Consider the following 72089-nt stretch of genomic DNA (forward strand, 5'->3'; position numbering starts at 1 on the left):
AGTTAACAATTCGACGTATTATAATTGGGTGATTCTCTGAATTGGGTGCCCTTCAAGTCCCCCAAACATACTTCAAAGATTTTCAATTGAAGGAAATCACAAAATGCATTTTAACGCTGTCAATTAATAGAACCAGGTGCCTTAGCATTATAATGCAACACAATTGCTTTTTTTTTTTTTTTTTTTTAAAGATAATGAGTTGCCTAAGTAGTAGACAACAAGCATGTTTGCATGTCCTCACTAACCATCATTACATTTTCACTGAATATCAAACAGATAAAAAGTGCAATTAATACCAAAATGTTGCTGCTAATATAATCATATGTTGGTCTACTTTAACTAAAATATACATGTATATAAAAAAATACATTAATTATATATGAAATTGCAATATTTATACACGTCCTCCAGTTTGTTTTCCACCCCGTCACGCCATACTATTTACCCCCCTATAAAAATAATGGATCAATCCCTGTGGCATCACATCCAGGCAGTGACATCACACAAGTCTCTTGAAGAACATGCTGCAAATAAAGGCATGTGTCAGTATCTTTTCTTACCTATATTTCATGTTTTTTACTGTCAGATTAAGATTGTCAGGCTCAACATTTCAACTCTGTTATATGACTAAATGATAGTAAACTACGGTTCAAGAAGAATTAAACAATAGTTTTGCAAAACATTACAATTTTATGCTGTCCTAAATGTCATGTGGTGCTACTGTCTTAGCTAAGCTAACTGTCTTAGCTACTGTTAGCCAAAAACTTCAACCCCGTCACATTTTTTACTATAACAGGGTTGAATTGTTGTGACAGGGTTGAATGTTTGACACTTCTTAGTAGATTACTCAATTGTAGACTTCTTGTATTGTGATGTGAACTGTCAGAAATAATCGATTATGGTATTTTATGTTCAATATTTTCAGACATCCCAATGGCAAAAACAGCAGCAGAGAGGCAAAGACAGTACAGAGCAAGAAGGGATGCAGACGCAGAGAGAAGGGAAACATATCTCAGGAGTGAGCGTGAAAGGTGGAAAAGGGACACAGAGATAAAAAAATAAATAAAAATAAGCAATCTGGGTGACAGAGCTAAACGATATAAGCGGAAGATGTGGAGGGATGCTAAAAAAAGACAGAAGAAGAGGGAAGCTTTGAGGAATAGCGACATAGCGACTTTGCTGCTGTTTTTGCCATTGGGATGTCTGAAAATATTGAACATAAAATACCATAATCGATTATTTCTGACAGTTCACATCACAATACAACAAGTCTACAATTGGGTGATCTACTAAGAAGTGTCAAACATTCAACCCTGTCACAACGATTCAACCCTGTTATAATAAAAAATGTGACGAAGATCGATTGATGTTTGTGATTAATTAATGCTTAATGCTTTTGATTTAATGTTAAAAACTTACTCAAATGTTTGTTTGTTTTTGCCAACTTTAATAAATAAAATGTTATTGAATGTGATATTAATTTTACAGGTAAGAAATCCATGATACTATATTGAAATAATGATCATCACTTCAACCCTGTTATCATTTTCAACCCCGTTATGCTGAGTTCAACCCTCTTTTTTGATAGTTTTTATTAATATTTTCGTGATAAGAAGACAAATTAGGTCAATGTTTGTTTTGCTGTGTGCAGAATTTACAGGACAGTTGGAAAAAATATGAAAGCCTAATTAAATCCTAATGTTAATGCATATTTTGTGATAATATATGAAGACCAATGTTAGATACAGTTTTCATGACCTGATTTGGTATTCAAATGGTGAGTATTTAAAAATAAAATTCTACATGCAATAAATGATATCAAACAAGGGACATCTCATTGAAAAGCTTCTACAAAAATTTACTTGAAAATCTTTTAAAATCATATTTAAACAGGGTCCAAGTGGTCTGTGACGGGGTTGAACTCCAAAACAACTTTCAGTAAGAAAAAACACTCAATATCGATTAGAATTTCATGCCTGAGGTGGGAAAATGTATTTTCTTAAAGGTTTGACTAATCCACTATCACATGAAATGATCAGAAATAACAATTTAAGGTAAAAAAAAAAAAGTATGACCCAAAAGGCACCCAATTCAGAGAATCACCCAATTAACGTTGATTATGAATTGTATTTTCGCGCCATTATGATGACGAATCGGGTCCTCCGTCAGGACCCCAGCGACGCTCAGATTACAGGCACTCTCTACAGCGCATGATTACTATTCCTACAATATCATCTTATGATTAATGCTGTTTGAACTACGTTGTAATGACCATTAATGACCTGTATTATACACACACCTGACTATCTTATACGCTTTTGCACTGTACATAGCACAATCATCTTTAATGTAATTACGTGTTAATTTAAGTGTTTAATGTCCAAATATTATTACTATTAAGCTATTTTTAATCAATTAAGTTTATCAAGTGAAAGAAATTACGTTAAATTTGTTTGATTATGAGCTATATAGTAATCAACTTATGTGATCTATACATAAATGAATATCCATATATTTTTTTTCCAACTATGGAAGTCTGTTTGATTACAAACATTCCTCAAGGCAAGTCTCCTTCATTTATACAGCGCTGTAACAATATAGAGTTTCACAGCAGCTTTACAGTGATAATAGGAGATTACAGTAACAGAGAGTGTTTAGGCTTTACAGCAGATCTAGAATAAAGTTATTGTCCAGATAAAGTTAGTTTGATTGATTCACTTCCGTTGTAAAGATCATTAAAAATATCTTCCTGTGTTCAGCAGAAGAAAGTAATTCATACAGGTTTGGAACAGCTTGAGGGAGAGTAAAGGATGACAGAATTTGTGGGTGAACGGTCCCTTTAACTGAGAGAGGACCCGGTGTATGATGACCGCTGGAGCCGCAGAAACATGTTCACTTCATCACCAGTGTTATACACTTCTCCCTACAGTCCTCATCCTAGTGTTATACACTGAGGGAGCCTACACGCCTCAGGAGCACTGAACTGAACACAGCCATCATCATCATCATCATCATCATCATCGGCACTGTAATATATTCTGCTCAGGCGGTGTCGGGGCAGCTCTCTCTCTCCGGTGTTTCCCGCGCTGCTGCTGCTGCTGTCACAGGGCGGCCATGAGCTGGTTAATGTTTACTGTGACCTCCAGCCGCCGATGGCCGAGTGTGTTCACTAAACTAGCCCGCTGTTCTCTGTCTGCGGAGAGCCGTACAGGGAGAATGGTAAGAAGTGTTCATTTTGACCAATAACTAGGAATGAGCGCTCTTTCACTGCAGTGACGTCGGCAGCGCGTCGACCAATCAAAGGCTGTAGATTAAAACACGCTTACTTACGTTACACGCTTACTACAACTTATTTGGGAGCTAATCAAATAAATGCTACATCTGGTTCCCCTGAAAGGGAGACACGAATCGCTGCATTCAGTGTGTGTGTCAGACGTTAACACCCCTCCTCAAAATAATCATTAATATCGACAGTCAAGCTAACAGCAAATGTCGTTTGTTATTGTGTTCTCATTATTGTGATTTGTTTTTGCACCTCTCGGCCACCGTAACTAGCCACTGGAGTGCGCCATCTAGCGGATCAATAAGATCAGTCTCTCTCTCTCTCTCTCTCTCTCTCTCTCTCTCTCTCTCTCTCTCTCTCTCTCTCTCTCTCTCTCTCTCTCTCTCTCTCTCTCTCTCTCTCTCTCTCTCTTTCTCTCTCTCTCTTTCTCTCTCTCTCTCTCTCTCTCTCTCTCTCTCTCTCTCTCTCTCAGACACACACACACACACACTCATGATCTTGTTCTGCACTTATACTGTCTATGGTTCTGCAGCGGATCTCGATCATCATGACTCTGTTATGACCGGTTATGACCGACAGGTGGCGCAAACACCCTTTAAACTGACGAACAAAAGCCACAATATTGTTAGAATCTTTATCAATGTGTGAATGTGTCTTTCTGAGCGCGAATAACAGCACACGTGATTTACTGTGTTTGACTGTGGATTAAACATCTCAATCACTATCTGTCATTCATCGTCTCACTTCTGCTCATCTACACAGATATGATTATGTGATGATGCTCTTTTTGTAGAATATGGAGCCTAAATATTCTGTTTTGCTTTAACACACTTATATACGGACACAAGAGGGTTAATTCACTTTAGAAGTGACGTTTTTACTCAGTTAGTTCCTTTATGAACTCAATACAAGATGGTTTTATTAACTTAAAATATACTGTAATTATTGTGCTTTCTAAGAAATGGTAGGCTTCATTTTTCCGCTTATAAATCAATTCTATTACATTTATATTAAACAAAAAATAAAGGCAGTATATGTTTAACTACATAGTTTGGTTTGATGTCCAAGTAATATGTTCATAACTGTAACTGTGACGCTGATGGAGAGAATAACAGGGAAGAGTTTAATGTGATGCTTTATCACACCATATTTATGCCAACCATGTAAATGTATAAACCAGTCAATCAGTCTGTGCAAGAACCTCCGTCACTGCAGATTAAGGGCCCTTTCACATCTACCTTGTTTGGTCCGTTTACAAATTACAGGTGTGAAACCTCCCCCGGACCAAACAGACGAAATCTGGTCAGACGAAAAGAGGTAGTCTCGGTCCGGATCAAACTGAACAAAGGTTTGGTTCGTTTCTAGTGTGAAAGAATTTTCTGTATGGTTCGGACTTTCAGACCATTTACAGGAAGTTCCGGTGGTTCCCGCAGGATTGCTTGCTCTTCTCCTCCTTTCCTGCCGGCGACGATAAAATGAGGACGTTCATTTCGACGTTCATAGTTGGTGTTGCAGGTCGTAATGGCGTAATAATAACAGTATAGCGGCAACGATTTTTTATTTTTTGTTAATTTTTTTTATTCTTGTCAAAGTTACCCGCCGAATTGAAAACACGCTGACGTCAGACGAACGTCCATTTACAAACCAATCAATGTCAAGATGCAGCCCACATAGATGATGACAACAGGACGCAAGTACGTCATGTAAAGTTCTTTAGTGCGCTCGCATAACTGCAATGTGAAACCAAACCAAAACTTACCGAATGTATAAAATGCATCAAAACATGAACTTTGGTTCAGACCTGGGTGCGGACTTTCAGGTGTGAAAACGCCCTAAGTGTGTGTGTAAGTTAGTGTGTGTGTGTATAATGAACAGTTGTGTGTTCCTTAGGCCTCAGACTGGCTCTCCCCGGCGGAGCGAGAGCAGGTTCTGCTGGAGTTAAAGGCCACTGGATGGGTGGAGCTGGACGAGCGGGACGCGCTTTACAAGGAGCTGCACTTCAAAACATTCAACCAGGTCTGAGAACGCTTGATCTCCCTCAGTTCATCCATCAGTTCCTCCGTCAGTTCCTCCGTCAGTTCCTCCATCAGTTCCTCCTTCAGTTCCTCAGTTCCTCCGTCAGTCCCTCTGTCAGTTCCTCCGTCAGTTCATCCGTCAGTTCCTCCGTCAGTTCCTCCTCAGTTCCTCCGTCAGTTCCTCCGTCGGTCCCTCTGTCAGTTCCTCCTCAGTTCATCCATCAGTTCCTCCATCAGTTCCTCCTCCTGTTCCTCCCTCAGTTCCTCCCGTCAGTTCCTCGTCAGTTCCTCCATCTGTTCTTCCTCACTTCCTCCGTCGGTTCCTTCTCAGTTCCTCCGTCAGTTCCTCCCTCCGTCAGTTCCTCCGTTAGATCCTCCGTCAGTTCCTCCGTCAGTTCCACCGTCAGTCCCTCTGTCAGTTCCTCCTCAGTTCATCCATCAGTTCCTCCATCAGTTCCTCCTCCTGTTCCTCCCTCAGTTCTTCCCTCAGTTCCTCCGTCAGTTCCTCGTCAGTTCCTCGTCAGTTCCTCAGTTCCTCCATCAGTTCCTCCTCCTGTTCTCCCTCAGTTCCTCCCTCAGTTCCTCCGTCAGTTCCTCGTCAGTTCCTCCGTCAGTTCCTCCGTTAGATCCTCCGTCAGTTAATCCGTCAGTTAATCTGTCAGTTCCTCCGTCAGTTCCTCCGTTAGATCCTCCGTCAGTTAATCCATCAGTTAATCTGTCAGTTCCTCTGTCAGTTCCTCCGTCAGTTCCTCCGTCAGTTCCTCCGTCAGTTCCTCTGTCAGTTCATCCGTCAGTTCCTCCTTCAGTTAATCCGTCAGTTCCTCCGTCGGTTCCTCCTTACATCCTCCGTTGGTTCCTCGTCGGTTCCTCTGTCGGTTTCTCCGTCGGTTCCTCCGTCAGTTAATCTGTCAGTTCCTACATCAGTTCCTCCCTCAGTTCTTCCCTCAGTTCCTCCGTCAGTTTCTCGTCAGTTCCTCCGTCGGTTCTTCCTCACTTCCTCCGTCGGTTCCTCCGTCAGTTCCTTCTCAGTTCCTCCGTCAGTTCCTCCGTCAGTTCCTCCGTCAGTTCCACCGTCAGTCCCTCTGTCAGTCCCTCTGTCAGTTCCTCCCTCAGTTCCTCCGTCAGTTCCTCGTCAGTTCCTCAGTTCCTCCATCAGTTCCTCCTCCTGTTCCTCCGTCAGTTCCTCCGTCAGTTCCTCCGTTAGATCCTCCGTTAGATCCTTCGTCAGTTAATCCATCTGTTAATCTGTCAGTTCCTCTGTCAGTTCCTCCGCCAGTTCCCGTCAGTTCCTCCGTCAGTTCCTCCGTTAGTTTCTCCGTTAGTTCCTCCATCAGTTCCTCCTTCAGTTAATCCGTCAGTTCTTCCGTCAGTTCCTCCGTCGGTTCCTCCTTACATCCTCCGTTGGTTCCTCGTCGGTTCCTCTGTCGGTTCCTCCGTCAGTTAATCTGTCAGTTCCTCCGTCAGTTCCTCCGTCAGTTCCTCCGTCAGTTCCTCCATCAGTTCCTCCTCAGTTCCTCCCTTAGTTTCTCGTCAGTTCCTCCGTCGGTTCTTCCTCACTTCCTCCGTTGGTTCCTCCGTCAGTTCCTTCTCAGTTCCTTCTCAGTTCCTTCTCAGTTCCTTCTCAGTTCCTCCGTCAGTTCCTCCGTTAGATCCTCCGTCAGTTCCTCCGTCAGTTCCTCCATCCGTCAGTTCCTCCTTTAGATCCTCCGTCAGTTCCTCAGTTCCTCCGTCAGTTCCTCCGTTAGATCCTCCGTCAGTTTCTCCGTCAGTTCCTCTGTCAGTTCCTCCCTCCGTCAGTTCCTCCATCAGTTCCTCCATCAGTTCCTCCGTCAGTTCCTCCGTCAGTTCCTCAGTTCCTCCGTCAGTCCCTCTGTCAGTTCCTCCGTCAGTTCATCCATCAGTTCCTCCGTCAGTTCCTCCGTCAGTTCCTCCGTCAGTTCCTCTGTCAGTTCCTCCTCAGTTCCTCCGTCAGTCCCTCTGTCAGTTCCTCCTCAGTTCATCCATCAGTTCCTCCATCAGTTCCTCCTCCTGTTCCTCCGTCAGTTCCTCGTCAGTTCCTTCATCTGTTCTTCCTCACTTCCTCCGTCGGTTCCTCCATCAGTTCCTCCGTTAGATCCTCCGTCAGTTCCACCGTCAGTCCCTCTGTCAGTTCCTCCTCAGTTCATCCATCAGTTCCTCCATCAGTTCCTCCTCCTGTTCCTCCCTCAGTTCCTCCATCAGTTCCTCGTCAGTTCCTCGTCAGTTCCTCGGCAGTTCCTCCATCAGTTCCTCCTCCTGTTCTCCCTCAGTTCCTCCCTCAGTTCCTCCGTCAGTTCCACCGTCAGTTCCACCGTCAGTCCCTCTGTCAGTTCCTCCTCAGTTCATCTATCAGTTCCTCCATCAGTTCCTCCTCCTGTTCCTCCATCAGTTCCTCTATCAGTTCCTCCATCAGTTCCTCGTCAGTTCCTCGGCAGTTCCTCCGTCAGTTCCTCCGTCAGTTCCTCGTCAGTTCCTCCGTCAGTTCCTCCGTTAGATCCTCCGCCAGTTAATCCATCAGTTAATCTGTCAGTTCCTCCGTCAGTTCCTCCGTCAGTTCCTCCGCCAGTTCCTTCATCAGTTCCTCTGTCAGTTCATCCATCAGTTCCTCCTTCAGTTAATCCGTCAGTTCCTCCGTCGGTTCCTCCTTACATCCTCCGTTGGTTCCTCGTCGGTTCCTCTGTCGGTTCCTCTGTCGGTTCCTCCGTCGGTTCCTCCGTCAGTTAATCTGTCAGTTCCTCCGTCAGTTCCTCCATCAGTTCCTCCTCAGTTCCTCCCTCAGTTCCTCCGTCAGTTCTTCCCTCAGTTCCTCCGTCAGTTTTTCGTCAGTTCCTCCGTCGGTTCTTCCTCACTTCCTCCGTCGGTTCCTCCGTTAGATCCTCCGTCAGTTCCTCCGTCAGTTCCTCCCTCCGTCAGTTCCTCCGTTAGATCCTCCGTCAGTTCCTCAGTTCCTTCGTCGGTTCCTCCGTCGGTTCCTCCGTCAGTTAATCTGTCAGTTCCTCCGTCAGTTCCTCCATCAGTTCCTCCATCAGTTCCTCCCTCAGTTCCTCCGTCAGTTCTTCCCTCAGTTCCTCCGTCAGTTTTTCGTCAGTTCCTCCGTCGGTTCTTCCTCACTTCCTCCGTCGGTTCCTCTGTCAGTTCCTTCTCAGTTCCTCCGTTAGATCCTCCGTCAGTTCCTCCGTCAGTTCCTCCCTCCGTCAGTTCCTCCGTTAGATCCTCCGTCAGTTCCTCAGTTCCTTCGTCAGTTCCTCCGTCAGTTCCTCCGTCAGTTCCTCTGTCAGTTCCTCCCTCCGTCAGTTCCTCCATTAGTTCCTCCCTCAGTTCCTCCGTCAGTTCCTCCGTCAGTTCCTACGTCAGTTCCTCCGTCAGTTCCTCCGTCCGTTCCTCCGTTAGATCCTCCGTCATTTCCTCCGTCAGTTAATCTGTCAGTTCCTTTGTCAGTTCCTCCGTCAGTTCCTCTGTCAGTTCATCCATCAGTTCCTCTGTCAGTTAATCCGTCAGTTCCTCCATCAGTTCCTCCGTCGGTTCCTCCTCACATCCTCTGTTGGTTCCTCGTCGGTTCCTCCGTCAGTTAATCCGTCAGTTAATCTGTCAGTTCCTCCATCAGTTCCTCCGTCAGCTCGAGATGAGTGCGGAAACACCCAGGGTCTGCCAGAGTTTGTGTTCTGATCAGCTGGATCTGCAGCTCTTTCTCCCTTTATCAGTCGCTGTTATAAAACAAACCCTTTCCCTCAAACCCTCGCTGAGGAGTGTGTGTTCTTTTAGTAGAAGAAGTAGAAGTTCTTTTGCCAGTTTTCAATATATAGAATTTAATAGAAGTCTCTTCTGCTCATCAAAGCTGCATTCATTTGATAAAAATACAGTGAAACAGCTGTTTTCTATGTGAATATAAAGTTGTTCCTGATGAACCTGAGGGTCGAAACGTTGTGCTATTAATCAATTCATTTGGAGCAGCTATTATCAGTGTGTGGACTTCACACTTCTGTTTTAATATATAGTGAAGTGTAATTTATTCCTGTGATCATTTATTCATCACTCCAGTCTTCAGTGCCACATGATCCTTCAGAAATCATTCTAATATGATGATTTTGATGCTCAAGAAACATTTATGATTATTATGTCAGGATTCTTTGATGAATAGAAAGTTCAGCATTTATCTGAAATGGATTTGTTTGCATCCTTGATGAGTAAAAACATTAGTTTCCTCCAGTAACTCACTCGTTTGGCGTATGAACAGGCGTGTGTGTTGGACGCCCCCCCCCCCCCCCCCCCTCTCTCTCTCCCTCCCTTCCCCCTGCGAACGCTGTGTCTCTCGCCTGTGTCAGTCCTCATTACCCTGAGAGAGAGCAGAGACGCTCTGTGCTGAAACTCGACTTCTGATCAAAATCATTTCTTTCACAAACAATCAGATTGGCTAAAATGTTTCATGTGCCTCAGAAAACCACTAACTATCCCATCGGTCTCTGTTTCCTCTTTTCTCCACTTTGTTTGCCTCTCCTTGTAATAGTGACCTCACATTTTGCACGTGGCTGGTTTTCCCTGGAGTTAGTCCTGTGCAGGTGATGGAGACTGTGGCTTGAGTTCTGTGTGTAAATGAGTACAGCCACATATTTACAGATATCTGGATCAGGAAGAAATGTCCAGTGAGAGCTGGTTATCTGGGTCCCTCTGCTGGCTGTATCACTGGGACCAGTCCGTGGACGGTGATGTTTTGATGGAATACAGAAGAATGGTTGTTGAAGCAATCAGACTCTGTAGACTCGAAAGGGTTAAACTAATCCCAGAGTAAAACACATGTTTGGGCAGAAAGCAACTCGCACTGGCAGATCTTAAAATAAGTCAGAGCCATTGTTTCGTCTCCAGATGCACGTCAGTCATGTTTACTAAGGCTCGCTTATAGATGTCCTAACTGAACTAAGGTCTAATCCAGGCACCTAAAGAGTTATTCACCCAAAAGTGAAAATTAGCCCATAATTTACTCTCACTCAAGCCTTTCTAGGTGTAAATGAGTTTCTTCTTTCAGACGAACACAATCAGAGTTATATTAGAATATATCCTGCTCTTCCCAGATTTATAATGGCAGTGAATGGAGGACGAGATTCTGAAGCCCAAAAAAGCTCATCCATCTATAAATTACAGGAACGTCTGTCTGTGTGTGTGTGTGTGTGTGTGTGTGTGTGTGTGTGTGTGTGTGTGTGTGTGTGTGTGTGTGTCTGTTATTCACATATCTCTCGAACCGTTAGTCCGATGGGTTTCAAACTTGACAGGTGTCTCGCTACGGGCACGAGTAAGTGCAGTGCCAAGTTCAGCGTTGTTTGGATTATAAATGCAAAAGATATGGTTAAATATATCGGTAAAAGAAGCACTTAGCTGTTCACTCCGTCAGCTACGCTGTTCACTCCGTCAGCTACACTGTTCACTCCGTCAGCTACACTGTTCACTCTGTCAGCTACAGTATTATATTTTATTCACGGCCATCATTTGTAGTAGCCTAGTCTCAAATGGTTTGCTCAAGCGTAGCGTTCTTCCAGCGCTCAATGTGTCGCGCTTATTCATTTGTGGATGTTAACTGAATACTGTAAGTCAGCTATACTGTTTACTTCAGAATATTATATCTATCTATAAATTACAGGAACGTCTTTCTGTCTGTCTGTGTGTGTGTGTGTGTGTGTGTGTCTGTTATTCGCATATCTCTCGAACCGTTAGTCCGATGGATTTCAAACTTCACAGGTGTCTCGCTATGGGCACGAGTAAGTGCAGTGCCAAGTTCAGCGTTGTTTGAATTAGAAATGCAAAAGATATTGGTAAATATATCGGTAAAAGAAGCACTTAGAAGGTTGTGAACTATAATCACTGGCACGCGAGTCTAGTTCTGACGGAAGAGTGACCTCTGACCCCACGCATGACCTCTGACCCGACCTATGACGAGTGAACTCTGACCCGACGTGTGACCTCTGACCCCACACATGATGTGTGACCTCTGACCCGACGTATGACCTCTGACCCTGACGCATGACGTAGGATGTAGGAGTAGCGTACGCTCAGGTGAGAGTAGATGACCTCTGACCCGACGCCTCTCGCGATTCAAACAAACTCAAGCTCCTCCCACATTTCTCTTTATAAACTCTCCTTTTAGACTCTGATTCGTGATCGGTGATTTGTTGTGCCTGATCCTCTGCGCTTCCGTGTTCATCAATGCGTCATGCGTCGGGTCAGAGGTCACTTGTCATGCGTTGGGTCAGAGGTCACTCATCATGCGTTGGGTCAGAGGTCACTCTTCCGCCGGAACTAGACTCTCGTACGGCCATTATTGGAGGCCAGGGATTATAGTTTATAAAGTTATAAATAAACTATAATCAAACTGTAAATAACTTAAAAATTAACAATTATAAATGATAAATAAACGAGTGTATTGCTTCAGAAGGCCTTCATTAACCCCTGATAACCAGGACAGATTTACTGTTGTGATGATGAGCTGTTTTGGGCTTCAGAATCTCGTCCTCCATTCACTGCCATTATAAAGCTGGGAAGAGCAGGATATATTCTAATATAACTCAGATCGTCTGAAAGAAGAAACTCATTTACACCTGGGATGGATGAGGGCGAGTTTCATATTAGGGTGAACTATCCCTTTAAGCCTGTCTGTGAAACCAGGCCTTTCTTTATTTCACTTCATCTCAGAGCCATTTCACAACTGAAGCCAGACCCGTCGAACAGAGTTAACTCAGTGCTGACACAAGATGAGTAGACTCATGGAAAGCCTCCTGACTCTGGTGTGTTCACAGTGAAGAACCTCCAGCAGAGCCAGCTGATGTGGAGTAGAGGAGGACAGTGGTTCTGGTGTATTAGTGTTTTCCTCTGAGTAAGAGCGAAGGCTGTCGAGTATCGAGACGCTTCTCCATCAGGAGAGTCTGTAATCACACTCATTATTACCATTACAGGTATGAGCCACACACACACACACACACACTCCTCCAGCGCTAGACAATCACGGCGTAATAACACTAAAGTGGTGTGTGTGAAGCGCCTGATTACCTGAGGCCTGTAACATGTCAGGTCTGATTACTGACAGAGGAGGCGTGAGCACACAATACACACTGACAAAAGACCCGACCTTGACCTCTGACCTCTCGCCGTGTGTGTGTGTGAGGCTCAGCAACACAGCGCTCTGTGTGTGTGATTCGCCTCAGATGTGGAGAGCTGAATCAGATTCAGGAAGATTATTGTGTTGTCATATATTGACTGACGGAACGGAAATGTTGCGGAGATCATTATCATGCCGTTGAATAATTGCCAATATCGCAGATGAAAGTTGAGCAAAAGCAGACGCGTGATTAAAGTGCTGACGGAGTCGAGTTGCAGGATTGGTCAATCACTTTAAATGGATAACAGGACGCTTCCCTAAAGCAGCCAGTCGTGTGACATCACGAGCTCACCAAATCTCTCTCTCTCTCTCTCTCTCTCTCTCTCTCTCTCTCTCTCTCTCTCTCTCTCTCTCAGTGTCTCTCTCTCTCAGTGTCTCTCTCTCTCTCTCTCTCTCTCTCTCAGTGTCTCTCTCTCTCAGTGTCTCTCTCTCTCTCTGTGTCTCTCTCTCTCTCTCTCTCTCTCTCTCTCTCTCTTTCAGTGTCTCTTTCTCTCTCAGTGTCTCTCTCTCTCTCTCTCTCTCTCTCTCTCTCTCGCTCAGTGTCTCTCTCTCTCTCTCTCTCCCCTGTTTGATTACGGGAGGTTTTGGCCCACTGAAGACTCGTACACAATGGCGGTTCAGTGGACTTAATTAGCTAAAGGAAGTATTTAAAGGCTTAATTGAGATTGCATTGGGAAATTGCTCTGAAATAGCCAGTGTGTGTTTTCCACAGGGGTTTATCTTGCTTCTGATTGGAGGAGGCAGAAACGTCATCCTCCAATCACAGGCCGGCTCAACACAGAGATCTGAGATCGCTTAGACGTCCATTGCTCTGTTAAATATGTTCAGGATTACACTCATTGAACCAGTTATTGAAAATATACACTACCAGTCAAACGTTTTGGATCGGTGAGATATTTATTGTTTTTAAAAGAAGTCTCTTCTGCTCACCAAGGCTGCATTTAGTTGAAAAAAAATTGTATTTCAGGATTCTTTGATGAATAGAAAGTTCAAAAGAACAGCATTAATCTGAAATATAATCTTTTGTAACATTATAAATGTCTTTACTGACACTTTTGATCAATTTAATTCATCCTTGATGAATAAAAGTATTGATTTATTTTATTTATTTCCCCCAAAAACTAAAATAAAAATCTCACTGACCCCAAACTTTTGAACGGTAGTGTTTAATGTTACAAAAGATTATATTTCAGATCAACGCTGTTCTTTTTAACTTTCTATTCATCAAAGAATCCTGAAATAAAAATGTAATTAAAACAGAAAACAGCGGAAAACAGCTGATTTACATTAGATTAATATTTGTTCAGGGTGTCCGCGGGGTTGTAAAAAGTATTAAAAGGTAGTAAATGAAATTAGCCAAAATTAAGTGCATTAAAAAGTAATAAACGTCATCTGACGAGGCATTAAATTTTCGAACCACCATCCAACTAGGCCTATGAGTTTCAGTTTGTGTGAAGTGCAGGCCTTTCTTCTACAATTGATTTCGCTGATCGATTGCTCCTGTCTGCCTCGTTGCCTTGCCTGCTGTGAGTGTGTTTGTTTGCTTCGGTGCTGTAAGCTCCGTCTTAGCCTTGTATTTCTTTGTTTTGAACCATCATTTACTACCATTTCTAGTTGTTTATACTACTACATTTTACCCAACATCTCAGATTAAACTGACATCGCTAGCTTTTGTTATTAGTACTACTAGCACAAAACGCTAGTAATTCGCTAGCCTGTTAACGCGCCACCCGTGCGCTCAGGTATTTTTATTTATTTATTTTTCTCTCGCGCGCCCGCGCCTTTGAGTTCATAAAAGCTCAGGTGAGTAAGAATCACTCAACAAACACGGTGAGTAATGTCTTGTCCTGTTATTGTCACCTGCACTTCATGTCACATGTTTAGCATAGCCTTCTCTGTCGACAATATAGGATTTATATGTGATAAATGTAAGGAGACAGTTAGGTTGACAGAGAAGATTTCAGAATTAGAAACACGCATCCAAACTTTAATTGAGGATAGTAAGAGTGCTAGAGCTTCAGATGTTTTGGATGTGCATAGCATAGTGAACACTTTACATGAGTCGGTTCCGGCTGAAGTAGAGCCTGTGCAGCCGGGCAAATGGGTGACAGTGAGGGATCGCTCTAGTCGCGGATCTAAAAACCACTCTTCCGTTCCGATTACCATAACAAATCGATTTGCCCCGCTCAGTGAAACACCCACTGAGAATGATTGTGCCCTAGTTATTGGCGATTCTATTACACGGAACGTGAAAATAGAGACACCAACCACCATAGTCACATGTTTGCCGGGAGCCAGAGCGCCTGACATCAAAGCAAATTTAAAAGTGCTGGCTAATGCTAATCGTAAATTCTCTAAGATCATTATTCATGTCGGCACTAATGATGTTCGACTCCGCCAGTCGGAGATCACCAAAATTAATATTAAAGAGGTGTGTGAACTTGCAAGTACGATGTCAAGGACTGTAATTTGCTCTGGCCCCCTTCCTGTTCGCAGGAGTGATGAGATAGTTAGTAGATTGTGTTCGCTTAACGGTTGGTTGTCTCGGTGGTGTCCGCAACATAATATAGAATTCATAGACAATTGGAAAAGCTTTTGGGGCAAACCTGACCTGTTGAAAAGAGATGGTATTCATCCCTCCTGGGATGGTGCTGCTCTTCTCTCTAGTAATATGGCTCATAGTCTTAGAGCTCAAACATGACAATCTGGGGCTCAGGTCAGGAAGCAGACAGACTGGCTAAACCGACCGTCTGCTAGCGGCCTCGCGTCACCCAGGTCAGATAAATCACATCACATAGAGCCTCTTTCACCTAGCTATCATCATATAGAGACTGTGTCTGTTCCCCGAATTTGGAAATCCAAAAAACGTTTTAACCCATCTAAGGTTAAAAATTTAATTGATGTTCAACAAATAAAAAACAGCTATAATACAGATGAGCAAATGCTAAAGCTTGGGTTGCTGAATATTCGATCGCTTACTTCAAAAGCACTCATTGTTAATGATATGATTTCAGATAATAACCTAGATGTGCTGTGTTTGACAGAAACCTGGCTAAAACCAAACGATTACATTACTTTAAATGAATCAACCCCGCAAGATTACTGTTATAAACATGAGCCTCGTCTGAAATGCAAAGGAGGAGGTGTTGCTGTAATTTATAGTAATAGCTTCAAAACCACTAAGAAATCAAGTTTTAAATATAATTCTTTTGAAGCATTGGTGCTTAATGTAAAAATATATAGTGTAAACGATAAATCACGTTTGAGATTTGTGCTGGCTACTGTATACAGGCCACCAGGGCACCATACAGACTTTATCAAAGAATTTGCTGACTTTCTATCAGAATTAATATTGACTGCAGATAAAGTACTAATTGTTGGTGATTTTAATATACACATCGATAATGAAAAAGATGCATTGGGATTGGCATTTAAAGACATTGTAAATTCAATTGGAGTTAGACAACACGTGTCAGGACCTACTCATCGTCGTAATCATACTCTAGATCTAATATTATCACACGGAATAAATGTTGATGCCGTTGAAATTCTGCAGCAGAGCGATGACATCTCAGATCATTATCTAGTCTCGTGTAAATTACATTTAGCCAAGGCTTCAAAGCCGACTCCGTGTTTCAAATATGTGAGACCTATCACTTCTGCTACTAAAGATTGCTTTATTAATAATCTTCCTGATCAGTTTCATCATCTCAGCATCCCGGATAGCTTAGAAGAACTTGATATTGCAACAGAAACTTTTAACTCTCTCTTTTCCAGCACTTTAGACACAGTTGCTCCGTTGCGCTTAAAGAAGATTAAAGAAAATAGTCCAACGCCGTGGTACAACGAGCACACTCGGGCCCTTAAGAGAGCAGCCAGAAAAATGGAGCGCAACTGGAAGAAAACGAAACTAGAGGTATTTCGCATTTCATGGAAAGAGAGCTCGATTACTTACAGAGAGGCTTTAAAAGCTGCTAGATCTGCTTATTTTTCAACCCTATTAGAAGAAAATAAACATAATCCTAGGTATTTATTTGAAACGGTGGCTAAACTAACGAAAAATAAATCTTCAAGCCCAGAAGTTTCCAAGCAACACAGCAGTAATGACTTTATGAACTTCTTCACTTATAAGATTGATAATATCAGGGACAAAATTATAACTATGCAACCGTCTACTACAGTATCGCATCAGGCAGTGCATTGTAGCCTCCCTGAGGAAAAATTTGATTCGTTCGTTGCTATAGGAGAGGAAGAATTTACTAAACTCATTAAATCATCTAAATCGACAACATGTATGTTAGACCCTATACCGACTAAGCTACTGAAAGAGATGCTTCCAGAGGTCATAGATCCTCTTCTTAATATCATTAATTCATCTTTGTCTCTAGGATACGTACCAAAAAACTTTAAGCTGGCTATGATTAAACCGCTTGTTAAAAAAACGCAACTTGATCCTACAGAATTAGTCAATTACAGGCCGATCTCTAATCTACCTTTTCTGTCAAAGATATTAGAAAAGGCAGTATCCTCACAACTGTGTTCCTTTCTTGAAAGAAATGATATCTGCGAGGATTTCCAGTCAGGATTTAGACCTTACCATAGTACCGAGACTGCTCTCGTTAGAGTCACAAATGATTTGCTCTTATCATCCGATCGTGGTTGTATCTCGCTATTAGTGTTACTCGATCTTAGTGCTGCATTTGACACCATTGACCACAACGTTCTTTTAAATAGATTAGAACATTATGTTGGCATTACGGGAAATGCACTAGCATGGTTTAAATCATACTTATCTGACCGTTATCAGTTTGTAGCAGTAAATGATGAGATGTCTCATCGATCACAAGTTCAGTATGGCGTACCACAAGGCTCAGTACTAGGACCGCTGCTGTTCACTCTGTACATGCTACCCTTAGGAGATATCATTAGGAAACATGGAATTAGTTTTCACTGTTATGCTGATGATACTCAGCTGTATATTTCTTCAAAACCTAACGAAACTAATCAATTCACAAAATTAACGGAATGCATAGCAGATATAAAAAATTGGATGACTCGTAATTTCCTACTTCTAAATTCTGAAAAAACAGAGTTTCTAATTATTGGACAAAAAACGTCCTCACGTAATAACCTAGAATACTGTCTAACACTCGATGGCTGCTCTGTTAAGTCTTCGTCGTCGGTTAGGAACCTGGGTGTGCTCTTTGATACCAATCTTTCATTTGAAAGTCACGTGTCTAGTATCTGTAAAACTGCATTTTTCCATCTTAAAAATATATCTAAATTACGCTATATGCTCTCATTGACAAATGCGGAACAATTAGTTCATGCGTTCATGACCTCAAGGCTAGATTATTGTAATGCTCTACTGGGTGGTTGCCCTGCACGTTTAATAAACAAACTACAGCTGGTTCAAAACGCAGCAGCTCGAGTTCTTACCAGAACCAGGAAGTATGACCATATTAGCCCAGTTCTGTCAAAACTGCATTGGCTCCCTATTAAACATCGCATAAATTTTAAAATATTGCTGATTACTTACAAAGCACTAAATGGTTTAGCTCCGCAGTACTTGAGCGAGCTCTTAACGCATTATAGTCCTTCACGTCTATTGCGATCTCAAAATTCCGGCCAGTTGATAATACCTAGAATATCAAAATCGACTGCTGGCGGTAGATCCTTTTCCTATTTAGCACCAAAACTCTGGAACAGTCTTCCTACCATTGTCAGGGAAGCAGACACACTCTGTCAGTTCAAAGCCAGATTAAAGACACATCTCTTTGACCTAGCATTCACATAATACATTATAGACTTCTATAATTTAATGTTAGGCTGCATAGATTAGGTCAGCCGGAACCGGGAACACTTCCCATAAATCCTGATGTACTCGTTACATCATGAGAAGAATGGCATCTACGCTAATTTTAGTGTCTGTGTTTATCCCGAGGTTTTCCTGCAGCCTGCCGGATCCGGGCCGTATCCAGATCTGACGATGGACCTTCGCCTGGACCCGATGACAACGCAGTGCTGAAGTTTCAACTAGTCTGTCCCTATGGAGGATCCCTCTACCACTCTACAGATAAGGCGTTGTCGGGAAAATTCGTTTCGCGTTCCTACCCCTAAGCGACAAAATAAAATAAAATTCTTTATCAAAATTTATAAGGAAAGACAAGTACTTTTACTTTGGCTTTTAGGCTTGGCTTGTAGGGAAAATCCAAACCTGCGTAATTTCAAATGCACATAACTATAGAACCCATTCTAAATGCGCATGTGAACGCCATCAGCGTTTCTCACAGGTTCGCGTTTAAAGTCTGTGTAGAGGGAATGGTGTCGTCTTAGCGGCCCCTAATTTAAAAACAAATGATCGTTGCGACGGAAGCAAATCAATCAAAACTAACTTTAGATGGAAAATAACTTAACTCTGCTATAAAGCCAAAACAATCTCTGTTACCTTAAATTATACGCTTATCTCTGTGAAGCTGCTTTGAAACAATCTACGTTGTTAAAAGCGCTATATAAATGAAGATGAAGATGACAATTCCTAAAATTTGTGTGGATTTATTTCTATGTTGTGAGTAGGACCTGAGGGATATCACGTGACGTGGTGTTCGTTCGCTTGCTGCCAAACCTGTGCCAGTTCGCTTCTATTTCAGTCATTTAAGAGACATCAGGGGTTTTGCTGCAGTGACATTTTTTTGGCGGTCGCCAAAGCGTATTTTTGTACCGCCAAAGCCTTATTGGATCGGTGAGTAGCCTAATGTAGATCGGTGAGTAGCCTAGTGTAGATCGGTGAGTAGCCTAGTGTAGAACGGTGAGTAGCTTAGTGTAGATCGGTGAGTAGCCTAGTGTAGATCGGTGAGTAGCCTAGTGTAGATCGGTGAGCAGCCTAGTGTAGATCGGTGAGTAGCCTAGTGTAGATCGGTGAGCAGCCTAGTGTAGATCGGTGAGTAGCCTAATGTAGATCGGTGAGCAGCCTAGTGTAGATCGGTGAGTAGCCTAATGTAGATCAGTGAGTAGCCTAATGTAGATCGGTGAGCAGTGTAGATCGGTGAGCAGCCTAGTGTAGATCGGTGAGTAGCCTAATGTAGATCGGTGAGCAGCCTAGTGTAGATCGGGGAGCAGCCTAGTGTAGATCGGTGAGCAGCCTAGTGTAGATCGGTGAGCAGCCTAGTGTAGATCGGTGAGCAGCCTAATGTAGATCGGTGAGTAGCCTAATGTAGATCGGTGAGTAGCCTAATGTAGATCGGTGAGCAGCCTAGTGTAGATCGGTGAGTAGCCTAGTGTAGATCGGTGAGTAGCCTAATGTAGATCGGTGAGCAGCCTAGTGTAGATCGGTGAGCAGCCTAGTGTAGTTCGGTGAGTAGCCTAGTGTAGATCGGTGAGTAGCCTAATGTAGATCGGTGAGCAGCCTAGTGTAGATCGGTGAGCAGCCTAGTGTAGATCGGTGAGCAGCCTAATGTAGATCGGTGAGTAGCCTAATGTAGATCGGTGAGTAGCCTAGTGTAGATCGGTGAGCAGCCTAGTGTAGATCGGTGAGCAGCCTAGTGTAGATCGGTGAGTAGCCTAGTGTAGATCGGTGAGCAGCCTAGTGTAGATCGGTGAGTAGCCTAATGTAGATCGGTGAGCAGCCTAGTGTAGATCGGTGAGTAGCCTAATGTAGATCAGTGAGTAGCCTAATGTAGATCGGTGAGCAGTGTAGATCGGTGAGCAGCCTAGTGTAGATCGGTGAGTAGCCTAATGTAGATCGGTGAGCAGCCTAGTGTAGATCGGTGAGCAGCCTAATGTAGATCGGTGAGCAGCCTAGTGTAGATCGGTGAGTAGCCTAGTGTAGATCGGTGAGCAGCCTAGTGTAGATCGGTGAGTAGCCTAGTGTAGATCGGTGAGTAGCCTAGTGTAGATCGGTGAGCAGCCTAATGTAGATCGGTGAGCAGCCTAGTGTAGATCGGTGAGTAGCCTAATGTAGATCGGTGAGTAGCCTAGTGTAGATCGGTGAGTAGCCTAGTGTAGATCTAGTGTAGATCGGTGAGTAGCCTAATGTAGATCGGTGAGTAGCCTAGTGTAGATCGGTGAGTAGCCTAGTGTAGATCGGTGAGTAGCCTAATGTAGATCGGTGAGTAGCCTAGTGTAGATCGGTGAGCAGCCTAGTGTAGATCTAGTGTAGATCGGTGAGTAGCCTAGTGTAGATCTAGTGTAGATCGGTGAGTAGCCTAGTGTAGATCGGTGAGTAGCCTAATGTAGATCGGTGAGTAGCCTAGTGTAGATCGGTGAGTAGCCTAGTGTAGATCGGTGAGTAGCCTAGTGTAGATCGGTGAGTAGCCTAGTGTAGATCGGTGAGTAGCCTAGTGTAGATCTAGTGTAGATCGGTGAGTAGCCTAGTGTAGATCGGTGAGTAGCCTAATGTAGATCGGTGAGTAGCCTAGTGTAGATCTAGTGTAGATCGGTGAGTAGCCTAGTGTAGATCTAGTGTAGATCGGTGAGTAGCCTAGTGTAGATCGGTGAGTAGCCTAGTGTAGATCGGTGAGTAGCCTAGTGTAGATCGGTGAGTAGCCTAGTGTAGATCGGTGAGTAGCCTAGTGTAGATCGGTGAGTAGCCTAGTGTAGATCTAGTGTAGATCGGTGAGTAGCCTAGTGTAGATCGGTGAGTAGCCTAATGTAGATCGGTGAGCAGCCTAGTGTAGATCTAGTGTAGATCGGTGAGTAGCCTAGTGTAGATCTAGTGTAGATCGGTGAGTAGCCTAGTGTAGATCGGTGAGTAGCCTAATGTAGATCGGTGAGTAGCCTAGTGTAGATCGGTGAGTAGCCTAGTGTAGATCGGTGAGTAGCCTAGTGTAGATCGGTGAGTAGCCTAGTGTAGATCGGTGAGTAGCCTAGTGTAGATCTAGTGTAGATCGGTGAGTAGCCTAGTGTAGATCGGTGAGTAGCCTAATGTAGATCGGTGAGTAGCCTAGTGTAGATCGGTGAGCAGCCTAGTGTAGATCTAGTGTAGATCGGTGAGTAGCCTAGTGTAGATCTAGTGTAGATCGGTGAGTAGCCTAGTGTAGATCGGTGAGTAGCCTAATGTAGATCGGTGAGTAGCCTAGTGTAGATCGGTGAGTAGCCTAGTGTAGATCTAGTGTAGATCGGTGAGTAGCCTAGTGTAGATCGGTGAGTAGCCTAGTGTAGGTCGATGAGTAGCCTAATGATGATGACTGCTGCGCTCGTAACAGGGTGCATGTTAACCGAGAGAACGAGCAGAGAGAGAGAGACCCGTGTCATGTACTCTTCACTTCACAACGCTACAGTTGCAGCTTGAAGTCGTGCTGGTATGAAAAAATATTGTGAAGGTATTAAAAAAGGTATTAAAAGGTATAAAATTCAACTTAAGAATTTCTGTATATACCCTGTTGGTCTGTTTTTACTGTATTTTTAATCAAATAAATGCAGCTTTTATGAGCAGAAGAGACTTCTATTAAAAAGATTAACAACTTTAGACTGGTAGTGTGTAATCCTCTGTAACTAAGTTCTGTTCATCATTATTATATCCAGCATTATGTGTTATTGATCATAGAGAGGAAGATACTCTCTCAATTCATAACTCTTCTCCTCTGTGATCTTCTGTTCATAACTCTTCTCCTCTGGGATCTTCTGTTCCTCAGGCCTTCGGGTTCATGAGTCGTGTGGCTCTTCAGGCCGAGAAGATCAACCATCATCCCGAGTGGTTCAATGTTTATAACAAGGTACTCCTCAGCCTCCAGTGGTTTATAATGTGTCCTCGAGTGTGTGAAGGACAGGAGAGGCCACACACACACCGGCCTTTGAACGTGTGGAATCTGCAGGGCAAACACTCACACACGTGTCATGTCCTGTCAGAGAGACAGAGAGAGAGAGAGAGAGAGAGAGAGGGTGTGAGAGAGAGAGAGAGCTAACGGTCTGTAGTGGAAACTGTCTTTGTGAAAGAAGTGTAGTGGTTATGACACAGGTTTGTTATGGAAGCTTGTTTCCGCCACTGAATAATAAATAAATAATAATAATTGCGACTTTTTTCTCTCACAATTGCGTGTTATAAAGTCAGAATTGTGAGATATAAACTATTCGGGGTTAAAAAAGTCAGTATTTTTTTTCCTTAGAATTGGACTTTATATCTCACAATTGTGAGAAAAGATGTCAGAATTGCGAGATATAAACTTGCAATGATGTGTTATAAAGTCAGAATTGTGTGATATAAGATATAAAAAGTCGTAATTATCTTTTAAAATGTTTTATTCTGTGGCGGAAACAAGCTTCCATAGTTTGTGAATCAGAGCCCTCTTTCTCAGAACAGTTTTTATCCCATTCATTTCTCTCATAGGGATTTTTAAATAGTCTTGGTTAAAGCGTTATAAGCCATGAACCGAACCGCCCAGCTACGAGGAGGATCAACACTGCAAACTTGGATTTCAGGCGAAAAAGTGTTAAAAAATCTGACAAGAACAAGACTGTGAACTCATCGACTTTACTGAGGGAAAGAACTACAATCCCATGAAGCTTTGCAAACAACATTAAAGGCACAGTTTCCGTTTTTCTCAAACAGCGCCCCCTAGAGTCGACGTTACTGTCGTAAGTTCCACTCTCGCAGAGCCGTCTCTGAACTCACGACTGTTTTCTTAGTTTTCTTCGTCGACTCTGCCATGATTCACGTCTGAAACTTCCATAGAGGCTCTTCATATGTTGTTGATGTATGTGACGTCGTGCCGTAAAGCAAGTCGTGATTCTTGCGAGATTTGTTGGGGCGCCACCTCTCAAACCTGCATTGCTGGTTTAAAAAAAGTTTTAAAAAGTGAAAGAATAATATTTTCAAAATCATGTTTTACTCTAAAACTGAAAGAAAATCAGAGCAATGAATCTAAACAAGTTGTGTTCCAAATTTGATCTTGATATCTCATAAACTGATCTTTCAGTGAGATGTTGTTCGGCTGCAGTACCAAACGCTTCCACTAGAGGAAACTCCTCTCATTCATTTCCAATGCGCTCGCACAAGTGTGGCTATTCGGTTGTTAAGTCGTGACGTAACCACTCTCCGATAATACTCTTTCCGGGTCCAAAGTCCAGGTCCTCTCTACCTACCTACCGCTTTCGCTAGTGTTTTGGTTATTATTGAGTGTTTTTACAATGCCGCAGTGCTGTGTCCCGTGTCCCGAGCTAACTCACTTCAACCTCGTAAATCTTCTTTTTCATTGATGCCTGGACTCTACCCTTAATTATGCCACCTGAGTGATGAGCTACACTAACCACTCTGTTGGTGTTAAAGGAATGTAAACCCTTTTTGACCGCCAAGGGTGCCTCACTAAGAAGGACGTGATCGTAAATAAATTTACAGGTTCCACCATTGTTATTTCTGGACGAGAGGAGCGCTAGGACCCGGAAAAGGCTAAACGTCACGCGTGACGTCAGACTTAACAATCGGATTGTGTACAGGACCATTTAACCTGTTCAGATCATGTCCATGATTTTTTTTTTTTTGCAAGTGCCAAAACCTTTACCAAAGTTTCGTACCATTCCGATGAAGTATAAAATCCCAAAAAAATCGAAACATAAAATGTTTCGATCAAAAATTACAGAAAAGCTCCAGAGGGTTAAAAAACGCTGGAGAAATATAGAACTACTCATTTACAAACGTTGATTATATAAACAATATATTTGGTGTTATGTGTATATATACAAACATTTCAGTATTTTGAGAGTGTAGGGATAAGCTTCATGGGAGTGGGCGGAGCTAACCAGATCTTTTTTGCTTGTTTCGACTCTGATTGGTGGAATGTTGGGCACAGCATCATGGGTAATGTAGTTTTGACGGCTTCAACAGAAGCTTATACTGTGGTTAAGAACCTCATGGCTCACAGTAGAGCTGTTTATACGCTGTTTCTCTCTGTCTTTCAGGTCCAGATCACGTTATCCACACACGACTGCGGAGGACTGTCCAAGAAGGACATCCGACTGGCCAAGTTCATCGATAAGGTCGCTCTGTCCCTGTAGCAGATCTAAGCCTCGCTTACAGTAGATTCCAAATGCTTTGTACTGTATTCCCGAGAATAGGGAAATAGGTGAGCTTGTTAATTCACACAGTTGTGCGTTTAAAATCATGATTCTGCTAAATGCATATTAAAAACAGTGTAGATTAATTTCATATTCATTTAATATCTGATACAGTGTTTAAATAATTTGTTTAGGTGCATTTATTTTAGGGATAAACGGGAAAATGATGATTGATTGATGCAGACAGAGTTCAGTTCTCTACAGTAGTGTGATTATAGATTCAGTTCACTTCATCATCTGTGTGACGATCATCAGCTCTACAGAAGACAAGAGTCATTATTCAGATCATGTGTGTGTCGAGTCAGTGCAGAATCAATAATCTGCTGAATATTGTCTATTAATAAAAGAGTGGTTCACTGGTCAGAGTTCAGTGCTCCCTACACACTCATTAGGGCACATCTAGGGTCACTACACAGACACAGATTCACACAGATTAGGGGATTTGAAGAATTATGATTTTTACAGATACACACATTTATGTGTGTTTATATAAAATATGTTATTAGAATAATTATATATTATACATACAAAAATAAGTATTAGTAATAAATGTCTGTTGTAATGAACACACACAATCCCGTGATTTACCATATTCATAATCCTGTGATCATGTGCTTCAATCATTCTTGTGACCACGTTTACTTGAAATTAATAAATATATATTTCTAAAGGATATCAAGATTATTTCTCGTTAGACGTTTAGTACTGAGAATAATGGATAATCAAGTTCATGATTAAATATGGTAATTAAGTGCAATTTAACACTTTATTTCTCAATTAATTTGTAATTATTATAAATGTCATTCTGTGTCGTGTGATTTACCAGAGATTACATTATTTAAACAAGACTACACTTTAAAATCATACAATGAATAAAATGTCTATTTAACCATTATTCTTCATGTATTTGTTTGCTGTGTGAAGGAATTGTATAAATATGCTTTGGCCATAAACGCACCACAGAATAATCATAAGGTATTGTATATGTGCAGATCCATAACCCTCTTTGAGGAACACACTGATACTCAGTCTTTACTCCTCGATGCTCGTCTACAGATGCTGCACTGGCTAGAAATGTCAGATGTTCAGCTTGAAGATGCGATAAAGGCTTTACTTCAGTGACGTCAGAGGCTCACTGACCCTGATGGTGTTCGTATCTTCTGGACTGGTTTAGTGTTCCCACTGATCACGCTGTTGTTGAGCTGTCTCTGTCACTGGAACACTGCAGAAGTCACATGACCTGGTGTTTGGGATGAACCCGAGACATCAGATATCTGTCAATCAAGATAACAAGGTCAGAGCTACTCTTACGTTATGTGTTACCTTCACATGGGTTAAAGTTCAGCCTCAGACTCTCTCTGGCTGTGGTCCTGTGGAGGAGACACTCGCTCTCCTGAACCAGCTCCAGGACTGAGAGAGGAACTGTGGAGGTCAAGGGTCAACAAGATCTCTGACAGAGACCGAGGACGGGACATTAAGAAGCTCTTCAGTGTCAGAAAACCTCCATTACAGTGTTTGTGGAGGAGAACTGCTCTCCTCCAGCCCTAAACCCCATCAGTGAACGAGCGTGTAAAGGATGTTTTAAAAGTTTTAAAACTGGTCAAAAAATATAATTGTAAATTTTATCATGTAATATATACACACTTTTATATTTATATTTTTATTTTGCTCTTGATCAGTTTAACCGGCAAAGTAATAAATTAGAAGTAGACATCAGGTTCTACTATTGAGCCTTTCAGGATGTAGAGAAAGAAATGTTGGCGCTATAAAACATTCCGCCAAACGGCTATCAATATCAAACAACAATAATACATATTGAATTTTAAGTGATTTTGAATAACTTTATAACATCGGCACAATCATCAGAGAGGAACCAGTCGAAAGTACAGTATTTTTGGTTTTGATCCACTTCATATGTCGACTACTGTAGTTTCCCTTATTAAATGTATATTTGTTATTTTTTGTTGTGTGTCACATGAGGGAGGAAAATTCTATATTTAAATGCTTTTGCGTTCCCCGATATCTCAACTTTAGAGTTTTTTGCGAATGAATGCCGTTTCTTGGGGGAAAATGCAAAACGTTAAAAAAAAAAACGGCACAAAAGTAAGATGAATGACCTGATCCTGCATAGCAAACGTGATTTTCAAATGTAGATAGGCTAGTATACGTGTGTTATAGTGATCCAGATGAACCCTTCTGACCTGTGCCGGAGGAGTTTAACCCTAACCCTACCGATGCGAACACTAGTGTATCTCCAGCTTTAGCCTGTGTTGTGTAGTATTCCTGCATCCTTCTCTATTCCTGCTCCAGGTTAAAGACTGGCCCTGCTTCAGTTGACCTTTGACCCTTGGCTGTGATGAAATGAAACATGCTTTGCAAGGTGATTTTATGACCACTTTTCATATATTTGAGTACAAACAATCAATTAAAGTTTCTAGCTGATACAAACAACAATATACAAAAACAAGACTTTACAGTAATCATTTCCAGATTCGGGTTAGAGATCTGCGCTGGTGATAAAACCAAATGCTGAATATTTCGCGTCTTTAACGCATTACCGGCGTATTATTCCATCAACTACATCACAATTCAGTTCATTACAACAGTTTTTTGAATTACCTGGGAGTCTGAGAGAAACACTGAACTCAGTCCTTCAGTGCGTCACTATCCGCACTGACTCCGCAGAGCAAACCGCATCCAATCCGGATCGAGTTCTTCAGAGTGACGCCGGTTTAACGAGCCCGCAGTTCCCGCGCTTCGCCTCGTCATTGCTGCCTGCTATCTTGGTAATTTATTTATCCTTCAATTAATTGCCTGTTTTACTTTTTAATAAATGGTCTTTTTTTATTTTTATTATCGATTGGTCCAAACCTCTTGAATTGGGTTTTTAATTCCACCAGTAAACATATGTCCCATACTATATGTCCCATATACGTGCAGATAAAGGCAAGATGCTAGTATTTGTTTCGTATATGATAATGCAAGTGATTTTATGTTTATATATCAGCCCTGTCAGTAATTTGTATTGTGTCCGGACAGCATCTCAATGTTCTCCATATGCAGATTTCCTCATCGCACTAAAATACAACTTTTTAGAAATGCATGTAGTTTTGCATTTGGAATGTTATTAATTCTCCAAACTCTTACAGATTTATCAGCTCGGCAGAACAGAAGAAGGTGTCGTCAGTAAGTTATGATATTATCTGTCATTATTCTGAACTGAATCTGCAGGATGAAACTCAATCAGAGTCAGTAACTCTTCAGTTCACCTTCTCAAAGCTTTGGTTAATCATTCCCTCAAGTCATGATAATAGCAGGTTTAGTGAGTCCATAAAACGCGTTCATGGCGAGAGCGCTGTTCTGCAGGGTTAGTCAGATACGCCAGTGTTTTGTGTGTCTTTATGCTGTGTATTCTTATGCATTGCTTAAATGTCTTCATTGTGGTTTATAGTTTATTTTTGCTGATAATGCTCTTACTGCTCAGCTGTGTGTTTTAATTGATTTGTGCTAGTTTTTTTTTTTGTTTTTTTGTTTTTATGTCTTTCGCAAATATATATTTATAAATAATATCTCATGCTGTTATCTAAAAGGATGATTCTAAATATATATTTTTTAAAGAACATTGGATATTGTCGAGTTGGCCTATCGGGTATTCACTTATTGTTGCTTCTTGTAAATTTCGTTTGATTTAAGTATTCCGCATTGCTTTTTTTAATGTGTTTTTTTTTACTACATGCCTTTTCAATTAATGTTATAGTTTTTCTGTCTTATCAACGTTTCCATCTTCCTCTTCCAAACCTTTATGTTTGTTGTGACAGAATTATTGCATAATATCTCGCATTACAAAGTGCAGTTTTGAACAGTCTGTTCAAACAGTCTTCATAACAGTCTGTTGATGTTTACACCGATGGATTATGATTGAGCATACACTTAACGTCGCCTAAATATTACGTGCAATATTTCAAGCAAAATATTGTCTTTCATAGCCATAACTTTGTTTAAGGTTTGCTACAGCTCAATGATGCACGAACTGAACAAGTAAGACAATGAAAAAGACAATAGAGATTTTTTCTATTTTCCAAAACAGTAATGATTTATTAATGCAAACTGAATTTCGTGAAATAGTAGGAAATATGCGCCAAAGAAAATATCACATTATTGTTATTATATTGTAAAAGGGAAAACATTTGAGCAGCTGTTTCTACCCGATCTGACCCTTCAAACCTGTTGTAGTGTATAACCCAATTTAGTCAGGTTGATTCAGTGATTAAAAAACTGGTCATTTAGATTTTACATTTTAGATTAGCCGATGAAATATTTTTTTACAGTGACTGATAGTTTTGTTATTTGTTATTTATAAAATCGGATGTTCCACGTCATGTAAAATATAGCTGAGAGAACACATTTTCACATAAATATAGTCGGTTTTGTTGTTTGTTTGTTTTTTAATTATTCTAAGTATTTTGAATAGTTCAGTGAAGGCAATAAATGAGCGTAATAACACTATGATCCGCTCGGTTATTATAACCCCGCCACACTCTGAATTTTAAGAATGCCTAATTGAGACCGTGTGGTCATTAATGTTCATTAAGGAGAAGGTTCAGCGTTAATTGAAGGAGAGAATGTGATTTCTTAAGAGCTGATGAAGATGGATTTTGAATAATTAATTAAACATGTTGAAGTGACATGCTTTGTCTCCTTATCTGAAGCGATTAGAATAGCAGTCTGTGCTTGACTTCATATCAGTGATTGATTAATCAGCTGTTGAGATAAATTAGCTGAAGAAACTAATGCTGCACATCATATCAGCGGCAGCCTTTTCTGCTTAAAATGCTTTTGAAAAATAATTAAAATGGCCATAAACCGCGAAACAATTACGGAAATATTTCCTATTTTGTTCGATGCGCGATATTTTCGGTAATAACATTGAATTCGTTATGCTATTTAAATATTGACTCTAAAAGCCTACTTTAGAGATATGATCCGATTTATTAGAATTTACACGACAATTCGAAGGGAGAAAAAGAATCATGTGAATAACTAGAATTGACTTTAGTCAGAATCTGTTCAAAAACATCTTGCAGTGTTATTTTGTTCCTCGAGTTTAGGATACTACGGTAAAATAAATAATTATTCTGCCGAAGTGCTTTCAGGAATTATTATGATATGTGAATTATTATAATCACTCGTTTCCGTACAGACCGCACGCGATTCCACGATCTTCGCTGAGTGTTCGCCGATTCTCGGTTTTGTCATTGTCCTCCTCGGCAGGTTTGTTCACTTTCTTTCAGACAGTCTCTTGTTTGAATTGGGGAATGAATGAGTTGAACGCGTCCTTGAGAGGCATGTCAGCATTGTGAACTCGTTCTGTTAGTCTAAACCAGAGGAAGTGACCATTAACACGGGCCTCGACCTTTGGGGGAATTAAAGGCGTTATTATCAGTGGAAAAGGATCAGCAGAATTAGGGAAAACATCAGTTACGACAGACCTTCTCCTTCATATCATCTAAATGCACCTAAACACACACAAACCGATAAAAACAGTCACTTAACGTGGCAAACCGTGATAAGGAATTGATTTTCAAGTTTTCTTTCTCTTTCATCCTAAAGGTATATACTTGGAAATCATCTAGTGTAATCAAGCAAAGGCTGGAGGATAAAAACAAGGCCAATGGAAGATATTGTCATCATATACGGGCATGTATTGCGATGTCAAGCTTAATATATTGACGAGTTGAACTTGCGCGGAACTGAAACCTGCTTACAAGTAAAACACTGGAAAATAGTTTTGTGAGTGTAAAAAAAAAAAAAAAATAGTTGCGATACGCAGGGATATTTATATCGGCTTATTTCGTTGGATATGATTGATTATATTAATTACAGAAACAATATTATTAAATTATAAGTGTAAATGCAAAGTTAATGAAGGCCAGGTTTTCGTTCATGTAAACGCTGTCAAGTTTGTTGCATTTAATCAAGCTAATGCCCACATTGATCATTATAATTATTTTAGAAATTCTTTGTTTTGAGGTTTATTCAAACATTACCATAAACATAAGCACAATTTTCAATCAACATGAGTACAACATAAAGTTATAGCTTTGTTATTTTGTCTACACATTCATATAATTTTTTACATTTTTTTCCCACTCGGAGTAAGCATGCGGTAACAACTACGATGACAGAATCCAGACTCTCGATGAGAGGACAACAAAACCTCTGCAAGACAATTAATACAATTAAGAGAACGGGACTCAAACACAACTGAAGACTAATCTACTGCGGCCTTTCCCGCGCTAACGGTGTTCACTGTTCCCACTCGGAGATACCATCATTTTCAGTTTTGTTCCACGTTTTATATATATGTACAATGTATGAGTTTAACTTGTCTTCAAAACGTTGCAATCCAAATAATGGATTTAAATTGTTGTGCAAGTTTAGGTAAACACAGACAATCCGCATATTCCATTGAAAATGCCGAACGCATCTAATCCAGCATGGTTGTCGTTTCTCCAGGTATCCGTTCATTGCAGTTTAACTGGTCAACTGTTAGGGTTAGGTCAGTTTAACTAGTCAACTGTTAGGGTTAGGTCAGTTTAACTGGTCAACTGTTGTACTGGCACGCGTTCAGACTCGAGCCCGGACTCTGAAGACCGCCGTATCCAAACGACGGGTGTTGCTTAGATTTGAGTCTTAACGTCGCGAGGCTGGAGTTGCAAGTGTCCCTGTACACGCTGTACGGAGAGCCCGGGGGTCCATACGGGCATGTGGACGAGCTCATCGCGGGACTGATCGCGGAGTTATTCAGGCCGATGTTGTTGAGGCCGGTGGTCGGCATGCCAGGCACGGCGGAATGTCCCATCCCGGACGCCATACTCATGGTTGAGATCGAGGTCGGGGCGGAGAACATGGACTGGGACGTGAGGGGACTCATGGAATTAAAGAAGGTAAAGTTCTTCGTGGACAGTGGGTTTGGGGCCAGTCCTTTGTTGGTCCAGTTGTTGTAGGTGTAGGCCGGATACACGTCATCATAGGGTTGCATTAATCCGCTGAACTGCGGCAGGTAAGTGTTCTTACACAGGTCCATCTGCTGGTTTCGTTCCCTCTTCCTCCATTTCGCCCTTCGATTCTTGAACCAAACCTAGAGGAGGAACGCATTATATTTACTCAAGGCAGCCAATGCTATTAAACAGATCGAAACGTTCACTGGAAGCAGACAGCCTAACAGGAACTCTTCTTGCTGGCTGTATAGTGAGTAAGCTGCATTTGTTATGCGAATATAGCCCTACTTAATTGATCATTTTAAATATCAGCGAAATTATATTTTCATAAGCATTAAAAATAATGGCATGTAAAAAGTCAAAGTGTATGTAATGTAATACTACATTAATGTCGTACATTAAATTAAACCAACCGAGAAATGTCTGACATTTGATGAACGTTTCAATTCTAAATCCCTCACTATCAAAATTGTAAATGCGGGTCAGAATCTGGTTCTGGAATACTGCGGGATTATCTGAAAGATCGACCTACTGAGAAATATTTCTAAATATCGCTGAATAAAACTCAGGAAGAATATATTGCCTAGTTTTTCCTTAAGAGAGATTTAGAGATTTTAATCCTTTAAATAATGAAAAACAACCCTTAGCCTGTTAGTTAAAAATTATACATTTTCCTAATAACAGGATATATGACTGAGAATTCAATTGACAAAAAATAAACAGTTTTTAGAACTAATAAGACTTGATTAACGATTTATTTAGCTAATAAAATTCAGACTTCTTGAACCTGTAAGCTGAAATGTTCTCACGCATATGTCCTGAGAGCATGTGCACAGTGGTGTGTGTGGTGTGTGTTCTCATACCCGGACCCGGGCCTCGGTGAGGTTGGTCCACACCGCGATCTCCTCTCGGGTGCTCATGTCCGGGTAGCGGTTCCTCTGGAAAGTGGCTTCGAGCTCCTGGAGCTGCTGGCTGGTGAAGTGAGTCCTCTGCCGTCTCTGCTTCTTTTTCTTGGACTCATCCGAATTTCCATCGTCGCTTTTCTGCTCGACAGACCTCTCCTTTTCTGGGGAGAATAATTTTGGAAATCTGGTGAAATCTAGTGAATAGCGCGTATTTTTGCCGGAGATATGGAAGGAGTCGGACACAAAACGAGAGTCGGACAAAAGGGAATAATGTAATGATTCTGTTGCACAGTGCTCGTCAATCCACAAATATGCAAACAAGCCTTATTAAAATGCGTCAATGGGACGGAAACTATTTGAATACAGTTGGCTACCTACGTACAGCTAAGTTTATATTTTAAATTTATTTTTTTGTAGGCTATTTGAAATATCAAGATAGAAGTTAGGCTATATGCCTATGCAGTGGAAATGTTTTAAAATCAGGCCTAGTTCATTGTTGTTTACAGCACTACATTCATGTTTGCAGTTTATACAACACTGTCATAAAAACGCATTTAATTGTAAAATTTACAACAGTGGGAATTTAAACCGCGTTTTTTATATGATCAAAACGGATAGGCCTGTATAGAGTTTTAAGGACGCCATAGGCCTATCTGTAGGCTAATTCTAAACGTGAATTTCTACTTAGTTTTTAAATTTGCAAAGTAGCAAGAGGCTAATGTGCGTCAAGCACTGCACGGTTTCTGCGAAATTAGACTGGAAAAAACCGCTAAACAGTTAAACAAATGATGTACTAAAACAAAACATTTTACACATGTTAGGTATGGAAAGCAAACTTATTTTTTACACGTGTAAATGTATGCGTTTGGTCAAAAAGGCTAGCGTGTGTTTTCGCTCTCTGTATGGTTAGTGCAGATATGTGTGTTTACCTGCGGTTTCATTATCTGAAGACTCGCTGCTCGTGTTCTCGAGTGTTTCTCTGGTGCTGTTGCTCCTCGGCAGATGGAAAGATGAGGCCATGTCCACATTCAGTCCTCCTTTAAAACAATCATGTGTTATTAAGTCTCTTTAGCGGTGTGAGCGAGCGTCAGCAGACTCGCTACGCGGTTTTATAATGAATAAGCCCGTGAACAGCCGCGATCTCCAGCAATATTGTCCTCAAAAGCACCTCAGATCGGCTATATTCCTGAAGAGTAGATGTTCGGAGTGAACGAGTGAAGTGTCCCACAGCAGGACCCACCCTCTGCTCACTTCAGTCCCACCCACAGAGGAAAAGCATGTTTCATACAAGTAAAGTTTTTCCCTTCAAAACTTCTCCGCCGAGCTTCTGGCATTATTGTGTCTCAGAAACAGTGTTTTTGGCCTCAGTCTGCAGCGCCATGAACAGTGAGAGGCTGATACTTTAACAAACAGCTGACCAATGTCCAGACATTTCAAACAAACAAAAAACATATTGTCCATAAAATCCATCAGTTCCACCGCGCTTTTGAGCAGTTACACTACAGCACTCAGAACCACCGCTATAATTAACATTAGCCTATTATTATTTTACATAAAGCATATTCTTGAAGCCTAACTGTGCACGAATTACCCATTACTGTTATTGGCGTGCAGTTTAATATCAGTCATTGAAGCAATGTTAGTATTTCTCTTTTAATAATAATAAAAAAAGTATAACATTCCAATTTGTTGTTGGGCTTTTGTTATTTTGAACCAGCAAACCAATGTGTGTTCAGAAGAAAAATACTTTAAGGTTCATGAACACGCTGTTATATTGAATGAATGTTTAGAATTAATGCATATATATATTTATATTTTCTACAAAAAATGATTAGTAGGCTAGCCTACCACTATCGCCCAAACCATAGTCTAACACAACCTAAAATTGCCAAATAATATGCAATAAAAATATGGGCTTATTGTGACAGTTTCATGTCACTGAGAGAACATCTCGCTGCCAGGTGTGATTGTTCTGTAAAGTTTATTGAAGTTAGTGGCGCTGTTGGTGAGAATATAATGATGATGATCCATAACCTGCGAAAAATAGGAAAAGCGCCTATTCTAAATGTTCACGGCACATCTTTCTCAAAGTAACTAATTAGAAAATTCCACAATTCAAACACTCATATTCTTATTTTACAAACAAGCCTACTCATCTGACCTACTTCATTATCATCCTTATTATGTTGCATTATTATTATAATTATAGTAATTTACGGAGAAAAGCTTTAGTCAGATCTATCAGCTGCATTTCCTTCCACAGACATTAACACATAAAAACACTTGATCTGACAGCAGAATGCACGTGTTTCTTCTTATGTTATATTAAGCCATACATTATTCGCGTTATACTCTTGTAGGAATGACCCCGGTGTTGCACAAGCACTTCATTCACGAATATTTAAATAATCTTCCCAATGAAAATCCCAAATACACCGTCGTCGACGAAGACCTACAGATTCCTTTCTCTGCTTGCAGGAGAACTACAGCTATAGAAAGCTCTCTGTAATTCTGTGACAATGCGTGTATTGATAACAGAAAATAATAGTAATATTGGTGCCTCGGTATCTTATATAAAGATTAATTTCACGTAATTGCCATTATTTTAATTGTAGTTTAATCCAAGCAAATAAATGCCAAATAAATAAATAGTTTTATGTTTATAACGAACACTGAAGATAGACGCGTGGAATCATAGTCTAATATGTGCATTTGAAAAGTGTGGATCAACATAAAACTATCATTCAGAGATATTTTATGAGCAGGTAAGAATATATTTGCATATTTCAGCTATAATATTCTTCGGGTTGTTCGCGCTCACAGCATCACTATGACATCTGTGTCAGACCTGAAGAAAAACAAAGATGTCTAAAGATGCATGCAAATTAAAGACAAAACAATCATTTACATTTTCTCTCTTATTTAAAGTTAAAACGAATATCGCATATTACCAGTTCAGCCTTCTCAGGTTTTGGCCTTCCTTGTGAATCCAGACAATAAACTGCAGTTTACTAACCGATTTAACTAAATAACCCGGATATTATTCGACAAAGAAATAAATAATAATAGGCTATATGAAAATATATATTTATAATTTAATATTTTAAGGAGGCCAGTGGATTTAGAAGACTTTAAGGAAGCCTGTAAATAAACGCTGGAGGATATTCTTATAATATTTTTAACGACAATGTAGCCAACAAACAACTTGTCTTAGTCGTGAGCGCAACTTGGCTGGAAGGCTGTTATATTATTATTATTATTAGCCTATTATTATTACTAGCCTATTATTATTATTATTATTAAGAAGAAGAAGAAAAAGAAGAACGGTCGCGAAGAATTAATGCGCCTCATGTGAATGTAATGACAACTGAATAATAAGCATTTATTTATGCGCAAATCCGTCATATGGTTAAGTGTAGCTTAATTCATTTCAGAACTATACTAAAATACTAAGATGTTATTGTTTAAAACACTCGAGCTCGCGCACTCATGCAAACACGCACATTCTCCAAACTTTTGAAAACCTGTCCCAAAATAAAACTCTAAAACATCCTAAAATCAAAACGCTTTTGTTAAAGGATGATCACCTCACTCGTGAACTATAGGCCTAAAGAAACAGAATCCTGTCTTTCTCTCGTTCAAGCAGCCACATGCACCCGCAGGACAGTGCACGAGCCGCAGTGCACGAGCGGTTTAACCTGCACACTGTATGCAAAGCGCGCGCCTTATACTGCTACATTCGTGTCATAGTTTGTATATTCATTTATTTATATTAATTGCTTTGCATAACCACATGTTGACCAATATTTATATTTATCGCGTTATAAAAACCTATTATACAAAGCGAAAACAACAAAACTATTACAGGCTAAGATAATAAATATTATTACAGATACTGCACTACATATTTCCAAACATTGTTAAAAAGCGAGGAATAACGACTCACGTGTCAGTTCTCTGAAAGGCTGTTTGGTTCCTTTTCTCGAGTGTTAAATCGTCTCCATGCTTTTATAATATATAGTTCCTAAAATGTGTGGTTGTTGTAAGCAACATTGAAGTTTATGCGCGAGAAGACGCGCGCCGGAGCCTCTATCGGGTACGCCGAGCGATCGTGACGTCACACCCCAGCGCGCGGTCCGCATGACGTCACTCGCGCATGCCTGACGGAGGATGAGTGACATCTCAGACCACTGTCAGTGTGTGGTCGCTTATGAGTTCTGCTATAGCTTTATTTCGCACTGTGTAGGGTATTTACTTTTTGGTATTTTAGTAAGCTATTTGAATAGCCTTTTTAAAGTAGGTTATTTTATAAGTAAAGATTTTTTGAAGACAAAGAATGCTTCACGTGTAAGCTATGTAATGTTAGTTCAGAAGAGATCACATTTTTAGGAATGGGTTTCGCCCACTTTTAACAATATATATTTTTATAATAAGCTACCTATACGGTCTTAAACGGAAGGCTATAAATGAAGGAGTAAAAATCAATCGCTAAATACAAGAAGCTTCGAATGAAAAAACAAAACAGAAAAAACTAAAAATATTAAATATATGATGAATTGTACAGTGTTATAATTAATTCAATTAATTCGTCTGTGATTACTTGGAGATCGTTGACATGTTCAGTTCGTAGGCTATATTTCTTATCGTTCCGAAATTATAAATATTAAAATACAGATAAAAACATTTACCCAAGATAGATTATAATGGAATAATTTTATAAAACTTTAATGAGTGAAACAGCTGCCCCGAACCCTTACATTCAGTCCTTGCTTTATCTTCATTTTATTTGAGTAATTTAGCCTATATGCCACCAATACATTGACGTTCACCATTCAACGGTATCTTCGTTTATTTTGTTTTTAAAATCAGTAAATCACTAAAACCATGAGCGAACGAGCCTTAACATTTCTGACAGTTTCATGAAGCTCATCGATTATAAGATTATAACACGAACTTCCAGTCGTATACGGTTCCATCTATAGCTTACATTTTAAATCATCATCATCAAATATGTTTGTAATTTTTGTATTTCAGAAGAGTTGTGGCACACCTGCTGTTATTATGCATATGAGATAAATGCACAGACAAAGAGATTATTGCATTTTTAAATATCATCTCAGTCATTTCCCTCCCGATTAATAAAATACATTTTGTTCTCCAGAATTATGGTCGCACAGGTTTGCATCGACAGAGGTCATGTGTCATTGGAAACCAGTTTGATAGAAGTGGTGTAATTTTTTTCACCAGAGTCATCTATTGCCTCGATGACATCGGCCGCTCTGAGAGTGTGTTATTGTAATTCCCGAAGGATTGAGAGTCTCTGCGAGTGTGTTTATTTGCGGAGATTATCGTGTCTGACCTCCATCACACTGAGTTTAGCTCGAGCTCTCCTGGATCTGGATCCTGACACACTCGAGGCTTCTGTGTGAGACCAGAACACTACACACATCTCGCGGTTACACCAGGATATTCTCTGATCTGTTGGAATCAGAATTATTATTGCTGTTTGTTAATGCGTTTGAAACAGATGCAGTTAAAAACAGTATAAAGGAATAATCCCCGTCGGGCCGCTGAGTTACTGAACACGCACATGAAGCGACGCGGTCGTGCATTAGCCTTTACAATCATGGAGCAAATTAACATTCTGCGTATACAACGGTTTCCATTTACCAATACATATTTTCCCACGTTATTTCAAGACAGAGAGAAAGAGAGCACGTGTGTGTGTAAGAAAGAAAAGAGAGAGATTTTTAAACACTCTTCAATAACAAAGGTATCAAAATGAGTTCTCCTTCAACCACAGTACAGATGATCTTATTATTATAACATTGCAATTAAAAAATATTCTATATCATTCATTGATTTATAATGCTTAAATTCAGCAACAAGTCTTCAAGTGTTGAGATATTAAGAGATTAAGAGAAATAGAGATGAAGTGTTCGGCTGCAGTGTCTAATAGCGAAGTATTCAAAAACAGCCTCTCCGATACTGACTAAACTGAACAAAAAGTGTGTGTGTGTGTGTGTGTGTGTGTGTGTGTGTGTGTGTGTGTGAGAGAGAGAGCAGGAATAAAACACAGAGCGCGCTTGATAAAAAATTATTTCGTGTAAAAAAATGTGTGTGTGTTTGGTCATGTCTCTGGGTTATTTTAGCAGCAAAGATCATTAAAATAACTGGAAATGAAATAAAGTGACATGTAATGCTGGTCTGGATAAAGAACTTTACTGGATAAAGGAAAAGGTGTCTCACTGTAATCAAAGTTTTTATTTTTAATTTTTTTATTCTAAATTCTAAACAGATCTCGTGTAAGACTCAGAAGCGCTGAGCTCGCCGGTCTCTCTGGATGTGATAATAGAGGACACTGGCCCAGTTCACAGGGACACATACACGATCTCATGAAAGTGCGTATCTACAGCACGAATGATATTTCTCGTATTATTTATACGCCAAAAAGAGTTTTGCGTTCAAATGATACGCACTGTAAACCCCTTGGGTTAGGGTTAGGGGTGAGGAGTGCGTGCGTATTACACGCCATAAAGTGCGTATGCACGCGAAAACTCTTTTTGGCGTATAATGATACGAGAAATATCATTCGTGCTATAGATACGCACTTTCATGAGATCGTGTTGAAAATCGTGTATTTTCCAATTCTCTCAGTGTTGCCAGTTTGATACTGTTACTGTATAAGCGTTGTCAAGTAATTGTATAAGAAATGATCACAGTTTTTGCCACTAGGTATTGCCATCATATGTATAATTTACACAAAAATGTGGCTCCAGTATCTCTGTGTAACGGCTGATTTAAAGAGCCCCTGTTGTGCTGGTTTAAAGGCTCTTACTGTTGTTGTGGAGTCTCCTACAACAGGGCCACAGGCATCACAGGTCAAAAACACATTCATTTTCTCATAATACACTGAACATCGCCACATCTTTCACTGATTCTCAAACACTAGATGGATGAATCAGTCTCTCTAAACCCCTCCTTTAGTCTGCTGTGATTGGCCAGAGGGCTCAGTCTGTTGTGATTGGTCTACTCTGCTCTGATTGGCCAAAGGGCTCAGTCTGTTGTGATTGGTCTACTCTGCTCTGATTGGCCAAAGGGCTCAGTCTGTTGTGATTGGTCTACTCTGCTCTGATTGGCCAGATGGCTCAGTCTGTTGTGTTTGGTCTACTCTGCTCTGATTGGCCAGAGGGCTCAGTCTGTTGTGATTGGTCTACAATACTCTGATCTGATTGGCTAGATGGCTCAGTCTGTTGTGATTGGTCTACTCTGCTCTTTTCTGATTGGTCAGATGACTCAATCTGTTGTGATTGGTCTACTCTGCTCTGATTGGCCAGATGGTTCAGTCTGTTGTGATTGGTCTACTCTGCTCTGATTGGCCAGATGTCCCAGTCTGTTGTGATTGGTCTACTCTGCTCTGATTGGCCAGATGGCCCAGTCTGTTGTGATTGGTCTAAGTCAGACTAAAAGCCCATTATCATAAGTTAACATCTGCTCCTCCGGAGGCTTCCTAAAGCTCAGCGATTTTACACGGTTAAGACAATAACAATGAAGTTGATGTCACCATATCAATCTCGAGTCGATGGGGAAACACCTGAACCTCCATCGCAAGGACGACTCGAGCAGGACTCAGTGTTTCAGCAGTGTACAGCTGTAAATCCTCACCGTCAGCATTAACAAGATTATTTTCATCAACAAACTGTGAAACTTACACAAGTTTATGCAAATGTGTCTTCTAGTGATGTAGAACCGTAACGCATCGGGATTCAAAACACAAACGACTCGTAAAGGCGGTTCAGAGTCGACTCTTTCTTTTTGGAGACAATAACTTTATTTATCGTGCACTTTCCACTTTACAACTTTGCAGAATGTTTACGTTCACTAATAGCTAGCCTATATCACACACTGCATAAAAAGAATATTCTAAAAACCATAACAGGGCCACTTTCAGCAATCATTCATGCAACAACATGTGAATCCTTATGTTCAGTAACTAATGAAACCTGCTTTATGAGAGGTCAAGCATCATTATTACTACTTTGCACAGTAAGTGATTTGAAAAAACTCCTAATCATTTAACTTCAGCAAATGTATTGTGTTGCAGACATGAACGAGACACAGCGAACAAAAATATGTTCTAAGAATGTTTTGCTAATGTTGTTATTTCTGAATGTTTCTGTAAAATTCAAAACGTCCAGTTTTTTCTTGGTTATGAAAACTTTAAGTGAACATTCCATTTCTTTATTCTTACTATGGGAATGTTTCTTCTGAATGTTCTCTGAAACTAAATAAACATCCAACTAAAACATTTAAAAAAACGTCCATGAACGATGTATAATGTTTTTATGCTAACGTTATTAAAAACCATGTAGGCAAATGTTTTAACAAACGTTTTATTAACGTTACTGGAAAAACGTTTGTTCATAACTTTGAGAGAACCCTGACAGAACAAATGTCATGTTTTCATTCATGCAATCAAAATATTTGATTTCCAAAGATATTAATTAATTTATCAGTTATGGCATTGTAAAGCACAGTACGTACGTACGCACACTACACTGCATTCAATTGCATTTAGTTTAAGAAATGTACATATTTACAGTGAATAAAATAAACAAGTTAGTTTTTTTATTTATTTATCAAGTCACTTGTATGTTTTGGACAATTTATTATACGAAAGGACTGTAGTTGTATCTTTAACTTCAGTCTGTGTTGATGGGAGGAAACACTCATTCGTGGGAGCTGAGTATTTCTACGCCAGTACTCTGGGCTCTTTATGTGTCCTGACAATTAGATTTATCGAGCAAACATTACCGTTGTGAAAAATACATATTTAAACAAATTTTTCTCGGACAAACAAAGAGACAAAGTAAAGCAAGGGCGATGTCAGGGTTAGGGTTAGTGAATGTCCCGTGGAGGAGTGTAGTAGTCTCGCTTCAGGGCTTCTGAATGAGGGAAGAAGGTGAGGTCTTCACCGGAGTCCTCCGAAGAAAAGCTCACTGTCGACAGAGACAAAACGCTGGAAAGATGATTGAAAAGCTGCCAGAGATTCAGAGAGGTGCGCTTCCACTGAACAAACACAGAGCACACAACATGGCCGGAGTTAGAGAAGTATAGCACGACTGTTTCAGTGCCGCTTCTGTTAGGAGTCAATCATCGAAATAAATAAATAATCTCTTCAGCGCTGTGCAGATTCAGTGACTACCAAACCTCAAACCTCAAACCTTCTGCTTTAGATGAGACTAAAGTAGTGTTTGCTCTGAAAGTGATAAAGCATGTTTGACGTTTCAGCGTCAGGCTTAAAGCCACAACAACATGCACAACAGTTCTCTACCTCATCTATATGTGAGTCAGGGGTGTGCGGGGGTGCTTTAGGCAAAGTTCTCACTTTTTTATATACGTATATATATATTAAATGTAAATGTATTTCCCTGTTACACTTAATTTTCCTGGTTAAATAAACATTACATAAAAAAAGAGAGACCAAATACAATTCTATTTTGTATTTTCACTCTAACTATGCTCTATTTATTAAAACCAAGTATAAATTTCATCAACTTAGTGTTTTTACGCATTTTTACGTTTATTCCAAAATAATAACCAAAGTCAGTAACATTTTAAGCAATATATATTATTTGTGAACTGATGTATTGTTTAATGAGCTTGATGAGTGTATGAGAGGTGCATGATCATAACCTGATCATAACCTGTTCATAACCAGATCTGCAAAAGAAGAACACGAAACGATGAAAGAAAATCAAAACACTTTCCTCTTTATATCTCAGATTGTGTTTTGGGGCTGTTGTGGGAGTACTGAGGTCAGCTGAGAGCTAATCTGTGCACAAACATGCATTAAGAATGGCAGTAATGAAGAAGACTGGGCTATAGTGTAAGTCTGCCCTGAACAGAGCGTCAGGAACAGTATAATCTGTTTGATTGATGAAACATTAGCCTGGCGATTGGCATGTGCCGAGAGACTGAGCATTCCAGCCTCTTTCTGTCCAGAAACGCACATCCGTCTGGAATACGATTTACTGCCGGCTCTGGGAATCCAACATGCTCCAGATCTGGGAAAACCCTCTCAAGTGCCACAGCGAGGAGCAACCCTGCCTCTTTATCTAGATCTCCAGATAAAGCGCTATCTGCACTCATAAAGCTGCTCGCAGTGCCTCTACTCTTCAATGCCACTGCGGTCGAGACGCAGATAACGCTCAGGCCAAACACAGGCTCGTTTAGGAGGCCAATAAAAGACTGGTACCTGGGAACGCTCGAACTCTTCCCTGTGTGTCCGAGATGAACGGCATGGACTCTGGATATCCTCACAGGGAATGGAAACTGATGGTTCTGAGCAGAGCAAGACACGCGTGTGAAGAAGAGCTCTGATATACGGTTCGCATCAGAAACTCAAACACACAGGGTTTATTATAGCAGAGCATTTCTGGGTAAGTTTCCACTCTCTAACTGAGTGGCAGATATGACTGGCATGCAGAGAAAGGAGTAGGACCACAGTGTTGGCTGTTCATTTCCTTCCCATCGACGCTGTTTTCTTAGGAGAGAAGCCCAAACATGATGGGCCTGTGTGTTCGGGAGAATACGCCTTTGTCTGGGCGTCCCAGGTAAGATAAAGGAGACAGAGAGAGAGAGAGAGGGAGTTAAGAGCGCTGCTTACAGGACCACCAGTGTTGAGTGTGGCCGTGTGTGTGTGTGTGGCCGTGTTCGCTGTGTGTTTGTTGCTGGGTGTGTTTGTGTACACATGCAAACATGTGTGACTAATTCAGGCAGCAGGACTTTGTATGGGATGATTCAGTGAGTCAGGAGGTGTAGGAACTCGATCTCTGTCCCCCTAAACTGCACATTTACTCTTTCCTCAGAAACGTGTAAAACCAGCGGGTCACATGACGTCACCTGGGTCACCTGGGTCACCTGGGAGTGCAGGAGAGTCCGTGGGGAAGAAGAATCAAGAACAAGAGTCATCTGTTTCTCTAGACTCCTCGACAGAGACTCCTGGTTCTTTCTCTTGAGTCTCTGTAAGAATAGCTATTTCTCCTCCAACTTTCCAATGATCAAAGCTGGTTTTATAGCTCTGGACTCAATAACCGGCTCGTTCGTTGTTAAAGAACTGTGGGTATATAAGTGTAAGACTTCAAACATACTTCTGAACAGTGTTGGGGAAGTTACTTTGAAAAGTTATGCATTACAATATTGCATTACTCCCTTAAAAAGTAACTATTTGCATTACTTAGTTACTTTAAAAAAGTAATGCTCTACATTACTTGTGCATTACTTTCTCTCACCTGGACCTGTTGTTTTCTGTTTTATTTTTTTCTAGTTATTTGTTTTGATGTTTTTGACTTTTTTTCTAAAGAGTTGTATTTTGGGGCAAATGTAAAGGCCTTTTCACACCAAAATTGAAATAATGTAAAACAAAAGTCAAAGTTTCACTGAATCATCGAAGATCAGCAGCAAGTACATTGGTCAATAAAGTGAGATTAAAATCATAAAAATGTATGTTTTATTTAACATATTTAGTTATTGGAGGTTTGCGTAGTATTCTGATTCTGCATTTCACTGATTTTAAGGAATACTGATTCTTTTTTGTGCAAGTGAGATGAGTAAATGCTCACATTAGGCTAGAACGACAATAACCATTATGTTCACACACACACACACACACACACACACACACACACACACACACACACACACACACACACACACACACACACACACACACACACACACACACACACACAGACAGCTGTCAGTCAATAAATGGGAAAACAAAGTAACTTGCATTATTTATTTGAAAAAGTAACTCAAGATATTTTGCTGTAAATTTAAAAGTAATGTGTTACTAGTTACTTGAAAAAGTAATCTGATTACGTAGCTCGAGTTACTTGTAATGCGTTCCCCCAACACTGCTTCTGAACTCCTGAGCTCGACTGGGCCAGTTCCCTTAAAGTCTTAACTCTGAGCCCTTAAAGTACCTTAATGGTACACATTAACTACTCTCAGGTACTAATTGTATATCATTGTGTGCGACACCTCGCTGTATAATGGATGCTGCTGTGAAGTGAAGCACATGCTGAGGTTTGATGTTGGAAGACATGTACTAAAGAGCAACGTGACACTGGCCAGTAACTGCGGAAGTGTATGAACGTCATCAAACGCTAAACACTAAAGCTCAGCAGAGAAGAGTTCGTGTGTTTCTGATGTGAGGAATATGAAGCTGGCACAGCTCAGGCCTCACAGTTAAAACACAGGAAAATATTCAACAGAGACTCACTGAAAGAGGATCCTACATTTTTGGCAAAACTTAAAAATCGTACCTAGTCATACCTAGTGAACACTGCAGTGTTCAGCTGAAATGAACACTAGTGGCTGTAAGTATGATTACAGGGTCAGATTATGGATATCTTGCACATTATATGTTATGACTGAAAACACTTTTAACATAGTGCATGGTGTGTAAACAAATACATGTAGATGTTTGCATAGCCAGCTCCATATATAAGGATTCCCTGGCGTAGTGAAGTTGCTGGGTTTGATCACTGGTTCAGCCGTACACTCCAGTGAGTCACGATACAAGAGCACAAAGACTTGTAGAAACCAGCTAAAATAGCATTAATGCTTTACCAAATGTGTTCTCATCTTTGGTTTTGTTAACACTAGGTTAGGTTTGGTGTAGTGCTGCTTTCAAACACAGGTTAGGGTTAGCAATAACTTCCACACCAGACACTTCATTCCCGAGCTGCCGCGATATACAACAACCAAACTTTTTATTATTATTACCAGTCAGATTATAATCAATAAACATGACAATAATCACTTGCATATCATAATATTTGTTTAACATTTTGATAAACAGATATACAACAAACAAACACATAAATGAACAAAGGAAAGAAAGATATTCATATATCATTTTTGCAGAAATATCTCCACATGCAGAAATGCATTCTATGGGATTCTGTGCTTCAAGTTTTGTGTGCAGTGCTTCCTCAAGGCACGACATGCACAGATACACTGAACATACAGAATGTTTACACAGTTGATGAATTTTACAGTTATTGAACTGAACTGAATCAACACTTGAGCTGAATGTTGACACTTTTGGCTTGTTGAAGCTGCTTTATACACAAGTAGCAAAAAAAAAGTGCTTTTAGCACTATTGAAATAAAGGTGATGATGACTTACCAGTATATGTATATTCAGTAAATATTTACAAAATAAACAGAAATACAAAGACAAAAAATATATTTGTTTCTCAAAAAAATGAGTTTTGATTTCTTTTTTTTCTTTTTTTACTTTCTTTTTATTGGGAAAAGCAAAACAATGCAATACTTCCATTCACAGATACAATTTATCCTTTTTTTCCCCTTTTTCCCTTTTTCCTCCCTCTTTAAACATACATGAATATGTACATGGACACATGTACACGCATATAAAACATATACACATATACTGTACATATATATATATATACATACATACACGCGCGCATACACATACACATATACATATATACATATATACATACATACATACACATAAAAATATGAATAATCAAAAACAAAACAAAAACACTCTGATAAAGATGTGGGAGAAAATAATTACAATGGATCACAGAGTACCATATAATAAACAATGAACAACCCCCCACCCACTCAGATGAGTTTTGATTTCTAAGTGATCAGTTTATAGGAGTGTTTTCACACATGATCATTGGCTGAAGGTAATCCGGAAATGATTGTGGCATTTCAATGGCAGTGTTTCCCAAAATGAAACAAAAGAGCTGTTAGTTTTGAATAATGTGTAATGTAGAGAACTGTGTTTAGAGTTTAATTACAGCCTGAGTGTACAGCGTATAATGTACTTGAGTTTTGCAGACTTGGTCTGAAGATTTAGTGCAGGAGTGAATGATGAAACTGAGTAAGCCTCAAGTTCCACTTTTAGTGTGTAAGCCATTTAAAAAAACTGTAATCAAACACACCTCAACTATACATAGAACAACACAGAAGAACGACATTGTTACTTTCAGAGCGATTTTTTTGATCACTAATAAATGATAAAAATGATAAAAAAAAAAAAATTCAGTCCCCATGCTGTATTATGCTGGTTGGTGATGGTTTTATGCTGGTCCAGCTGGTGGATAGTCATGCTGTTCAACAGTAAACCGTAGCTAGTGAAGCCAACATGGTTCTCCTGGTTTACCCGTATCCACCTCAAGAGAAGCATGAGTGTTTTACAACACAACATCAACACAGTAAGGGCACTGAACCCAACAATTATTATTTTTAATGCAAGCACATAGTAGTTAAAGACACCTATTGGAGTGTGACTGATGCTCTAAATGCACAAATGGGCATCCGTCTCTTTTCTGTAATTAATGAAGGTCTGTCCTCTGTTGGCTCTTGCTCCTCTCTTCAGTCTCTCTACTTCCTCCACTGTCAGTAACTCAGGAGACGTGCAGGTTCAGCAGAAGGGCCGTGGACCGCTGAACCGAAGGGCCATATTTCAGGGCCGGAGAAGCGGACAGGCTTTGATCCGAGCAGACGGCGCTGGGATGGTGATGGGGTCAGCACACACTTACACACACACACTTACACACACACACACACACACACACACACACACACACACACACACACACACACACACACTTACACACACACACACACACACACACACACACACACACACACACACACACACACACACACACACACACACACACACACACACACACTTACACACACACACACACACACACACACTTACACACACACACACACACACACACACACACACACACACACACACACACACACACACACACACACACACACACACACACACACTCTTGGTGCTGAGCGATTACTGCACTCTACTGCGAAACTTCACTCGCTTTTACACATTCTGTTGGCTGAATTGCTTGACCCTGAGTAACAACAGAAACATCTCGCTCTGTGTGTGTGAGTATGTGTGTGTGTGTGTGTGTGTGTGTGAGTGTGTGTTTGAGTGAGGTTCTTGAGGATCATTCTCGTGTTACGCAGCACGTTTGAGCTTCTGCAAGAACCAATGAGGTTCATTCTCGTGTTACGCAGCATGATTGAGCTTCTGCAAGAACCAATGAGGTTCATTCTCGTGTTACACTGCAAAAAATGCTTTTCTTACTTAGTATTTTTGTTTTGTTTCCAGTCCAAATATCTAAAAATTCTTAAATCAAGAAGCATTTACTAGAGAAGTAAAATGACATAAGAAATTTTATTTTGTTTTAAGGTAAAAAGAAAGTACTTTAAGTAATTTTGGCTTAAAACAAGCAAAATTATCTGCCAATGGGGTAAGCAAAAAAATCTGAATAAGAATGGAAAACAAGAAAAAAAATCTGAATTCGAAAAAAAACCCAAGATTTTTTTGCTTACCCCATTGGCAGATAATTTTGCTTGTTTTAAACAAAAATTACTTAAAGTACTTACTTTTTACCTTAAAACAAAATAGAATTTCTTATGTCATTTTACTTCTCTAGTAAATGCTTCTTGATTTAAGAATTTTTAGATATTTGGACTGGAAACAAAACAAAAATACTAACTAAGAAAGCATTTTTTGCAGTGTACGCATCACGTTTGAGCTTCTGCAAGAACCAATGAGGTTCATTCTCGTGTTACGCATCACGTTTGAGCTTCTGCAAGAACCAGTGAGGTTCATTCTCGTGTTACGCAGCACGTTTGAGCTTCAGCAAGAACCAATGAGGCTCATTCTCGTGTTACGCATCACGTTTGAGCTTCAGCAAGAACCAGTGAGGTTCATTCTCGTGTTACGCATCACGTTTGAGCTTCAGCAAGAACCAATGAGGCTCATTCTCGTGTTACGCATCACGTTTGAGCTTCAGCAAGAACCAGTGAGGTTCATTCTCGTGTTACGCAGCACGTTTGAGCTTCTGCAAGAACCAATGAGGCTCATTCTCGTGTTACTCATCACGTTTGAGCTTCAGCAAGAACCAATGAGGCTCATTCTCGTGTTACGCATCACGTTTGAGCTTCAGCAAGAACCAGTGAGGTTCATTCTCGTGTTACGCAGCACGTTTGAGCTTCTGCAAGAACCAATGAGGCTCATTCTCGTGTTACTCATCACGTTTGAGCTTCAGCAAGAACCAATGAGGTTCATCCTTGTGTTACGCAGCACGTTTGAGCTTCCGGGAGAACCAATGAGGTTCATTCTCGTGTTACGCAGGACGTTTGAGCTTCTGCAAGAACCAGTGAGGTTCATTCTCGTGTTACGCATCACGTTTGAGCTTCTGCAAGAACCAGTGAGGTTCATTCTCGTGTTACGCATCACGTTTGAGCTTCTGCAAGAACCAGTGAGGTTCATTCTCGTGTTACGCATCACGTTTGAGCTTCTGCAAGAACCAGTGAGGTTCATTCTCGTGTTACGCAGCACGTTTGAGCTTCAGCAAGAACCAATGAGGCTCATTCTCGTGTTACGCATCACGTTTGAGCTTCAGCAAGAACCAGTGAGGTTCATTCTCGTGTTACGCATCACGTTTGAGCTTCAGCAAGAACCAATGAGGCTCATTCTCGTGTTACGCATCACGTTTGAGCTTCAGCAAGAACCAGTGAGGTTCATTCTCGTGTTACGCAGCACGTTTGAGCTTCTGCAAGAACCAATGAGGCTCATTCTCGTGTTACTCATCACGTTTGAGCTTCTGCAAGAACCAGTGAGGTTCATTCTCGTGTTACGCAGCACGTTTGAGCTTCAGCAAGAACCAGTGAGGTTCATTCTCGTGTTACGCAGCACGTTTGAGCTTCTGCAAGAACCAATGAGGCTCATTCTCGTGTTACTCATCACGTTTGAGCTTCAGCAAGAACCAATGAGGTTCATCCTTGTGTTACGCAGCACGTTTGAGCTTCCGGGAGAACCAATGAGGTTCATTCTCGTGTTACGCAGCACGTTTGAGCTTCTGCAAGAACCAATGAGGTTCATTCTCGTGTTACGCGTCACGTTTGAGCTTCTGCAAGAACCAGTGAGGTTCATTCTCGTGTTACGCATCACGTTTGAGCTTCTGCAAGAACCAATGAGGTTCATTCTTGTCTTACGCAGCACGTTTGAGCTTCAGCAAGAACCAATGAGGTTCATTCTTGTGTTACGCAGCACGTTTGAGCTTCCGGGAGAACCAATGAGGTTCATTCTCGTGTTACGCATAACGTTTGAGCTTCAGCAAGAACCAGTGAGGTTCATTCTCGTGTTACGCAGCACGTTTGAGCTTCAGCAAGAACCAATGAGGCTCATTCTCGTGTTACGCATCACGTTTGAGCTTCTGCAAGAACCAATGAGGCTCATTCTCATGTTACGCATCACGTTTGAGCTTCAGCAAGAACCAATGAGGTTCATTCTCGTGTTACGCATCACGTTTGAGCTTCTGCAAGAACCAGTGAGGTTCATTCTCGTGTTACGCATCACGTTTGAGCTTCAGCAAGAACCAATGAGGTTCATTCTTGTGTTACGCATCACGTTTGAGCTTCTGCAAGAACCAATGAGGCTCATTCTCGTGTTACGCATCACGTTTGAGCTTCCGGGAGAACCAATGAGGTTAATTCTCGTGTTACGCATCACGTTTGAGCTTCTGCAAGAACCAGTGAGGTTCATTCTCGTGTTACGCATCATGTTTGAGCTTCTGCAAGAACCAATGAGGCTCATTCTCGTGTTACACATCACGTTTGAGCTTCCAGGAGAACCAATGAGGTTCATTCTCGTGTTACGCATCACGTTTGAGCTTCTGCAAGAACCAGTGAGGTTCATTCTCGTGTTACGCATCACGTTTGAGCTTCAGCAAGAACCAATGAGGTTCATCCTTGTGTTACGCAGCACGTTTGAGCTTCCGGGAGAACCAATGAGGTTCATTCTCGTGTTACGCATCACGTTTGAGCTTCTGCAAGAACTAGTGAGGTTCATTCTCGTGTTACGCAGCACGTTTGAGCTTCAGCAAGAACCAATGAGGCTCATTCTCGTGTTACGCATCACGTTTGACCTTCTGCAAGAACCAATGAGGCTCATTCTCGTGTTACGCATCACGTTTGAGCTTCAGCAAGAACCAATGAGGTTAATTCTCGTGTTACGCAGCACGTTTGAGCTTCAGCAAGAACCAATGAGGTTCATCCTTGTGTTACGCAGCACGTTTGAGCTTCCGGGAGAACCAATGAGGTTCATTCTCGTGTTACGCAGCACGTTTGAGCTTCAGCAAGAACCAATGAGGTTCATTCTCGTGTTACACAGCACGCTTGAGCTTCCGGGAGAACCAATGAGGTTCATTCTCGTGTTACGCAGCACGTTTGAGCTTCTGCGAGAACCAATGAGGTTCATTCTCGTGTTACGCAGCACGTTTGAGCTTCAGCAAGAACCAATGAGGTTCATTCTTGTGTTACACAGCACGTTTGAGCTTCCGGGAGAACCAATGAGGTTCAGTCTCGTGTTACGCAGCACGTTTGAGCTTCAGCAAGAACCAATGAGGTTCATTCTCGTGTTACGCAGCACGTTTGAGCTTCAGCGAGAACCAATGATGATAATTTTTATCGTGTTACGCAGCACGTTTGAGCTTCCGTAGGAACCAATGAGGTTCATTCTTGTGTTACGCAGCACGTTTGAGCTTCCGGGAGAACCAATGAGGTTCATTCTCGTGTTACGCAGCACGTTTGAGCTTCAGCGAGAACCAATGAGGATAATTTTTATCATGTTACGCAGCACGTTTGAGCTTCGGTAGGAACCAATGAGGTTCATCCTCGTGTTACGCAGCACGTTTGAGCTTCTGCGAGAACCAATGAGGTTCATCCTTGTGTTACGCAATACGTTTGAGCTTCAGCAAGAACCAATGAGGCTCATTCTTGTGTTACACAGCACGTTTGAGCTTCAGCAAGAACCAATGAGGCTCATTCTTGTGTTACGCAGCACGTTTGAGCTTCAGCAAGAACCAATGAGGTTCATCCTTGTGTTACGCAGCACGTTTGAGTTTCCGTAGGAACCAATGAGGTTCATTCTTGTGTTACGCAGCACGTTTGAGCTTCAGCAAGAACCAATGAGGTTCTTTCTTGTGTTACGCAGCACGTTTGAGCTTCAGCAAGAACCAATGAGGTTCATTCTTGTGTTACGCAGCACGTTTGAGCTTCAGCAAGAACCAATGAGGTTCATCCTTGTGTTACGCAGCACGTTTGAGTTTCCGTAGGAACCAATGAGGTTCATCCTTGTGTTATGCAACACGTTTGAGCTTCAGCAAGAACCAATGAGGCTCATTCTCGTGTTACGCAGCACGTTTGAGCTGCCGTAGCAACCAATGAGGTTCATTCTTGTATTACGCAGCACGTTTGAGCTTCCGTAGGAACCAATGAGGTTCATTCTTGTGTTACGCAGCACGTTTGAGCTTCAGCAAGAACCAATGAGGTTCATCCTTGTGTTACACAGCACGTTTGAGCTTCCGTAGGAACCAATGAGGTTCATTCTCGTGTTACGCAGCACGTTTGAGCTTCCGTAGGAACCAATGAGGTTCATTCTCGTGTTACGCAGCACGTTTGAGCTTCAGCAAGAACCAATGAGGTTCATCCTTGTATTATGCAGCACGTTTGAGCTTCAGCAAGAACCAATGAGGTTCATTCTTGTGTTACGCAGCACGTTTGAGCTTCCGTAGGAACCAATGAGGTTCATTCTTGTGTTACGCAGCACGTTTGAGCTTCCGTAGGAACCAATGAGGTTCATTCTCGTGTTACACGGCACGTTTGAGCTTCCGTAGGAACCAATAAGGTTCATTCTCGTGTTACGCAGCACGTTTGAGTTTCTGTATATGTTCACTGATCAATGTTTATATGTGAATAAAAGCCTATATTTAATCTGTTTTAAATTTACATCATTTAAAGCGAGTGCGTCAAACTTTAAAGCGTCAAAGTGTCAGTTGCGTAGCTGCAAATGGATAGAATAGAAATCTCACAGATTTCATCAAAAAGATCTTCATTTGTGTTCCAAAGATTTGAGTCCCATACGGGTTTAGAATGACATGAAGGTAAGTAATTAATGACAGAATTATCATTTTTGGGTGAACTAATCCTTTAAGCGGACAGTCTACTAATACTTTAATGACTGCCAGTTGACATGCAGTTACTTATGGTTAGTAGAAGCTCTGAAGTGGACTAATGAAATAAAGTGTAACCTACGCCTCTTCTATGATGAACGTGCTTTAAAAAAAAATGTGTATACATTTTAATTCAAAATCATTTATTGTGATATTTCTGGGGTTTAAAGTAAAACATGTGTTATAATAAGTCATCCTTAGATAGCAACAAAGAAAAATTCTCACATTAAAAGCCTGGAATTCTTGAAAACAACTTTATTTAAATTCTTAACATAAGCCATACTGTATTAAAACATCATTGATATTTGGATAAAACATGTTTGCCATATTAAAGGCAAATAATTAGCCATATATGCCATTAAAGTTAGTCATGTGACAAGAACACAATGAAACAGAGAATTATATCAGAGAGAATCAGACCCTCAGGACTGTGTGTCTCTCACAAATATCAGAGCATTTTTATGGCATGACAAGTTTAGTTGAGCTTGTCACTCATATGTTATTGTTGATCAATTGTTGCACCACTTGACATTTTTATAACTAAATACATTTTATAACTGCATTTTTAAAACCAACAAAAATATAAAGATGTCAAAACATGCGGCACAAGCATTTTAAAGTTGATTCTCACAGACATGTCTTAGTTGTCATTGACCTGCATTAATTCTGTCTATTAACGGATTATAAGTCGGAAGATGATTTCCTAACATCAAACTAATACGCTGGATCCATACATCTTCCGTTTGGAGCCAGTTTTAATGGCACATGTGTGAAGTAGCGTATAGTGCATGTGTTAATCATGATGAAAGAGGTTCCCTGCCTCTGTCCAGGGGTCACATAAACACAGCTGTGTCTGGGGCCGCGCACACACGTCCATACGCCCGACTGTGTTTTCAATAAATCAGTGCATCTGAACTCACAGCCTGGCTTATCTGGGCTCAGATCGAGCTCTTTCGGGGTCTGTGATGTGTTTTAGTCTTAATCCCTGCTCTTCAGTGGATCCTTTATGTGCACGAATAATGTTTGAGCTTCTTATCAACTGCAGTATATCTGAACGTCTGCATTATCAGTATCTGGTCAAAGTACTTTGGTGGACAGTAACATGTATTTGATTATTCTTACGTTCAAATCATCTTGGTACATTTTTGCATAAAAAAACCCAGTCATGGTTAAACTTTGTTTTGATGGTGCACTATAGACTAAGTAACTACATGTCAACCAGCAGTCATTATAGTATTAGTAGACTGTTAGGATAATTTTTTGCAGACAATACTTTGAATGATGCAGTCCACATTATATGATTTATGACTGAGGTAACACTTTATTATATGTAAATATTGCAGCTTCAGGAAATGAAGTCGAATGAGAAATCAGGAATAGCATGTGTGCGTTGGTGACTCACGTTACGCTGAAACTGTCAGTGGTGTGTCTATTCACGGCCTCTTTGCATTGTTTCCGATACGCTTCTCGTGTTACTCTTGCCGTCGGTGGGAACGACGGGAGAAGCTAATTGCATTGTCGTATGCAGATGTCATTTTTGTTCAGATGCACTTGCAGAATAATTCATTTTTCTCCACTAGTGCCACAGCTTATTTTCACAGCGACCTGTTTAATATGAAATCCCACAGGCTCACACAAGGTGCATTCGTATCGCATGCAAAGACGTGATCCGCTCTTGACAGGGCCAAACAGCTGCAAACTGGAAGACAGCTTCATTATTGTCTTTGTGTTACAGATGGATGACACCGCTGACAGACACACTGAATAAATTGGCAGGGTTATGCAAAAGAAACGAGCTTACGTTTCGGCTTTCCAGGAGTCTCAAGGTGTATTTTTAGTCAAATGAGATGTTGCACAGCGGTGTGTGGCATATGATTTCATATGTTAAAAGCATCCCGTCGCCGTTCAGCAATCTTTGTCGAGGGTCTGAGGACATGATTGGAATGTCCGATGACAATTCAACAATCACACCTGAAAAGTGCTGTTGAAAAGAGAAAGGTCTTTTGTTTGGTGGACTGTGTTCGTTCAGAGACTGTCTACTGCTCTGTTTCTTCACCAAGACATCTAATGTTGTAAACATATTTTGTTTAGTAAAGAAAAGTTTGTCCAGTATCTCTCTCGGTTGCAAGATGAATCGTCCGTGCCCTGATCCGGCTTTCAGGAATAAATCATGCTCTGACATTCCTGAAGAGAATTTAAAAGGCCATTTGTCATGAAACTCAAGCTTCATCACAGATACAGACAAACCGATCGATTAGGAGTTTACCCGAGTTAACCAGCTTAATGTTAACATTTTACTGTTCAGAAACTTCACAATGCTACATTCAGCAATCCTTATCCTTAGACCAACATTGTTGCTTATATTTGTTGCATCAATGATCACAACTTACACTGTTCTTCGATTGTAAGTGACTGATTGAAAAAGGAATGTGAAACTATACAGTGACAGTTAAAGTACCTGCTGTCATTCATTAGATCAAGAGTCTGTATCCGTGTGTTTGTCTAATACTGCAGGATCTTTTTCTTCATCAAGTGGATGTATGAAGTCAGTCACGCCGCTGTAGAGAATCACATTAACTGGAAACATCATCCACTAACCACAAACACACACAATGGTTTTCGTCATCATTTGTTTTATCTTTTTTTTTTTTGTCAAATGTTTTGCTTGAAACTCATTCTTGTGCTGTCAGTCTTTAGGGCGCATTGTACATATTTAACTAAATTTGATATATGTATAAATGTTGCGGTGTTGATGGACATGTATATATTTTCATTGACTGGCTGAAGGCTGAACACACCTCTGTATTGTTCAAGAGTGATTAGATGGGCTTGTTTGCCCTTTTGCCTTCAGTTGCAACAATGACATCCCAAACAGTTTAGTGCTAGTTGACTTGCTCCTAATGGAGGGTGTGACAGGACGCTAAAGCCTCCTTCATGTGCGTCTGCACTCCGGATGAGCAGATCCTGAAAGATTTCACTGCATTATCAACAGGAGAAGGAGCTGAAAGATTGGAACACGGAAAACATGAAACCTTGTCCTTTTAAGCTTCCACAAATGTGAGGAAAATAATAAAAAAATTACTCGTAGCAACACACAAATAAGATGCTTTTGTCTTATTCACAGTATGTGGGTCAATCCTATAGGTTGGTGGATTTAAACAATAATACTTATTTAAATAAAATGTTGATCAACTTTCATGCCACATGGTTTTCCATGATGTACCCCAATTATTCCAAATTCACACAAAGTCCCATTATGTCTGAGTTTGAGTTTTTCGTTGTTTCCTGTTTTCCCTTTGTTTCCTTCATTTGCATTAGTAACCACGGTTTTTCATTGTTTGATTAATTCAATCCACCTGTGTCTCATTTCCTCCCTTTGTTAATGTTTGTATATATAGGGCTTGTATCCAGTTATTAATTTGTTCTGATCTCGGGTATATATTCTGAAACCTGAAAGTGTTTGATATTTTGAGTTAGTGTTTAATTAAACAACTGCTGCGATTAGATCTCGCCCTTTTTTTTTGCTACACATTGACTGAAGATCAGAACCTACACAAAAAATGGATCTAGAAGCAGTTCAGATCCTGCCCATCTCACAGGGAGATGTTCATTCCCTTGAGGAACACACACAAGACTTTTTAGATCTGGTCTATGTCGTCCATTACAATGACGACAGCCTGTGTGTGTGTCAGTGTTTAAAGAGTTTGTGGACTGGGTGCTTTTCCAGGGTGGATCCTCCTTCACCATCAGTGAGAGTGAGGAAGATCATGACTTGCCACAGTCTACCCAGCACATGCTGCAAATCAGCCACGCCACAAGAGTAGGAACAAGAGCCCACTACAGACTCAGAGCCACGGAAAGCCAAGTCTGACAGGTGTGTGAGCCGACCCTTATACCCTTCATGAGTCCAACCCCTGAGGCCATGTTCGTCCCGGAGCCTGAGCTGGTAATGGAGTCTGACCAGGTGTGAGAAAGAGCATTGATGTCTGCAACAGCGGGAGTATTAATGGAGTATGAGGGAATGGAGTGAAGCTTCCGGGGCAGATGTGAATGTGCTAAGCTCAATCCCTTGTGTGAGTTTTGAGGAATGGGAAAGTATCTGTTTTACGAGTATGCATATTCATCTGCCATTTCCTAGTCTCCTTCATCGCCCAGCTGTTTCATGGGCCTGCACCAGGTCTCCCTCGTCGCTGAGGCTCCTGTCCAGGCTCCCACTCCCTCCTCCTCCTCCTCTGCCAATGCCATCTAGTTCTTTGGCCCCCATCTCTGCTGGCTCCCTCCAGCCCTTCGGATCCTCCTTTGCTGGCTCCACCTAGCAGCCTGGATTCGCATTGGGCTTTCAGGTCTCCCGTGTGTCGATCCCCTATCTCTACTTCAAGCCTCCGAGCCCCAGACTCCACCTCGTCCTGTCAACCCATTGCCTCCACCTTGGCTCTACGCTCCCTCAACTCCACTGTGGTCCTCCATCCCTCAGACTACACCGGGCTCCCTCATCCCTCTGGCTCCACCTTGGCTCTACGCTCCCTTGACTCCACTGTGTTCCTCCATCCCTCAGAGTACACCGGGCTCCCTCATCCCTCTGGCTCCACCTTGGCTCTACGCTCCCTTGACTCCACTGTGTTCCTCCATCCCTCAGAGTACACCGGGCTCCCTCATCCCTCTGGCTCCACCTTGGCTCTACGCTCCCTTGACTCCACTGTGTTCCTCCATCCCTCAGAGTACACCGGGCTCCCTCATCCCTCTGGCTCCACATTGGCTCTACGCTCCCTCAACTCCACTGTGGTCCTCCATCCCTCAGACTACACCGGGCTCCCTCATCCCTCTGGCTCCACCTTGGCTCTACGCTCCCTTGACTCCACTGTGTTCCTCCATCCCTCAGAGTACACCGGGCTCCCTCATCCCTCTGGCTCCACCTTGGCTCTACACTCCCTTGACTCCACTGTGTTCCTCCATCCCTCAGACTACACCGGGCTCCCTCATCCCTCTGGCTCCACCTTGGCTCTACACTAGAGACCAATTTTCAGTCCCGCTCCCGCAGTGTTCAGTCCCGCTCCCGCCCGCTCCCGCAAAGATTTGTCATTTTTAGTCCCGCTCCCGCCCGCATCTGTGATATTATGTCCCGCTCCCGCCCGCAAATGCCCGCAAGACGGCAGGCAGGATGTATGTTCACTTTCTGTCTCACGAAAGGTCTTGGAAAAAAATGCGATTTGTGTCCGTTGTATGTTAACACCTTTTGGCATTTATCGCAGCAGGCAAAAGGTAGTTGATTCCCCTCTCCATCATGCACAACCGAAAAAGACTGCCAAATGTCTGATTTGAGGTTTCGAGATATTTTTTTTGTAGTAAATGTGCCTTTCTTTAGAGAAGTGCTTACATCTGAAGCGCTTAGGCCTATATCTGAAGCACTAGAGGTGCTCTTTTCCTCGTCCATGCTGTCTATTTTGAACTTGAAGCTTTTGAATTCGAACACGGAGCAGCGGGAAGGAATTGTCTCTAAACAAGTGTGCGTGAGATTAGGCCCTACCCCAAACGACAACATCCAAGTTTAGGCTGCTTAAAACGTTTTTATTGCTGCCAAACAGAATCTCCCTCACAACTACAAATTATGTACGCTACTTTATTCATTTATATATTTTACTTTACACTCATATTTAATTTGCGGGAGTGCAGCGTATCATCCCCCCCGCCCGCACCCGCAAGTGCACCTTCATCATCCCGCCCGCTCCCGCAATGACCTTTCAAAATTTGTCCCGCGCCGCTCTGTTTTGCGTCGGGTCCCGCGGGACTCCCGCGGGAGTGCAGAACTCTACTCTACACTCCCTTGACTCCACTGTGTTCCTCCATCGCTCAGACTACACCGGGCTCCCTCATCCCTCTGGCTCCACGTTGGCTCTACGCTCCCTTGACTCCACTGTGGTCCGCCTTCCCTCAGACTACACCAGACTCCCTCATCCCTCTGGCTCCACCTTGGCTCTACACTCCCTCGACATCACCGTGGTCCATCTTCCCTCAGACTACACCGAACTCCCTAATCCCTCTGGCTCCACCTTGGCTCTACACTCCCATCGACTCAACCGTGGTCCGTCTTCCCTCAGACTACACCGGGCTCCCTCATCCCTCTGGCTCCACCTTGGCTCTACACTCCCTTGACTCCACCGTGGTCCGTCTTCCCTCAGACTACACCGGACTCCCTCATACCTCTGGCTCCACCTTGGCTCTACACTCCCTTGACTCCACCGTGGTCCTCCATCCCTCAGACTACACCGTCACATTATGTGTTTGATACTTTAAGTTGGTGTTTAATAAAACGCATGCTGCTGTTAGATCCTGGTCTTTTTCTTTGCTGCAATCACGCTGTGACAATAATTATTAGGAGAATTTATTGTAGAGAATCTGCATTGTAAAAGTGCTATACATATAAAGGTTAAAAAACAACAACTTTAAATTAGTTTGTCAATACAAACTCCAGTCCACCGTTACATTAGTGCTACTTGCCCTTTAAAGTCTTAAGCGTATTCCCTAAATCACACGACCTGCTGGAAGTGACATAATTTCCTTAGGAGGAAAGCAACTCTAAGATAAAAGTATCTGTCATAAACTTTTCTCTCATTTCATAATTTTAAGAAGACTTATTTACCAGTGTAAAACATAACATGTCCATCCTGTTGAGTAAATTTATACTGGAAATGAAAATGTTATATAAATACAGTATAATTATTTCTTCCTTCTTAAAACGTCCACCCTGTTACACATTGCATTGTAAAAATAGTGTCATGTAACAGGGTGGACACATTTCCACATGTGAAATATTTGTTCAGGATTAATAGGTTATACTAGCCTGAGCTTGACCAGTGTGTTTTTTATGATAAACACACTTTTTCTGTACTTGCTCAGTACAAAATCCAGCAAACGGTAGGAATGACCCATATACAGTCAATACAATGATAGAAGTCTGATTAAAAGATCTTTGTATAAGAACCTTGTTTACATTATACCACAGGGGTGAATTTTAATATTTTACACTTTAGACATTCTACTAACTACAAGTAACTTTGCAACTACATGTCAAGAAACTCTCATTAAATAATAATTAGACTATGTTAGGGTTAGTAGAATAAGTTGATATGTAGTTACAAAGTTACTTATAGTCAGTAGAATGTCTGTTGAGGAGCATCTGAATAAAGAGTTAGCATGTATTAAGCAGACAGTCTACTAATACTCTAATGAGAGTGAGTTGACATGTAGTTACTTGTAGTTAGTAGAATGTCTGAAGTGGACCATCGAAATAAAATGTAACCAAACATATTTTTGAAACTCTAGAATGCAGATGTATATATTAAAAACACAGTCTAGCCTGTAGTTCAGCTTATCAGAAATGGCAGATAACGTTGAGACATGTAAGATATAGTGGTTCTGTTTGACTAAAATCCCTTGATATGAAGCATTCAGAGCTTCACGTAAGTTAACTGAAATGCACAACATCTATTTGCTCAATCCCTTGTTCACTTCAACATTTTAAAGATATTACGATGATCTGTAATCCACAGCATAAGTCAATTATTTCAGTAGTGCAAGGCAAATGAAGGCTATTATATTGACCATTTATATACGTATAACTCAACGGACAGTTTAGTAATGTGTGCATCACTCAGGAGACGTCTCTGTCACAGTCAGAACAATTAAAGGTGGACAGGCCTGAGAAAAGAACTTCATATGAACTTTAAAACGAATCTGTTTTGCAGCTAAGAAGAGACTCTCCCTTCTGTCTCCTGTTTTCTCAGACGAACGAGACGCCCACTGCGGTCACTCATTGTTCTCTCTGTGACGAGCAAACACTTGTCGACACACACACACCTGGCTCAGACATGTTGGCGGAGAGAAGCTGAATGGAGAGATCCTCGGAAGTGGCGCTCCGGAGCGCAGTCAAAGCAAGAGCAGGCCTGAGGCGAATCTGACTTCAGGACAGGTCAGACCTGCAGAACAGCTGTGTGTGTGTGTGTGTGTGTCTGTGTGTGTGTGTGTACAGGTTTATATGACACTGACCAAATGTCCCCACAAGGAAAGTAAAGACTGAGATCTCCTACATTGAGGAGTTCCCCACGAGGGAAATGGGTTAATAAACACACTAAATTATATTTTTTTGAAAATTTAAAAATGCAGAAAGTTGTATGTGATGGGTAGGGTTAGGGGTAGGGTTAGTGTAACGGATGTGGACAGGGTATGAAGACAGACAACTCCAGCTGACGGGTTTTCCAAGATTTATTTTATCGATTGGCTATCTGGTCTATCTGCACCTCTGCTCCTGAACATTGAACAACAGAATATACACACTCCACATGGACTGCAGAGCCTCCGTTATTAACATTGCACAGAAACAGCACGAAAAGGGCGCGAAACAGCTAATATCGTATTAACTTTGAGGCAAAAAATATCGAAGGGTCACAAGTTCACAACACCATTTCCAAAGAAAACAATGAAATAGCGCAGCAGCATTTCACACGCAACCTCCGCAACACCAGACACTGCTGTGAGGAGGAGACGGAAACTACGGCAACTTAGGAGGTACAATAGAGGCGCAGTGCAGACATCTCCGCACGAAAATATAGCAATATGATATAAGATAAAATTCACAAATACCCAACAAATCATTGAATGATAATTCAAATATAGTTCAAATTAAATTAAACATAAATTGGAAATTAGAATTAACATAGTGCCTTTTCAGCTCCGTTACATAAGGGGACAGAATATACAGTTCATACAGTATAAAAACCATTACGTCTATGGAGAGTCCCCACAAAGATAGTGAACCAGACGTGTGTGTGTGTGTGTGCTGCAGGATATTTCCTCTTCATTAACACCACTCTTCCTCATGCTGTCTGAATCAGCTGGTGTTCAGTGCATGTGTTTATCCTCTTTCATTCACACATTATACATTCGCTCCTGTAATCAGGTCACATGAAGGGCTTCATCAGCAGAGGTGAATGAACTTGAAAAGTGAGCTGGCTTACAGTAAAGGCCTGATGAATGCGCTTTTAAGACGTGGAAAAGAAAACACTGCAGTCTTTCTCTCCGACCGCACCTAGTTCAGTGAAAGACCTCCCGTAGAGTCTGCGCTCAGCTCAATCCCATAATCCCTGCGTTTGCACTTCAACTAAATTATGAGCTGACTTGCCAAACTGAACACAGCAAAACTTCTCGATCTGCTTCATGTGTCGACATCTCGGCTTATATAGTCATGCATGCGTGATTGTGTCAAGCGGCGAACTGTTTAGATATTAGATATACACCTGCACCAAAGCAACATGTTTTTATTCCACACAAGTTTGACATGTTCATTTCAATCACCTTTCGAAGCGGCAGAATAGCAAGTGTCTTTCACTTGATTGACAGCAATAAAAGAGGGGTAAAAACAAGCCAAATGTTATATCAAATTGCATTTGTTATCCGGAGCGGAGCCAAGCCTGACTGTCCCGCAGGGATCTGGGATAAATATACATGAGAGGTGCAGCTCCAGCTTTCCATCTAATTTGCGAGTGAAGGTGTGGAGGCGTGGGTAAGATGAGCCGCGGGTCTGTAATGGGGGGCCGTCGTTCTAACAAGCTGTTTCTGAAGCAATCCCACCGGCTCCTCTTTACCTGTTACTCTCATTTGTGTTTTACATGCTTTACTCGCCCTCAAACACGTCAAGTTGCTGTCAGTCGTCGTCCAAATCGTTTGACATTCGCACATATCCTCATGCAGAAAGCCTGCGGTGTGTGTTTAGTGTAAATTGGGCGAGCGTGTCACGGTTTGGGGTTTTGTCGGTACTAAAGTAAACTCGTCTGCCGTCCTGTTCTGAGGGCTTCAGCTCTTTGTTTCAGGAGGATCTGAGACTTCTCACAGATTAAGATGATGATTAATCTCTACGTGAGATGACTTGAGTTGTTTGATGAGCTCCGATTCAAACGGTTCTCCATACAAAGGTGAGATTATGCTTTGCATAAACCGTTAAATCCAACGATACAAGCCTCTCTGCAGACGTCCATCTATCTATGGATAGACATTGAGATGGAAACATTTTATTATTGCAAAATAAAATCGCTAGGACACATTTCTCAATATTTAGGTCATTTTTTCAAAACCAAGTTCAACCAACTTTCAGCTTCACATCAGTTCATAAAATACTTCATTCGTGTCTCAAATCAAGCCATTCTTCCAGAACACTAGCTAGATTTCACTCAACAAACACACTTTATCACTCATTACACAACGACACACAAAACAGGAGCATTATACAATATTTTCTTCTGTCACATTTCTGTACACACAAGATTGACAATCACTATTATTTATGATTCACTGCAGTTTATGATCCATGATCCATGTTTAGAGCACAAAAAGACTAACACTTGAGTCGTTCAGCTACATCTAATTAGATTTTTTAGATTCAGAATATATTTCAATTTGATATTACTATAGAAATGTTGCAGATTTCTGTCTTTTTCAGTTTTGTACTATATTTGGTTTTGAACAGTTTTGAAAAGAGTCTATAAACGTGTAAATTGTCCTGTAGGTTCATCGAGTTCTGCTGGTGTTTGTGTTCGAGTGTGAAATGAATTGATGTCGTTTTCAAGATGTCGTCATTGGATGTATTCAGTGCCAAAGCTTCGGTTTCTCCCACACAGATGATGCTCTGAATTGAGAAACTGGTCCTAGTGATTGTAAAGAACTGTAATCTCTCAGGTATAACATGCAAATGAGAAGCGACCAGCAGAACGTCAGCGCTAACGCAGAGTAAGCCTCGGCCGGTTACGCATGAATGTCAAGTAGCAGAAAAGCCACCGGGCACAAGCTTAGATTTACATGAGGCTAAAAACAAACACATTGTTTCATGGCAACAGTGTTTCCCATGTCTCCAGTCCAGTGCACATGCATGTGGCTGGTGTTTGTTCGTCTGACTGGACAGGACAAACAGAAAGACACGCATATACAGACGCAATCACATTTATTTACACACAGACATAAAACACACATTTGTCAGCGGGAGGTTTGCTAGCATGAGAAAGTAAATGAAAGGGGAAGGGCATTTGTTGAATGGGTGGGCATGTTCACACACAACACCAGAGCTCAGAGATCTTCTGTTCCTCGACACGTCTGAACACTGGCAGATCTTCATCTTCACTGACAGTCCTACACTAACACACGACTACAGGATGGAGAACTTCCAACTCTCCAACTCAGCACTGATCAGATTCATAAAACTTTCATGGTCCCCAGAATATTTAGTTGTATCAAAAGAAAGAGCAAACGAACAAAAACATGTTATTCTGGCTTCAGGCATCGTATATAACGCTGGAAAAATGGTGTTTTGAAACCCTTCGTCCGGATGGGATTCAACGATGATCTAAACACAGATGGAGTAGATCGAGTCCATCAACACCTCAAAGCTTCACAGTCCTGAAGCTCATCCTGGGTCGACATTTCATTCAGTAACTTTAGGCCGTTTGATTAATATGCTGATTAATGATGGTGATCGTGTTACTTTACATGTGAGTCAGCAATGGTTATCACTGGTTTCTGCTTCTTCAGGGCTGCGTCTCACTCCACTTTCAGACACACACTCGTGGACTTCCCTAAGCTCGTCCGCCCCGCCGATATTTTGAAGTGTGTTCAACTTCTGCAAGTACACGAGGGAAGATTGTTTGGACAGACCCTCGCGAGAGAGCGAGTCTACTCGACATGTACACTTCAGGCAGATCCGTAGACCACAATGCAACACGGCTGTGACATCACAGCAGCAACTCCCGAAGCAGACGCAAGTGTTTAGTAGTGATGAGTCGTTCATGAACGAGCCGTTCATTGCGTTTGTCACGTGACAAATGAACGAAAGACTCGGAAGGTAAAGTAATTATTTATGTTCCCTGTAAATAATTTTTGACTGCATTATAATGATTTCTTAATTAAGAATATGATCAAGATTGCGTAGGTGGACGTGTTCGGGGAATTTGCCTGTTAAAAGTATAACATTTAAAGCCCCTTAAATGAACGAAATGAGTATTCATTTTGAAGAACGATATCGAACAAGAGAGTCAGTAAAATGATCCGAACTTCCCATCACTAGAGTGCGTTTCATTTGAACACACCTCAAGGTTTCCGCCAGTAGAGGCGCCAGTAGAACGCAAGCAATGATGTATGGGGAAGTTAGCGAGGACTAAACGTGGACTTAAACACATGTCGCGTCTCAGTTCGCCTACTCATACTACGCCCCAAAGGTATGTGCTCTTATTGTGAAGTAGATACTTTTGAGTGTGTAGCAAAAAGAAGACAGGCTTTGGGACATACTATCACGTCATACGCGTCTTTAACGGCTGCTCTCTATCGCATCCTGACACAGTAAACTGGCCTGTCAATCATCCTGACACAGTAAACTGGCCTGTCAATCATCCTGACACAGTAAACTGGCCTGTCAAACATCTTGATGCAAACGAAGAAATTCCAATAAGGTCCTCACACCATCAGTGCTCAGGCCGTAAATATATATATTTTTTTTATCAGATTAAACTTTGATTAGTCACTTAAACCTTTATCTAAACCTCTCACCGTTGGTCGCGTATATCCGCCTAGTTCCTCCTCCAAAACGCAGTGGATTGTGGGTAATATTAGCTGTTATAGTGAGAATGGATCCACACTTCGAAAATCCACCGGGAATAGTAGACGATCCTGGGAGTTCTGGCACACTCTCTTCAACACATACTCTGCTTTGGAACACACTTTAATCTCACGTGGATGGAGAGTGTGGACACTGAGACGCAGGGCTGGTTTACGCAGATCTTCTCCTGTGTTTAGATCAGGAGATTCTGTACTCTTTCAGTAGATGAGTAACAGCGCCCCCTACCGTATAACAGAGAAAACATGGATAGACAGAAAAACTTGTCAATGGCGGGGAAAGAGTGTTTGTGGAAGTGAATCTTCACTTAATTAACTTAAAGGTGATCGGTGGATGTTTAAATACACTGGCCATCTGCAGATGATTTCCCAAAAACCTGCAAACACACAGTTGCTATCGAAACATTGTGTGTGTTTGAGCGTCCTGACATCAGTGACTCGACCTTCACTTACTTATTACGTTTTTGATTAATTCGAACAATTCATAGAGTCGAATAAAAGCGTGATGCATCGCATGCCGTTCCTCCCGCACTCTTTCAGCAGCGGTTGAGATCTCTGCGACGACAATACTGCGTTCACCAGACCGTGAGCTTTCAAAGCCCACACCTTAACCCAACACACAAAAAACAACATCCTACATCTTTGCAAATGTCATCAGCCTGAGACTTCAGCTTCAACAAAGTGTGATGAATGTAGTGTTTTTGTAGTGGTGAAAGGCACATGTTGAGTCAGGCTGTGATGCGCTGTGGATCTGTCCGTCACGTGTTTCGTTTACTACTGAATTAATATGAAGGATATCTGACAGGTAATGAGGCATGGCTGCTTTCAGGACCAGATCTTGTCAACAGCTATTGTAAGTCACAACCATTTAAAACACGAGTCTCCTGCTAGTGATCATTGCTTAATTTCAAAAACTGTAAATGGCTACAAATACAAAACAGCATTTTTGACAAGTTGAACAAACAACACGGAAGAAACCCGTAGACCTTGAAAATATGTCGCATTTTTGTTCGTCTACCAAACATAAGCTCCAATTATCTCACAGACAGAGCAGTGAAAATAATGCAGTATATCTCCAGTTTACTTCTAATCATCATCACGAAACTTGCTAAAACATCTGGGTCGTTCTCAGAAAACTGACATTTATGGCTGAACATCAGAATAAAGGAGTTATTATACTATGGGTACAGGTGTGGGAACATGGTTTCTACAGCAGATTTAGTTCACTTTGTGGAAAATTGAAGAATTGGCTGAAAATCTGATTTAAAAAACAACAGCATTGAATAATAATTATGAATAACGCTATATAAATAAATTGGATGAAAACTCATGAATATGCATGCTTCTCTACTATACAGTAGGCCAAACACATACGTGAAAAGAACAGTGTGTCTAAATTCACAGCATTCATAAAACATTAAGTGAACTGAGATTCTGAAGTGCACATACTAAGGACACTTACACTATCCCACGAGGCCGCTGGTAGGTCACGTGACTATGACATCACGACAGATACTACACACACTCATACTATATAGAACATACTGTTTTTAAGTACTTACTTATTGCTCCTGATCAGACAGTTTGCCCAGTGTTTTCTGGCTTAAGGATATTTTTAGATACACCACATTTTTATCAGATTTGACCGGGCTATTTTTACGAGGCCATTTGTCCTCATGCAAGAACACAAAATTCAATCTTTGGCATGAAGGCCTGTATGCAAGTTTTTCTGTTTCTGATTAGTGATTAGATCTGGTTTGATGTAGGCCTGATCACTGTTCTCATTACAGTCATGTATAGCTGTCTAACACACGTCTCCATGCTATAAACCGACACAGAAACAGCGGAGCGAATGAAAAGTCTCTGTCCTCCGGTCCTCAAGCACGTCTGATTCGGGAAACCCTTGTTTTCCACTAAGGCATAAGTGAATGAGGCCGATGGTGTTTAAGATAGGCGGGAGGAATGATCTGTGGCAGCTTTATGGAGATGGTTTGTGTGGAGATAACAGTAGTGCTTCCATGAGGAGTACATAAGACTGGTACGATAAAGTGTGTTTGCATAACGCTTGTGAACCGTACATCAATTTTGCAAATGCACGCTTTGATATTTCATGCTTGCAGTTTCCCATATTACGGTTGCCAGGTCAATTATACATCTTTTATCCCGTTTAAACAATTCAGAATGCAGATTTTATGTTGAACTCATTCATCTTGACACTCCTGCTTCTATTTTTGCTACTTGAAAATAATTGCAACTGCGATTGGATCCTAGACCCGCCCACAGACACGCCCACAGACACGCCCCTCACTCACACGTGCACACATATCCTAATCCCAGGTGTGAACGGGACACCATTAATAATGAAACCATCGAGACCCTTCACTACCACATCTTTAGATGTAATGATATGATGGTCTTCTGATCGTACGGCTCGGTCAGCTGTTAGTTCTGATCTCCGTTTGCACTCAAATGTGTCTCTCCTTGCATGTGAAAGCCATCTTGCTTTCCTTGACAAACCTGTCATGGCTTGCAGAGCTGAGATGCTCAGAGTAAGTGGAGAAACCTCAAACAGAACCGAAGAACCACAGATATGAGTCACGTTCAGTTTACAGAAACGTTTCTCTCATTCACACACAAACCTGCTGAACCTGCATGAGCTGCTGTGTACTCAAGTTCAAGTATACTTAATGTAGTAACTATACTTATATCAATGTACAAGTAGTATATTTGTAGTGTACTATCTAAATTGACCCACTTTTTAGTGTATAAAATTATACTTTAAGCGTAAGTAGTAAACTTTGAGTACACAACTACACAAGTTTTTCATTTGTACTGCCACTATACTACAAGTGAACTCTACTGATATACTGATAGTTTAATAGTCAAATACTTATAGCTCATTTTTTAGTTTGTGAAAGTACACTTTGAAGTATACTCTCAGTAAACAACAAGTTTAGTAGTTTTATACAGAGTTTTCATACTTATAGTTTACTATTTATATATTATTTTTGCACTTTAAATATACTTCTATGTTCCTATTTAGGTATTAATTTTTATACTTAAAATATACCTTTAACTGTAGGCTAGTTTAACGTTTTGTGAAGTTTCCAGCCAGAGCCAGCACACTTGATTATTTCCAGAAAACTTTCATGGCCCCAGAAAAAGAAAGAACACAGTCTTTGCTTTTAATCAAAACCAAGAGAACCTAAAATATGTATTCTAGCTTCAGGAATTCTGTTTTATCAACACTTGAGTGTGGGTAAGCTGCACATTTTGAACAAAACGCTGTGAAAATTGCATTATTTTCCAAAGACCACAACATGTGCGTCAGCTTGCATCGCCTGTTTCTGCTTCTTCTTCTCCTGTGTTTCGATCCGCAGATTCTGTCCTCTTACAGAAGACGTGTAACAGCCACAGGTTTATTAGGCTGCTGTCACTTTAAGAACAAATATGCAGATTTAATATTCTTACAAGCATTCCATTGCCTTCCCAACTCTTTATGTTCAAATGTAAAGACAGAACTGACTGCGTTTGAGTCAAAACTCGCCCAAACGGGCAATTACATATTTTTGTGTGTATTTGTCCATTTAAGCGCTCGCCTGAAGCCTAAAGTATCCTGTTCTTGTCCATGTTCCTCTCCGTCCCGGATCGCGCTGTCTGGGGAACATATCTGCAGACTGATAGACTGATCTGAAGGCTGACAGCACTCCGCTTTAAAGGAAAAGCAATGTGTTTTCATAATCGTTAGAAGCCAACAGCTATCATCACTGTTATCACTCTGTTAACGCTATCATCACTGTTACATACTGGAGAAATATAAAATATTAAGCTTTGAAAGCTTTAGTAATTTATGTTTCCTTAAATTAATTTTCAAGTGTATTAATAATTTAGCACCTGAGCCTCTTAGTAAATTTATTGAAATACAGAACAGCCAAAGAGTTACTAGAAGTAGTACAAAACATAACTGTACAATACCATACTGTAGGACAAGCTTTGCACAGACTGCCTTTTCTGTTAAGAGCTGTAGGCTATGGAATGCATTACCATCTGATATTAAGGCCATATCTGACTTCAAAAAGTTCACTTCCAGGATTAAGCTGTGGCTAAAGACAAACCAAAACTGTATACATTTTTAATTGTTGTTATAATTGTATACATTTTTAATTGTTGTTATAATTGTGTATGATTATGTATGTATGTGTGTATATGTATATATGTATATATGTATGTGTGTATGTACATGTATAGTTTTGTATTACTTGTTGTTTTTTTATGTATGTATCTGTTTTATAATGTTCTTAGAAATGCCCAACCAGGGACAGGAGTTGAAAATTAGCACTAGCTATAAACTCTATATGCTGCGCATCAGTTGCAGGCTTTGTATTGTAACTATGTTTGCTTGTATGGTCCCTGTTAAATAAACTTTAAATAAATAAATAAACATCAAAAACGAAAGAAAATTTCTGTTAATCGCACAGCCCTGGCCATTAAATCATCTTTGAGAACAAGACGCAGAATAATACAACAGACCTTCCAGTTAGCAGTTCAGTGTGTGTGTTTGCTTAGATCATGAAAGGGTCCGAAAGAAGACTTTAAAACAGAACGTGAGATTTATTCCAGCACAATCTGAGACACACACACACACGCACACACGCACGCACGCACGCACGCACGCACGCACGCACGCACGCACGCACACACACACACACACACACACACACACACACACACACACACACACACACACACACACACACACACACATCAGAAGGGTTTAAGAAGAACATGAATACATGTGTGTAAAGACTAATAGAGCTGCAGGATTACTTTGACACTGCAACTGTTTCATTCTCTTAGGGTTAGAGCTGATTTTTACAGACTGGAATATAAGCATCACACACACACACACACACACACACACACACACACACACACACACACACACACACACACACACACACACACACTCACACACTCTTACTCAAACTATCCCGGTTCACCAGGAATCGTGTGCTTCTCAAGAGTGAAAGCTCAAAGCACTGGAGTATGGAGGACCAAACCTGCAGAAATGAAATATAGATATATATAATCATATCACCCAGCCCTAAAACCTGTTAAAGCATGAAGACATTATAAACACAACATTATAAGTTTCTGTAAAGCTGCTGTTTCTGTACACTGGACATGATGTGCGACGCGCTATGATGTGGCGCTTGGTTGAACTTCAAGATTGTCAAAAACATCAATAGATATTCTGGTTGTTTCAATATGTTGTAGAAACTTTTAAAGCTATCTGGATCCCTGTCGGCTGTTACCATCAGAATTTATTTAAGAACTCATTTGTTCTCTTATTTATTTATCTGTCTTGCTTTGTAAGGAAAACTGGTTAGCCTATCATTATCCAGACATCCCTCTTTGTAGAACAAAGGCTCATCATTATGGATGTTTTTTAATAAATGGCTACAGTTACACAGAATATAAGATGTTAAAAATATTTAATTGACGAGTTGTCAATATAATATATGACCTAGGGTATGATCTTACCCCAAAATTCAACAGATCTGACACTAAACGGTAACTGTTTTCTCCACGTTCGCTGCCTGGATTCTAGTTGTTTCTGTGAATCGCAGATCCATTAGCTTCTCTGTTCTGTAGCTTTCGGCAGTCTGTGAAAATATACCTCAGATTTCTTGTTGAATCTATTTGTAGAGTCGATCGCAAAGATCTTTCCCGTTTTAGATGAGTCTAAAGCTGCCACTCAGTGGGTGTGGCCAGAGTGACTCCGCCTCCTGTGACATCACACACACACACACACACCAGCCAATCAATTCCCCACTGACACAATCAAGCCCCGCCCACATTTGTTCTTATTCCAGAAGCGTTTCACTCGGATAGAGAAGAAAAGACCAGCGCAAGTTCAGTTTCACGATGACTTTAAAATATAACAAGTTAAACTGATCATTGTATTCCACATATAGAATATACTGCACATTTTCAGGCTACAGCTGTTTTCAATAATCGTAGTTTTATATTTTGCTTTGAATATTTCAGATGTGCCTGAAATGACATTTGTCCGTACAGTAATGGTCTGACCGGGTGTTTCAGTGCGTTCATAAAGACTTCCTATTTAAAACGTGCCATAAAACGGTCCTGATTGAATAATTAGAGGAATCGTCTAATCCCGGCTCTTTCCACAGAGCGTGACCTCTAATTGAACTGAGCCTGTTTTACACCTCCAGATTACACATAATGGATCTGCTACTTTGTCTAATTGACATTCAGGCATTAGTTAAATGACTGTTTGTGAAGGTAGACTGAGCACATTTTTCTCTCAGTAGGTGTTAAGCCTTTCCTCAGCTTCAGAGCTGGAGTGAACGCCGGCGCGCAGTTAGCATGTTATTACAGGGAAGAAACAAGCCTGAAGATGGATGACGGTGTAATCATTTAAGAGTCAACCATTGGAAAACACGTGGATCGATCACTAATCTGACTATTGGAGGAGATTTGCTCTTTTTAATGGCTGATAGAGGCTTTAGTTAGCGGAAGTTAGAGTAACTTCGTGAGTAAATCAGAGTAAATCACTCTTGTATGTTACGTGTTAACCGGTGTCGCTCACAACAAGGGTTTCTACGTTCTACATATAAACCCAAACACATACTAATCACACAAGTCTTTACATATATTATTCTGTGTCTGAACCTGATTTATGACACAACCATCCGAAACAAGCTTCTCTCATTCTTAGTACATATCTGATGAAAACAATTATGATCAGATGGCAACTTATGTTTTTGTACATTAACTCATCAAAATAATTGAACCCTCATGTTGTGTTTGTGTCATTTTGAGCCGGAGAGGATTTTCCCGAACCCGAATTCATGTTATTGCATTGGACTAAAATGTACTGACTTTACTCT

At 41.0% G+C, this 72089-nt stretch overlaps 2 protein-coding genes across 2 annotated transcripts; one reads left to right on the forward strand and one right to left on the reverse strand.

Annotated features, from left to right (window-relative positions):
* Positions 1 to 3058: 3058 nt before the first annotated feature.
* On the forward strand, positions 3059 to 25175 carry LOC309477964 (pterin-4-alpha-carbinolamine dehydratase 2). Its single transcript, XM_082141496.1, has 4 exons — positions 3059 to 3219; positions 5174 to 5299; positions 22090 to 22170; positions 24350 to 25175. Exons 1-4 carry the CDS (start codon positions 3115 to 3117, stop codon positions 24443 to 24445), a joined length of 408 nt encoding a protein of 135 aa, XP_081997622.1. The 5' UTR covers positions 3059 to 3114; the 3' UTR covers positions 24446 to 25175.
* A 4413-nt stretch (positions 25176 to 29588) lies between these two features.
* Positions 29589 to 36625, reverse strand: pitx1 (paired-like homeodomain 1). The gene is made up of 4 exons (XM_082141442.1): positions 36358 to 36625; positions 33341 to 33448; positions 32370 to 32572; positions 29589 to 31646 (listed from the first exon to the last, which is right to left on the reverse strand). Exons 2-4 carry the CDS (start codon positions 33429 to 33431, stop codon positions 31110 to 31112), a joined length of 831 nt encoding a protein of 276 aa, XP_081997568.1. The 5' UTR covers positions 33432 to 33448; positions 36358 to 36625; the 3' UTR covers positions 29589 to 31109.
* Positions 36626 to 72089: the final 35464 nt, after the last annotated feature.

The sequence above is a fragment of the Leuciscus leuciscus genome (assembly GCF_965113295.1).
Source record: "Leuciscus leuciscus genome assembly, chromosome: 16".
Classification (NCBI taxonomy): Eukaryota; Metazoa; Chordata; class Actinopteri; order Cypriniformes; family Leuciscidae; genus Leuciscus; species Leuciscus leuciscus.

Excerpts from the sequence above, each read along its gene's own strand:
- pitx1 (XM_082141442.1), bottom strand. The coding sequence starts at position 33,431 with ATGGCCTCATCTTTCCATCTGCCGAGGAGCAACAGCACCAGAGAAACA. Across the intron at positions 32,573-33,340 it reads TTCAGATAATGAAACCGCAG|AAAAGGAGAGGTCTGTCGAG; the intron begins GTAAACACACAT and ends TATTCTCCCCAG. Across the intron at positions 31,647-32,369 it reads TCACCGAGGCCCGGGTCCGG|GTTTGGTTCAAGAATCGAAG; the intron begins GTATGAGAACAC and ends TTCCTCCTCTAG.
- LOC309477964 (XM_082141496.1), top strand. The coding sequence starts at position 3,115 with ATGAGCTGGTTAATGTTTACTGTGACCTCCAGCCGCCGATGGCCGAGT. Across the intron at positions 5,300-22,089 it reads ACTTCAAAACATTCAACCAG|GCCTTCGGGTTCATGAGTCG; the intron begins GTCTGAGAACGC and ends TCTGTTCCTCAG. Across the intron at positions 22,171-24,349 it reads GGTTCAATGTTTATAACAAG|GTCCAGATCACGTTATCCAC; the intron begins GTACTCCTCAGC and ends TCTGTCTTTCAG.